This window comes from Phocoena phocoena, chromosome 11 (assembly GCF_963924675.1).
Source record: "Phocoena phocoena chromosome 11, mPhoPho1.1, whole genome shotgun sequence".
In the NCBI taxonomy this organism is placed as follows: Eukaryota; Metazoa; Chordata; class Mammalia; order Artiodactyla; family Phocoenidae; genus Phocoena; species Phocoena phocoena.
The window spans coordinates 65,924,187-65,996,275 of NC_089229.1; the positions used below are offsets into that span (position 1 = coordinate 65,924,187).

Genomic DNA, 72,089 nt, shown 5'->3' on the forward strand with positions numbered 1-72,089 from the left:
GTCACTGGCAACATAAGCACCATCTTACTTTAGAGTAAATAAAACTATTTCAAGCAAATTGGAAACTAAGTGACAGAAAGTGCCACAGATGGAAGACACTAGGAACAGGAGGGGAAGGCTGCATTGCTCATCGTCCCTGTGGTCCAGGATGGAGTCGACTCTGAAATGCTGGCAGTGGACCCCAGCTGCCTATAGCCAGGTGTACACAGAACAAGCCAACTAAATCGTATTCATCTTTGGGAATAAGAAGAAGCTCCTGTACTCTCCGTTACATCTAGAATCAAATCTATCCATTGTAATTGGTGTTTCACTTTTTAAAATATGTTTCTTCTTAACTTCACTCATCGCCCATTATTTTTCCTTCTCTCTTTTCCTGTACCTTCCTTTCTCTTCAGAGAAGTCTCTAGAAAGAAAACACATGGCCTTCAGCCATGGACCTGGGAGATCAGAGAGTCAGATTTACCATCTCCAGCTCCCTGCTAATACCAGAATCCTTGATCTGGCTAAAGGAAGAAAAATAGTGACAAATGTGTCACCGGCTAAGTCATTTCAGCCCCCACCTCTTTCTGATTTGAAATACATTATCTTGATTAAGCTTTAAAAATAAACAAATAAATGAAGACATTGGTAGTTGGAGTAATGGCAGAGCACATTGGCCCAGGACAGGCACTGGGAAGTGGGAGAAATAATTGATGATGTAAAACATGTTCCATATCCTAGCCTCTTTTTCATCTTCAGGTCTTTCTGCATCTTTCTGCCCTCTCCCTTCTTTTCCCTCTACCTTTGACCCCCTCCACATCCTGTACCAGTGTCAGTTAATGACTGCCAAAGGCACCCGACTTGCTAAAATTATTTCTGTCTTGTGGAACCAAGACTACGAGTTCCCTTCTCCTTTTCACTCATTTGTGAGCAAGAAGGTTATGCTCAAATTAGTCCACAGCAATCCACTATCTATGTGCTCTAATGTTTACCAAGCAGTGCTCTGTCCCAGGTACAAACAAACAGCAGGAAGCTTCATCCTTGTCTGCAAGAAGCCTCTGCTCCAACAGAAGAAAGCAAACATGCCAACAGCTAAGTCTAAGGCAAGGGAGGATCGCAGAGGGAAAAGCAATTAAATACCAATGAATGGCGAGTTCGCCAATCCCTACCAGGAGATTATACTACAGAAAATTTATTTTCTAAGAAGATTTAAGTAGACAAGAGTGCAAAATAAAGATTTATTGGATGCCACACAAAGAAATCTTCAACCTTAAAAAGCATCTCTCCTCCCAAATTTTTGCACACTATAAATGCTTATTCTTTAGAAGAAAAGGAACGACATAGATAGAAGACTGGAGTAACTGCTTATAATGTTATGTTTCTACCTGTGGTGGTGACTCTTAGTCAAGAAGAGCACTTACTGTGCCTTACCCACAAGATGCTACAAATAAAGCTGAGTAAATTGTCTAGGGTTGCACAGACAATCGAAGCACCCAGGTCACTTAGGGGAGAAATATCTCACTGGTAGGTTTTCCCCTTTCCCTTCTTTTAGTTATCCAGGGAATTAAGCGAGTTCAGAGAAAGTGGACCTCGTGAGTGACCTAACGAAACATTTTTCTAGAGTCAGGCAGCCATGACACATGGAAAGGGCAATACTGCTGGGAGAAGGCAGGAACACAGCAGAGAAAAGAGTGCCAGTTAGGGGCAGTAATCTGATATCCCTGAGGCCCGACTATAAATAACTGCTTTTCCCCAGCTCTCTATCCCCGCTTCCCAAAGTGACAGCTAGACTCCTGGCCAAAGGCTAAACATCAGTGCCACTCACTCCTTTCCCACAAAGCAACATTTCCTAATGCAACATGGTGGTGGGCCATCGACCAGCAGAGGGTCGGGAGTCAGGCGCCTCCCTGTTGGATTCCTGCCCTCCATTTCCCAGCTTTTTGAATCTCTGAGCCACACTTCTTCATCTGAAAAATGGTACAATGGTGATGATGATAATAACTAGCAACCATAAAATAGGCACTGTGCTAAGTGCTTTAATGCATTATTCATTTAATCTTCAGAAAAAATGTCAGGGCAGTGTTAATTATTATTAAAAGTAATAATAATACTTCCTCCTTTACAGATGAAGAATTGCAATTCTGAGAGGAGTTAGTTAACTTACCCAAGGTCTAACCGCCCCGCCTGTGCTTATAAGACCTGTCTAAACAGGGTACTGGGGACTTACCTGGTGGCGTAGTGGTTAAGAATCTGCCTGCCAATGCAGGGAACATGGGTTCGAGCCTTGGTCCAGGAAGATCCCACATGCCGCAGAGCAGCTAAGCCCGCGAGCCACAAGTACTGAGTCTGCGTGCCACAACTACTGAAGCCCACATGCCTAGAGCCCGTGCTCCGCAACAAGAGAAGCCACCTCAATGAGAAGCCCGTGCACCGCAATGAAGAGTAGCCCCTGCTCACCGCAACTAGAGAAAGCCCGCACGCAGCAACAAAGACCCGATGCAGCCAAAAATTAATTAATGAATTAATAAACAGGGTATTGATTTGTATGCCCACCAGTGAATGCTACTGTCATTATTTTTGATGCTGTTACTTTTGATGATGATACTGTTTTTTGTTGCTTTTCTCTCTCCCTAGACGCTGGGAGTTCTGAGGTCTATCAAGCACAAATCATTAGCACAACTCACCGGCAAGTCTAAACCAAGGCCTTGGGGACATTTTTTGAGCACCAGATAACAAAACTAATATACCTTTTAGATGTTTCATTGTTAAAATATACCTGTTGAGTATGAATGAGAGATCAAGAAGCAAGGAATGGGATTCCGTACTAGTATTTCGACTTCTTACCACAAAGGGTCCCTTGGGCTTCCCTGGTGGCGCAGTGGTTGAGAGTCCGTCTGCCGATGCAGGAGACACGGGTTCGTGCCCCAGTCTGGGAGGATCCCACATGCCGCGGAGCGGCTGGGCCCGTGAGCCACGGCCGCTGAGCCTGCGCGTCCGGAGCCTGTGCTCCGCAACGGGAGAGGCCACAACAGTGAGACGCCCGCGTACCCGCAAAAAAAAAAAAAAAAAAGGATCCCTCAACACCTCTGGTTTTTAAGAGTTCAGAATGACAAAATGTAAGGTACATTGTCCTTACGTGTTTCACTTAGATTTACTAAGTTAAAATTATGTATCATATGCCAACTTTTGACTATCCAAACTGTACTTTTGCTCCATTCTTACCTTTTAATTCACCATGTATTGTCGTGAAATAACTATGATAAATGTTTAAACCTCTATCACGCCAAGATGCCCATCAGATAAAACACAGCAAGCATTTAGCACACACCTAGAGAATTCCCTAAGTAAAACAGAATTATTACTGCATGTCATCACTTCCTCCCTATAGCCAACGAATATCCCCACATCTGAAAGGGTCATCTTCAAGCTACACGTGTATTTATAATAGTGTGTTCACTGTCTTCCTTCCTCTGGTGCATTGTCTGTGACCTTGACCATCAACATATGTTTATGAAGCTCTAGACATCTTGTGAGAGATTTCATAGTTATTGAAAGCAATAAAGAGTGACAAGGACAGTTCTATACTACAATACTGTCTGTCAAGAGAAAAATGTCACCCTTCCCGTAAAGGACCCAGAGGCATAATTAGGAGGCAGAAAAGAGAGTGATTTTGTAGGCACAGTAGTGAGAAGCTGGGGTAAAACACAGCAGCAATGGAAAGTGCCTTCTCTCCAACTGCCAGACTGGCATCCATCAGTCCACATCCAAAGGGTCCAGGTAACAGTGATGATTCCGTGTCCAAAATGTGGAGCAGCAAAGAATGCCCAGGTTAGCAGCCCTCCTGAAGAGGGGTCAGCAGGACTTCCTGCGAAGAAATCTGACTTTTCCTAATAGCATCAATATGAAAACTAAAATAATGAATCCTCCAGTGCACCTACTAAGAACATTAAAAGAATTTAAGCTTCATAGTTCCTGAATACTCATACCCATAAACAAGAATCCACATATTCCACAGAGCTATAAATAAGTCTCGCCTGAAGGTCTCCTTCCCATTCACATGTTTCTTCTTAAAATCTGGTAGAATCTCCTCCCCTTTATCCTAAACTTTATCCTTGTCATTCCTGCCTGTCAGGAACAGGAGGTAAAGAAAGACACAAAAAACTGGGCTCCAGATGCCCCCTCAGTTAACTGGCCCCTGAAAGTTGGCTTTCCTAGGACCAAAGAAAAGGTGTGCCTGTAACTCAACATTAAGTCTGCTTGGCAACTCGGGGCCCTGTCTGTAAAATGAGGGAGTTTAGTGCAACCCCAGCCATCCTTCCAGCTTAAACATTTTATGATTCTGGGATGCATGGTGGTGCACGAGAAGAGTCTCAGCAGCAACGTCCCATGGCCTCTATCCTGGTCCTTCTCAAGGTGGTGTGGAGCCTGGGCCGCAAAGGCCGGGGGGCAGGGAGCTAGACACCACTCTCTCCTCTCAAAAGATGGAGCAGCTTTTTCCCAAGTGACTTTCTTCACCTCACAGAAAAATTATATCTTCTTCACTTTTATTATCAGTATCACTCACCTGCCAGTACCAACACCTGTCCCCACTCCCCCACTTCTCAGATTCGTGACCTCTCTGGGCCTCAGTTTCCTCATCTATAAAAGGAGGATTCCAACACTGTTATCTTTCTCTCACTTATATTGAGTTTAGGGTGAATAGTTCAGAACCCCACTTTAAGAGTGTGTAGACTTAAGACAAAGCCAGTGCCCTGGGGACTTTACCGGAAGGTTTCCATTTTCTGTTGACAGGAGGCACTGTGTATTGAAAGTGTCCTTGCCACCTCTACAGTGTTAATAACTACCAAATGGGACCAGGGAATCATAAGCATGTCAGTGATTTGATTCCATGGGTTTACATCAGGATTCAAAGAGTCAAGGTCACAAACAAATGGGATAAAGGAAGACGGCAGCTCCAGAATACCAAGCCCACATTTTTCTTCAAATTTTCTGTAATGTGTTAAAGCATTTTAGAGTCCTATATAGTGCCTGTGTTTGATGGAGTAATTCTTCCCTAAGAATATTTTGTATTTTGAGTAACATCCTGTTTTCTGGGTTGAATCAGGGCAATAACAGCAAATGGCAGAAAAATAATGGGCTAAAATTATTCCCAAGTGCAAACCTCTTCTCTCAGAATGAGGTCTAGAGGTATGGCAAGTAGGAACTGGACCGCTGCTGCCTCTTCTACCCCCAGGAGCTAGTAACACTCAAAGGCTGTTGTTTTTAAATTATATTTTAACTAAGGTTTGAAAAAATAAAAGATAGATCCAATCATTTAAATTCTTTTTTGCCAATCCAATATTTGAAACCTTTATAAGCTCTAAAATAATATGTTCCCATCACTGAAGGTTTTCTTCTACGGGGTCCTATAATTTCAACACATATCATGAACTAATTTATCCTCGTTCGTCTTAAACCTAGAGGGGCATCCTGGCACCAGCCAAAGTAGATGTGGTCAGAATCACTGACATGGACTGATTTAGTTAACTTAATTGTACACATTCTTCATGGGGTGGGGGAAGATGTGTTCAGAAATGAGTGACTAAAAAATATAATTTTCTCAAAAAGTGAATATAATTTGGTGTGGATGGAGTAGAGTGATCAGAAGACAAAGTCTTTCTGGTAGAATTGCCTCTGGAGATCCAACCCGTCATCCCCATTGGAAGGGTCCAGACAACTGACTGTGGGTGGTGAGGGAGGATCGGGTCCTACCACTGCCTCAAATCGGCACCCACAAAACCCAGAAGACTGTACGATCGGGTCTTCACTCAAATCCAGGTGATGTAATGCATCTCATACAGTGATGTTATCCACGCTGTACAACATTCAAAGTGTGGTGAGGAGTTGAGGTTGGTATCCCTAGACTAGGTAACTCCTTCCTGGGTACTGACTATAGGAGCGGGTCTCAATCCCTTTTTTGGGAGCCCCATATGGCCACCCCATCAGTGGTTGATGAGTAACTCCCTCTTGCCAATCTTCCATACATCCTCTCCCTCTCTCCTGTATTTCTCCTCTCTCTGGAGGTTCCAATCCTCTGGTCTCCCGGCTTCTGAGTGGGTTTTCAGTTATTCTCATTATCTACTCCACATGGTTCTACCGTGAGATGGGGAAGATTCAGATGTCTATGGGTGGAGGCAGTCCCTGACTTCCCCTCTTGCAGTCTCCTCTTCCCTTCTTGTGGGAAGAGTCCCTGATAGTGATCCGGTCTCTGGGTGAGACTCCATTTCATTGCAAAGGTTAATCTCCTGCTAGTATAATTTTCCTACCTTATTCAGTTAAAACTAGATTTCAGTTGTATTTCCTAAAGCTGTCTTCCACTACCATACTACCCTAGATAAACTAGGTGGCCCAACCATCTCTATCACATTAAGTCAATTTATTTTATTCTTGGCACTCAATATTAGGTAAAAACTTACTTGAACTCTCTTATATACGAATTGCCTCTCTCCCCATCTTCCCCCTGCCCCCAACCCCACTAGAATGTAAGCTCCATGGGAATAAGGGCATCACCCCTCTCAGGATATTTACTACTTTATACTCAATTCCTATCAAGGTGCGTGACACAAGGTAGTAAGTTTAGGATCTGCATTTCCAGTTGTTGGTTAGTTTTATCACATGGGCACTCCAATTACAACTTGGAAAAAACTGAATTCAGGAAAGATGTTCTCAGCAAACCTCCTCTTCCTCCTTTCTACCATTTGCCCCAGCTGGAGAATTCAGTCATCCTGAAATGAACCTTCTTCTCCTTTCTCCAACTCCCACATTCCTTTCTTCTTGCACCATTTTCCTCCTTCTTACCCTCCACCCATCTCACCTGCTCCACTCCCTTGCCACATCTACTTGGCTCCCAACTTGTGCCAATTCTTCATCCTCAATCATCCCTCCTTCCCATGTGTAAGTGTTACCACTGCTGTGAAGCTCTTTCCTTCCCACCACAGTTATTGGCTGCCGTCTTTGAGCATCACACCAGTGTGTCCCTTGATTCACTCAGTGCTTTTTAGGTCCTTTTAGGGTCTCACACTTCCTCAAGAATCTGATCAAAGTCATGGGTCCAAGAAAATCCATATACACTCAAAACTTGACATAAAATGTCAGGACCCTGTATTTTAAACGTTTTACTGCAATATGCGTCGTGATTATTTTGTTATAAGTATTCATTCACAGGGAACACACCTGTCTCCCTCATTAGAATGTAAGCAGTTCTAGGGCAAGTTTGTATGTTTTGTCTTTTTCCTTTAATCTCTTTGTGTGTAGCACTGTGCTTCGTATGTACTAGATACTGAATAATGAGCAGACTATCTAGGGTGATACTTAGGTTATTTTATTTAGATATCTAGGTTAATACAATGTCTTCTTAATATCAGTCACATGAGTGCTTGCCATATCAGCTACAACTTGTCCTATTGTTTACTTACTTACCACTTAGGGTAGATTGTTGGCAAAATTATTGCCAAAGATCCCTTCCACCTCTGAACACAAGTGTCCCCAAAAGATGCAACATCTATTTCTCTTCGCTTGAATCTAGACTTGTCCTGTCACTTGCTTTGACCAATAAAATGGGGCAGGAGGGATGCTTTGTGACTTCCAGGTCTAGGCCTTCAAAGACTCTTCAGCTTTTTTTTTTTTTTCACTGTCTTGGGATCATGCACAATATAAAAAAAAGCCCAGGGCAGACTACAGAATGATGAGAGACCACACAGAAAGAGAGGGGCTCAGCCAGCTGCAGCCATTCTGGTCACTCCAGCTGGGCTGCCAGAAACATGAGTGAAGCCATCTTGGACCTTCCAGTCCCAGTCGAGCCCTCAAGCCAGATCTCAAGCCAGATCAAGCTCTCAAGAATGATCCCAGCAGACATCATGCGGGAAAGAATTGTACAGAGGAGCCCAGCCAATCCATAGAATCCTAATAAGTCATTGTTTCTTTAAGCCACTATGTTTCGGGGTAGTTTGTTAACACAAAATAGATAACAGATATCTGCTTTTCTTTAAATCATCTCTTTTTGTTTTACCTCTTTTGTTAAAATAAAATTTTTGTTACTTCTATTGAGCCCAGCCAATCCATAGAATCCTAATAAGTCATTGTTTCTTTTTATGGTTTTTTTTTTTTTACATCTTTATTGGGGTATAAATGCTTTACAATGGTGTGTCAGTTTCTGCTTTATAACAAAGTGAATCGGTTATACGTATACATATGTTCCCATATCTCTTCCCTCTTGCGTCTCCCTCCCTCCCACCCTCCCTATCCCACCCCTCCAGGCGGTCACAAAGCACCAAGCTGATCTCCCTGTGCTATGCAGCTGCTTCCCACTAACTATCTACCTTTCGTTTGGTAGTATATATATGTCCATGCCACTTTCTCGCTTTGTCGCAGCTCACCCTTCCCCCTCCCCATATCCTCAAGTCCGTTCTCTAGTAGGTCTGTGTCTTTATTCCTGTCTTACCCTTAGGTTCTTCATGACATTTTTTTTTCTTAAATTCCATATATATGTGTTAGCATACGGTATTTGTCTTTCTCTTTCTGACTGACTTCACTCTGTATGACAGACTCTAGGTCTATCCACCTCATTACAAATAGCTCAATTTCGTTTCTTTTTATGGCTGACTAATATTCCATTGTATATATGTGCCACATCTTCTTTATCCATTCATCCGATGATGGACACTTAGGTTGTTTCCATCTCTGGGCTATTGTAAATAGAGCTGCAATGAACATTTTGGTACATGACTCTTTGAATTAAGTCATTGTTTCTTTAAGCCAATATGTTTTGGGATAGTTTGTTAACACAGCAATAGATAACAGATATCTGCTTTTCTTTAAATCATCTCTCTTTGTTTTACCTCTTTTGTTAAAATAAAATTTTTGTTACTTCTATAAATAGAAAATTAGTGTCACTTTTCATAAGACTAAACATGATGAAAGAAAAACAAAGCAATATTATTCACTTCTATCCAGATACTACTGCCTACAGAAGCCTCTATATTAGTTTCAAAATAAGACCTCCAAATGTCAGAGGGGTATTAAAGATACACCAGAAGTAAACTGGAACTCTCTCCTTGGTGTAAGCTAGACTGAAAGAAAATATAGTGTAAGTAACGTGGTCATTCAGAAATGTGATATCATGTAGTGCTCTATCACCAAAACTCATTGTCATGCCGCTATAGTTAATAAGTAATAATGCAGGGAGTAAACATCTACAGCAAACATTGTGAGGAAGTTACTCGAATGGTTGACATTTGGAAGAGGCAGTATTAACCTAACACCTCAACATTGCGATAAGCCACTCAGTCCACATTTTTAGGGCCTGCTATACAACAGTACAATGCTAAACAGAGAGGGAATTGAATAAAAGATAAAACTTAAAGCAATCGTGTCCTAGAAATGCTTGTATTCTAGTAGAGAAGACAGGTATGTAAATAAATATGTTATAACACATTAACCATGGTAAACGTAACTGGATTCGATTTAAACTCGAAAGCCCATGGACTCAAACTCCAAATCCCTGACATTTTCTGTAAGAGCTTGAGGGTAGATGGCTATTTCCAGGCCCATAACTTTCATCAGCTTCTCAAAGGAGTCCAGTGGGACACATTCTATCATTTAGGACACACTGGATTAGATAATGGTTCGATTGTTGCTACCTCAAGACTTTTCCAGATTGCCTGGACACTTATTTTTAGTCGGTAATTCTGAAATCCAAACTCTTACCTTCTCTCTCCTCCTCGTGGTTTTATACCTTTCTCACATAGATATACAAAAGCTCTCTTAAATTCTCTGATCACCAGACTTCCCTCAAGATCTCTACTACAAGGTAAGTTCTTTGAAGCTAGAGACATGTCATATAACTTCCTGCCTTCCATTATCCATAAACATCTGTTAAATGAAGAACACACCTCCTAGAAGTCCTGCAGGGAGTTTCTCCTGCTGTCTAGGACTGATTTTGAACGTGTTTTCTATTGCTCAGACGCTGAATACTGAATGGGTATTTAATCTGAAATGTGTGCCAGATAAAATATTGGGAGGAAGAAAAGCACCAAGTTCTTCCTGCCATGTGTTCTATGTGTATTTTCATCAATGTCTGCAGGGACGGGCATTTTCTGTCTGTGCCTGTTTAGGTCAATGTTGAATATTTTAAATGGTTTGGGGACCGAGTTTACCGACATTCTGCATAAAGCGGCATTGCGATGTGCTTCACACACGGGGCCTCGGGGCCTCTCCCGTCCTCCAACATAGCGATTTTGTTTCTCTCTGGAACTTAAATTCAGTGAAAAATAGAGACCTCTAAAATATTAGTACTTTCATCAGAATTTTTTTTAAAAGTTTTCTTTAGCCGTATTGTGAAGCGAGGGAGCTGAAGTCTCCTCTGTTCAAAGCTCTTAAAGGTTTGACCTTTAAATTTCTTCTAAAATAGTTTTTGCATGAAAACCCAAGAAAGGGAGGATTGTGGTTTGTACCTTGGCATGGAATTTTATACGAGCGGGACGGAAACAGAGAGGTGGTGTTGAAGCCGTCTGCAGGGTTTGCTGGCACTGATTGGGGCAGGAGTGGCCCAGTGTCCAAACAAGCACATAATTCATATGACTAATTCTAGCTTTTGCCTAATCCTCTGCCCCACCCCCATAAAACGATCAACATATATGGAAATCTTAGCAAAGCCATCATTTCATTCCCTCGAAATGATGGTTTCTCCTCATACCCGTACCTGAACTTTTCCACAAAAGAAGGGGACCTTCGGGGCAAGAGCTTGCAAAGGGCAACAAATCAAAGTGAGCACCCCTGCAAAACCTTCTGTGAAGGGAGAAAACTAGACATCTTTCCTTCCAAGACATTTTCTGGGGGTGTGCTTCTGAGCCATAGAAACACTGGTATATGGCTCTGAAAATATTTTATTTATGTATATAATTATATAGGCATATGCATATATACACAGATACACAAAAACTCGAAACTTTACCTTTTTTTCTAAATACTTTTTAACCTAAACTTTAATTTTTAAGGACTAAGTATTGTCTAAATACACTCCTTAGTTCCACGTGTCCTATTCCAGTACTCGAAACTCCCTTTTCATCCCTCTATAGCTCTGAACCTTTTTAATTACACCTCAGTATAATTAGGTGTTTGAACAGACTAGCCATGACATGACACGATCCCTTGCAGAGATTAACACATGTGTGTATTAATACGTGTAATAGAAAACACCTGCCGCTTGTAATGTACAGTCCACCTGATACAAAATAGCAGACTTTGAGGAGAATGCAGCATAAATAGAGTAAGTGCCAGAGGCAAGCTGAAGCCCCGCCTCCCGGGACCCACACAATGATTGCAACGACAGCCCTTGGAAGAGCAGGAGAGATGTTTTCTTTCTTTCTTTCTTTCTTTTTTTTAGGAGAGTTGTTTTCACGCTCAACCCTCACACCTTTTCTCTTAGAGCTTCCTCCAGAAGGGAAGAAAACAGACGTGTGTGCATGTGTGTGTTTTCCTGAGTTGAGGTAGAAAGTTCTAGAAGTAGACGTTAGGTGACTGAGATGCCAACGAAGCAGCTGAATAAAGCAGGGTCCATAAGGACAGGGTTAAACCGGAGGTCCTGGAATGTTTCTCTCCAAGTTCAAAAGTCTACTCTTCTCTGATTAGGGGCAATTGAACGAGCATAAAAACCTGCTTCTCCCCAGATCTAAAGAGCTAAAGGAAAAAGTGGAGTGTTTACTGAAAGGTGGTGGGAGGATGAACAGCCGGGGAGGCGCCGTCCAAGCCCAGTGCCTCAGAAGCTGTGGACGGAGGGGGAGGCTCCGGGGTGCTTTGAGCCTCCACTCAGTGGATGGGACAGCGAGGCCATCCGTCCCCTGAGCACACCTGGAGCTCACCTCCACCTGGTGAAGACACCCCGTGCGCCTGGATGGGTGTTTGCACTCACACAAACACCCCTGGGGTGGGCTGTGGTGCAGACAAAAGCAGGAGAAAGACATGGAATCTGAGTCTTTGGAAGTAAAATCTCCATTCCCTGTCTCCTCCATCCATGCTGATAATGGTGTGGAAGAACCCAGAAACAGTCAGAATGTCTGGGTCGGTTCTCTGCTCTACCGTTTACTTGCATATGACCTTATGTAAGTGACGAAACTGGTCCCAGCCCAAGTCTTTTTTTTTTAATTCTTTTCCATTATGGTTTATTACAGGATATTGAATATAGTTCCCTGTGCTGTACAGTAGGACCTTGTTGTTTATCCATTCTATATATAATAGTTTGCATCTGCTAATCCCAAACTCCCAATTCAACCCTCCCTCACCCTTACTTCCCCCTGGCAACCACGTCTCCTCTCTATGTCTGTAAGTCTGCTTCTGTTTCATAGATACGTTCATTTGTGTCATATTTTAGATTCCACATATAAGTGATATCATAGGGTATTTGTCCTTTCTCTTTCCTCAGAAAGAAGATGCGATACATATATACAATGGAATATGGCAACACTTCGTTTAGTATATAATCTCCAGGTCCATCCATGTTGCTGCAAGTGCCATTATTTTATTCTTTTTTACGGCCGAATAAAATTCCATTGTATATATGTACCACATATTCTCTATCCATTCATTTGTTGATGGGAACTTGGGTTGCTTCCATGTCTTGGCTATTGTAAATAGTGCTGCTATGAACATAGGGGTGCGTGAATCTTTTCAAATCAAATCCGGGTATATGCCCAGGAGTGGGATTGCTGGATCCTATGTGAGCCCAAGTCTTTTTAAACTGTAAAATGGACATAAGTGTAGTGTTTACTAAAACAAAGTGGGGAGGATGGGCCCAGGCCAGGGAACAGCTCCTGTACTTGTGTGCCTGTGAGGGAGGGGCAGAGGGGTGGCCTTTCACAGACTGCACTAGTGCACAGGGGACAGAGAACAGCAAATGGCACCTCAGTCTGTCAAATATCTCATCTGCCGGCCAGAGTCCAGCTGAGCCACACTGAGTGGACGTCTGGGCCTCCGCCCGCACAGGGCCCTCTGTCCCACAGCCCTGCCTCCCTCCTGCAGCTAGGACTGACCGCTTCCTGCCTCTGCCGCTTGTGCACTGGAGCCCAGCCCCTCTCACCTCCTCCAAGACAGTGCTCCGAACAGTCCACTGGCTGTTGCATCACTGAGCTGTTATTCTCTACTGGATCATTCCCAGCACACAACCGTGCTGCCATAATTTCTCCCACTTAAAAACATTTTAAAACTTTCCTGGTCCGACATTGTCCTCCAGCTACCACCCTATTTCTCTTCCTTTTGAGAGGAAACTCCTCTAAAGAGGACCCTAGAGCCTGCCTCCTGTCCACCTCCTCCCATTCCTTCTGGAATCCATTCCAAACAGCTCTCAGCCTCATTACTTCATCAAAATAGTTCCTGTCGAAGTCACCAACGACTTCCACGTTGCTGTCCCAGCCCTCCTCTAGCCCACTCTGTCAGCCATACCTGACACGCTGGATTCCTCCCTCTTTCTGAAAACTCTTGATTCACTCAGTTTCTGGGACTTCATTCTGCCCAGAACCCTAGAACGGTATTCCAACCCACTTGGAATAAAAGCCAGAAACCTTAGAATGGCTTTAAAGGCCGTTTTTGAGTCCTGGAAATGTTTTTCTTCTAGATAACCACAGAACTTCTTCCCTCAATTCCATCAGTTCAAACGTTAGCTTATCAGCCTGGGGGTCTCTCCCTGGCACCCTAGGTAAAATAACGGCCTCCCTTACGCCCACATTCCCTTACCAGAAGATTAATATTACAATTGCCCTTGTAAAATATATTGTATAAATTATACAATTACAGGTTTACTTATTTTATATAAACTAGTTTTGCCCACTGCCCTATCCCCAGCACCTACAACACTGTCTGCCCATAGTAGGGATCTGGGTATTTATAAAATGATTGAGTGAAGGAATTCTAAGCCCTGGAAACTAGACAGAGGCTGTGCACATAGGCAGCCTTCAGTATTTAGTGGAAGAGGGAAAGTTGTCAGAATAGAAGTGGACAGAACTAGGGATGTTCTGTACACCCTACTTATATTGGGCTGGATGGAGCTCTCCCTGTCCAAGGGTGAGACAGGACAAAAGCAACCTGACGCCTTTGAAAAGATTCTACCGTACCAGGGAAAATCTTGATGTCCTGTGTGGTGTCCTAAATAGAGGTGTATGAAAACACGATCTCCATGAAATCAGAGGACGGACGTTCAAGAATGAATAGGCTATGATGAAAGGAGAAAAGAGAATGAAGCCACTGGAATAAGAAGAAAACATGCAAGCAAATTCAAAAGGCCGTATCAGAATGAAAGTCTTCCTTTGAAGCAATAATGATTCTAATTGGTCCTGCAGAAAATCACCTGTAGTGTGGATGGATAGCTTGAGTAGCTCTTCTGAAATGCAGCACAAAGGTGGGGAAAAAATGCATAAACAAGAATAAAAGACATTTTCCAATATATTAACAATGTTAGGATCTTCAATGATTTTTTTCTCACTTCTATATACTTTTTCCTATTCCTAAATTTTCCATAACTTATGTGTAAAATTATAATAATATTGAAAAAAGGGAAAGGGAAAAAATAAATACATATATCTTAAATTATTTTTTCACAGTCTTTGGGTTTTTTGAGAGAGCAGGAAATTATTCCCTAGCTGACTGTGCCCATGCAGCCTAGTAATGCAATTCTTTCCCCCTGGCACTCAACTACCTAATTCAGAAGAGACCATGAAATTCATTCTAGTAGTAATTACTGTAGGATTTGACTTTTTAAATATGACTAATCTCAGGAAGGTTCTAATACTCTGGGTAAGATTAGGAGCACTGAGAAATCATGAAACTGGGAACACTTTATTTCATAACCCTCTGACTGTCACGGTGATGGGTACATAACCATTTTGTTCAAATGCCTGTTAGGATGGAGAGGGCCAATTCCACTTAAACGTACACATCCTGAGTAAGGGGTAAAAAAATGTTCTTGGGCCTAAGTGAATGTCAGAGCTTTGATGGAAACTCTGCCTTGCTGTCCTACAGCCCTAATGTGGTGGTCTTGGCTGCTTCGGGCATGCTTCCAAGACTGCAGTTAGGCCTTTAAAACGCCCATTGGTTCTGCCACTATGTAGTGCTATTTCTTTCCCTCCTCCCCCAAACTTGCAAGCTCATTTCTTCTTAAATGCACCATGAGGTGACGCATGAACACATTTTATTTCCTCAGTGGAAATGAGGATGCTGTACAGCTGTTAGACTTGAAATCACCAGGTGGTACTTGGAAGCAGGAAGTAAGATGCTGTTGCCAGGGTAACCACACATTCTTCCAGTGATGGGAAGAGCTGCCATGTTTTCTGTGCTCTTAGGAATATATGTTATAAAAGGATTGGCTTAGTGCATATGAATATTTACTATTTTAAAAGAATACGCATTTCTTCATAAACCAGCAGAATATCTTTTCATATGCCTGAAAAAGAGATTTTATCTTTGCAGGGCATTAGGTCTCATCTTTCTTTGCCAATAGAATTGTAAGGATCCAGTAATAACTCGTATTTTATGTTACCCATAACGTACTTGTGCATCTCATTTTATACATTAGATGGATTCATTTTAAGTACGAAATTAGAGCTTAGTATTCATACCACTGTGAATTCTATAAGAAAATATATTTACAGAATGTATTCAATTCATCAGTTATGAAAATCATTTATTTCCATTCACAGTAGAATCTCAGAGATATAGAGGCTAATCCTCTGAGCTCCTCAAACTTGCACTGGAGTTGACAGACCTGTAAGGCAGTTTGGGACCACCCTGGCAAGGAAGAAGCAGTCCCACAACACACAGAACAAACGAAAAAGAAGCCAATAACACAAATTTCCCTCCTTCCTTCCTTCCTCCCTCCCTCCCTCCCTTCCCTCCTTTGAGTTCTGTGTACTGAGCTCCTACTTCATACTAGGACTGTGGCAGGTGCTGTGAGACTTTCTCTAGGGATTAAACCCAGCAATGGAGGTACAGGTAGTATGTTAGGTTCATCTTCAACTGTACTAGATTTTGTCAAATTGTTTTCTAAAGTGGTAGTGCCAGTGAAATTCTCCCACGAGCAATGCATAAGATTTCTCTTTGTTCTACGTCCTCACAAACTCTTGGTCTCTGGTGGATGTAAAATCCTACCTTCTGACAGTTTCCATATTGCATTTTGCCCTGATCACTATGCTCTCATGATTACTGGCTGTGTGAGATGTCTTTTCTGTGCACGGCCTGGTCGTATCATTTCCCGATTTTTCTATTGGGTTGTCTTCTTATCGATCTATAGAGATTATTTATATATTCTGGGCATGAATTTTTTTTTTTTTTTTTTTGTGGTACGCGGGCCTCTCACTGTTGTGGCCTCTCCCCCGTTGCGGAGCACAGGCTCCGGATGCACAGGCTCAGCGGCCATGGCTCACGGGCCCAGCCGCTCCGCGGCATGTGGGATCTTCCCGGACTGGGGCACGAACCCGTGTCCCCTGCATCGGCAGGCGGACTCTCAACCACTGCACTACCAGGGAAGCCCATGAATTTTTTTTTATATGTTTCAATCTCTTTCGTACTTGCACACTTGTCTTTCACTTGTTTGTGTCTTTTCATCACAGAAGTATCTAATTTTAACATCGTCAAGTTTATTTATCCATATTTTTCTTTGTATATTGTTTAAGAAATCCCTACCTATCCCAAGTTCATAAAATATTTTCTTTTACATGTTTAAATATATGATTCTCATAGTTAAGCCTTTAATCTATAATTGATTTTCATGTATAGTATGGTATAGGAACCTAATGTTACTTTTTTTCCTGTTATAATAAAATCCATTACTAAGCCATCAAACTTTACCCCAGAATGACCTCTCATATATATCAAGTTTTCATATATGTGTAGATCAGGTTCTAAACTTTCCATTCTGTGTCATCAGCATATATATCTAAGCCTTTGCTATTACTGTTCCACCTTGATTACTACAGCTTCATGATAAGTTTTCATATCTATTAAAGTAAAATTTTGTACTTCTTTGAAAGTAAACTTCTCTTCTTCTTCAAAATTATCTGAACTATTTCTGGCTCTTTGCTCTCGTATGTAAAATTTAGAATAATTTGTTGAACTGCTGCTGTCATCATGAGTATTTTATGCTATGGATTGCACAGCTGATTTTTACATACAAAGGTTAAATAGATATATACAATCTGATGAGTGGGAGCTCCACTACTAAGTAAGTTATATATACAAATTTGGAAAGTGCCATATCCCCAAATCATATCAAAAAATGATTGCTGTGTAACTTTGGTTGATTATGGATATTGACAGACATTGGGTCTTTCGTCGGTGAGAGCCTTGGCCATCTCACTCCTCTTTGTATGATGCTACCATCAGCAATCAGTGGCCAATAATTCTTTCTCCTCCTGATTAGTGTCAGTAGCTGGTAGAAGTTTCTACAGTTCGTGATGACACAGGAGGAGGTCCCAGCACTGGCTCACTGGCCGGTGTGCGAGGTGAGACTGGAATATGTCCCACCTCATCCACGCTGCTCCCCAGCACCTCCAAGCTGCTTGCCCCTCAGAGTCCTCAACATTAATCACACTTCTGGGATAGGATTTAAATTAGTCTGTACATCTTTGGAAACTTCAGGCTTAGTCACTGGCTCCATAGCAAATGTAGGAATCTTGCAGAGCTAGGAGAATGTTATGTGTATCTTCACATTCCTATCACATGTTTAATGCCTAGTGGCACTCAGAAATACCTTTATTAAATTGCAATAACCTAGAGCCACAATAGCTACCTCTGTCTTCATCAAGTGCTGGCCATGAACTCTGAGCACATTTTATGCAACAAGCGTAGTGCTAGATACTTTGTACGTATTGTTTCAGATTATCCTTACAGCAATCTTGCAAAGTAGGTAATATAATCCCAAATTTGCAGGTAATGAGGCTGAAGATCAGAGAAGTTATTGCCTAAGGAAAGTGTAATAACTGGCGGTGAAGATTCAAACTCAGATCTTTTCAGATTCTAAAGTCCTTGCTCCTTCCTACACCACTTCAGACCACGTCAAAACCGTAAAGTTTAAAACAATAAACATAATGGGACGATTTACGTTTAAGGATACTTATTTACAAATTGCCATTTGCCCATATGATAAACAATTCAATCACTTACTTAAAATGCATTAAATGCCTATAATAAGCTAGGCACTGGCAGTCCTTAAGAGCAGCTGAGAATTAACCTGAGTGTCAACACACCCTGAAAATAGTTAGAAAAAGTGAAAATGTCAAATTAGCTGGGGCATATAATATGCAAAACAAAACAGAAATTCAAAGTTCTCTGACTGATTACTTGGAAAGGCTACAGATATACTAACTACTATAAATTTTGCCCCAGAGTTGTTTATTGTCCTTTTGACTAGTCTGAGTTGAAAACCCCAAGAATTTTAAATCATTCCAAAAGATTCTCGAAATAAATTGGGACAAATTCACAGGCCAGATACCAAGGTAGATATTTCCCACCACATGAACTATGCTACACATAATTAAGCAAGCAAAAGATGTTTTTAGATTGTAGTACTGGTTAGTGGAAAATATGGGGACAAATCTCTTTTTTTAATCAATAAAAGGTAAAGAGCCTGGTTCTCTCCCTATATCCTTTGGGTAGCATAGTACAGTTTGTAAAAATGGAGGAAATCATAATAGCCGTCTCGAAAGCTCAGGTTGATTAAAGGTGGTAATGCATTGAAAAGTACTTTTGAAACTCTACTGTGTTGAGTACATGTTACTTATTATTAGATAGAAGTTTGATAATAGAAACAATTGTCTCTAGAGTTATGTTTATACTACAAGTAAGAGAAAAAGCAGAGTTCTACCTCATTTCAGAATGGAAAAAAACATAGGGCAAGAGATGGGGATGGAAATAAAACGTTTCTAAATGAAAAAGGGATAAGAATAGAACCAATAGAAGTTATTTCAAGTTTTCCTAAGAATGAGAGTAAATATATTTGGAACAATAGAACTGTGAAGTGCCTTTTTATAGGTGGCACTCTCTTTGACAGGATAGTAAAGATATTACCTGATTCCAAAGTTCAGAACCACTGAAACTCTCAATAGAAGAATCTGTGGAGGTAACGTCAAAGAGTCAAGACTTTCCGCTATGTTTGGTTGAAGCCCAAACTTTAATGTGATTTTAATCTCTTGCATGCCCAATGAGGAATTTAACTGAGGATAATACTGAAAAGAAATACCGGCTGAGAAACAAAAGAGGCCAAAACCCACAAATCTTGTGAGGCCACTCCTGACATGATTTTAAGTCAATAGACTGACTGGTTTTTAGCCAGGGCCTTTTCCAAGTACTCAGTCTTTCAGCTTGTAAATCATTGGAAATAGAATAAAATGCATCATCTTAAACTATAAGTGCATGTAGATAAAAAAAAAGACCAATGACATTGCAGAAATGATTTCTGGCTGAAAGGGTCTAATATTCTGGTGCCTTTCTCCTCATTTTTAGATGTGTATAAGGTTTGGCAGGACCTTAACCCTAAATTAAGTGCCTTAATAAAACCTCTGATAGAAAACAGTCTTGGACTGACTGTCAGCAAGATGCTTGTGGATTATCTTAAGTAGCAATTAGCAGCTGCCCAATGGATTCAATGACAAAAACCACTCAACCATCTCTTCCCCAACTCCGACTATTTAAGTAGACTAAGACTGAACAAAAGGAACAGCGCTTCTCCGGAGCTGAAGCATAGGAGGTAAGACCCAAACACCTGCTTTCAAGGCTACCACATTCAGTGTGCAGTTGGGTACCACACCAAATCCCGGGTGGAGGAAGGGCGGGGGCTGAAATCCAGCCTGTATTACACTTTTCAAGCCCTGCACCCTGGAATGGGACTGCATCAGCCAGGAAGAAGATGAGCCTTCTTCAAATCAAAAGCCCGTGAGTCTGAAGGGCTGCAAGGCTAGCTGTCACAAAACCGTCATAAAGACTAGTGGACCCTACCTGGCTGACTCAGTAGTGAGTCCCTAAACGACTTAGGGAAAACCATGACTTTTCCATTTCCTCCAGAGTAAGCCTTTCACATTACCAAACTACAACTGCTTGACAATCCACACACTGACTACAGCCCATCTCCCACTGAAGGGTACCACTGAGGGTCTTTATCTCCAATGGGAAAAATATAAACAAACCAGTATGTAGCAAAGCCCCCGCCTGGGGCTTTAAGCAATGACATTCATACTCTCCTATACTTTCCTCACCATCTTGTTCTCCAACTTTAGCCCCAGTTGGATAGAAGCACCTAGAAGATGTTTCACAAGAGGGGATAAATCCCAAGGATCATTTTTCTTTTAACTTGAACTAGTGATATACTGCTTAAACTGCCATTTGATATTAGCATCTCTGACATGGCAAAGACAAAATTCGAGATTTTTTATTTGTTTAAACTAACACTAGCATAATGCTTAATAGGCACTAGGCATGGTTCTAAGTGCTTTCTTTGTGAGTACAAACTCATTAAATCCTCACCAGTTATTATTCACACTTTACATTTGTGAAAACTGAAGTTCACAGCTAGTAAAAAGCAGAACCAGAAATCAAGGTAGGCCATCTGGGCCCAGAGTCCATGCTCCCTAGATTGCCTTACTGTAGTTGCCACTGTATTTGCAACAAAACAGTCACCTCTGAAGAATATATTTTCCAATCCTTCCACGCTGTGAATAATGCCCTAGGTTAAAGTCTTTGGCAAATAAATGCTGTGGTCCTTGAAGCCAGATATAATACCTAAATTTTTAAAAAATAGTTAAAATATCTTATCAAAAGAGTATATTAGGATGCAACGTTCTCAACTTAAGTAAGCAAAGACCAGCTAAGAAGATTTGCTTCATATTCAACAGAAAACATAATTTCTGCAGAACATCCGAAATATTTTAAAGCAAGATGAAATGCTTGCCCTCAGATCCCCTCTTTCCGGGACCAAGGGATGCAAAAACCCCATATTCTTAATAATCATCTGACTTGTCACAGAAGGCATTCAGCACCTCTGCTCTTCAATTCTTTGTAAATTTAGGTTACAAAGTTTATGAAGAGAAAAATTTCAAATTGTGTTAAAAAACATAAGGGGCTGGGGAAGGGGCGTCTCTAACCAGGACTTCTCATGAAATTTCAGGATCATGAGCAGCTTGAAGAAGGAAACTAGAAGAAGGAAACTAGAAGAAGGAAACTACTTCTCAGATGCATGTTCTCTTAACTTTTCTAAATGAAATTTCCAGGACAAAGGAACTTAGTAATCATAAACCAGTACTCAAAATGAAATTTGGGCTTCCCTGGTGGTCCAGTGGTTAAGACTCTGTGCTTCCACTGCAGGGGATGTGGGTTCCATCCCTGGTCAGGGAACTAAGATCCTGAATGCCGCATGGCATAGCCAAAAAAAAAAAAATGAACTTCTAATTGTGATCAAAGATATACGTATGCATGAAGACATACATGTATATGTAAGTAGATATGTTTTATCCCGTTATAATCAGCTAACTTGAAGCATAATGCAGATTAAATCCAGTTTAGGATCAACTTTACAAAGTAACTAGAAATTACTAATTAATTAACTAACTTCTGGTTTTCCAAAATTGAGAAAGTGGATTTTAGCCTGATGGGTTAAAAACATAAGTGCTAGGTACTTGCTGAGAGCACATCTGGAATCACTTTATCTGGAACTGTTGTATAATGAGGTGCTAACATAGCCAACTATGGCCCGCCCCCCACCGAAACAAGTGTGTGTGTCCTGGACTTAACCCCTTTTCAGTAGCAAGTTCAAATTCCGGAACAGCTTGTCCAGGGATCATGTTGGCAGGAATGTGCTTGTCTTGGAAACCTGTGGACCAAAATATGCTCACCCTCAAGAAAAGCAGGTCCTGCAGATAACAGGGGCTGGTCAGTCAGTGTTCTCAGATGTCTCAGAACTTCTGGTTCTCACAGATTCTTATCCTCTTCCCAATACCAAGCCCATGTTCTCTTCAGCACTACTTGTAAAACAAAAGGCAATAAGCAAGAAGTGATAAAGAGTCCTAACAAAATATCAATCAGACCAAGATATTTGGGGAGAGGCAATTTTGGGAGGAGAAGGGCAATTTTTCACAATGGCAATGATGAAGCCTGTGAATGTACCATAGATCTAGATCTACGTACCATAGAATGTACCATAGGTTGTCAATTCACAAGTTTTCTGGTAGAAAGAGATTTATCTAACGGCTGAATAATACGATTTATTAATTCCCATGACATGACACTCTGAAGTGCATGAGGTCACGGGAGACCTGGGTTCTGCCACCAGTCTTGCTGCTAACCAGCAGTTCAACCAGCAGTAAGTCATCTTCCTGCCTGGCCTCAGCTGTTTCCCTCCATAAAATAAGACTAGGCAGATAATCTCTAAAATCCCTCCCAATTCAGAAGCTCTCCTAGATTCAAAGTTTTTTAATGAACCTCAAATACATTTGTGCATGTCTCTGTGTGTAAATATATGTGTATATAAATGTGTGTGTGCATGTATGTATACGTGTGTACACACACACACACACACACACACACACACACACACAGGGAGAGAGAGAGAGAAAGAACCCAAACAACCTACTGAGAATTCAAGTAGGCATGAAAATCCAGAGGATCCTCTATACAGTCCAGGAACAATTATTTGATTGTCATCTCCTCCTCGTGCAGGCCATATGGGTGTTCACCCAGACAGGCCTTGAGTTCTCACCATTTATACCTTTCAGCCTCTCTCATTTCCTTCTCTCTTCTTAACCACCCTGACTCCAGAAGATGTATAGTATAGGGCAGAAAGTTGCAAAACTGTGAAACGATGGCATGCTTCTCCCTACATTTTTTTATTCTAAGAAATATAGCTATTTTCACTTTAAAAAATGTTATTTATGTTAGCATTTCATGGGTTCATTCTTTTAATGAATTAAATGTTTTAATTTCTAATATGGTAAATATCAATAGAATAACCCACCTGAAGAAAACTCTTCGTGGTCCTCAATAATGTTTGAAAGTGTGTGCATTTGGGCTGGGGGGAGCAGTTCTAAGACCAGAAAGTTTGAGAACTCCTAGTGTAGTGGTTAAGATCACAAACTCCAGAGCCAGACTGTCTGAGGTCAAGTCCCACTTCTGATTTGTGTGACATTGAGAACAGTTGCTCAACATCTCTGTGCCTCAATTTCCTCGTCTATCAAATGGGGGTAATAATAACAGTGCTTACCTCATTACCTCGTCATGAGGCTTAAATGAGTTGATACATGCTGTATGTTATCCATCATTCTCTTTGGTGTCTTTCCCTTCCTCTTCTCCACTCCCCAGTTCATTCTCTTTAATTCTCATTCTCTCTCTCTCTCTCTCTCTCTCTAGCTCTCTCTCTCGCTCTCGCTCTCACTCTCGCTCTCTCTCTCTCTCGCTCTCTCTCTCGCTCTCCGGCCCTCGCTCTCCCTCCACCACCATTTTTACTTGTTTGGTTTTGCTTGGTTTGGTTTGATTTGCTCTGCTCTAACTACTGCTGCTCCTGCCCTAGGGCAGCAAGTAGCTGTGACTGGCACTGCTTCTCCAAGAGTTAAAGGCTTAGCTGCCGAGGCCTTCCCCAAGGACCACAACTACCACTTTCCTACCCCTGTGTGGGGCAGCCAGTTATCCTTTGAATTTGCCGTTCACAGAGGCTCCATCATCAAAAGACAACTGGAAAATCAAAGTAAGCAACGCTAAGTTTTTAAAAACACGCTACGTCAGATGAAGTAGAATGTAAAGTAGAAACTTTAGCCTCAGGAATAATCAATGAAACGGAAGGAAGTAGAGAGAAAATGCAGGCAATTACATTCATTCCTTAAAGGAAAAGGTGATATTTATGCAGACTCTTGCCAAATTTGAACTATTTTCTTTCACAGCCTTCCATCTCCTTTCTTAAATCTTTCTTCCACTTCCCAGAACGCCACCCCGCAACTCCCAGAACCTTCAAGCCATCAACTGGCCTCAACATTCTGATGAACTGATCAGATTCCGATCAGAGGCCGATCATGAGCACGTTCTGAGGCCCCTTAACCTTGGGGTGGGCGTCAGGGTTGAGTTTTATTAAGTATACAATCACAGTCCCTTGTTTATTAATTTTCTAATCTATAAAGTATTTTCACATAAATATTCCTTTAATTCTTGACAATCGGCATGTGATTATTCCTATTTTATAGTTCTGGAAACTGAGGTTCAGAGAAGTGAGGCCACAAAACTTTGAACTCACAGAACCGAAACTGGATTACAAATGAAATTGGAGAACTGTGAAAGACTCGGGGAGGGGGAGAGAGACTCGGCCAGGAGGGGCGGGGCCTGATGGAGAAAGGTGGAGCTAGGCTATTTTTGTTAGGGGGTTACCACTTAAGCAAATCTGCTTTACTGTGGAATTAACCTCTATTAATTCCCCAGGGTTTTTCACAGCGTCTTTATTGCCTCCACAACTCAAGCTATCCATTCTCTAAAAATTCCAAGATTTATTTATTTGTTTGTTTATTTATTTGACAAATTTTTTGTACAATGGCTACCTTGGCGATACTGTTCTAAGGAGGAGTTTAAGGAAGGTACACCCGTATGTTTTATTTTCGTGCTGCTTCAGAATAGTGTTTGTAAATTGAGAACTGTCCGTATGGCATGTGTGATGTCATTAAATATATATTCGGTCAGTCCAAAAGTATCTGGCATTTGTCCTTTACCAACATTACTGAGTATTTTAGTTTCTCAGTCATGCGAGCTTAAAATGCACAGCCGAATCTAATGAATGTCAAACTTGTGCAGTGACTCAAGTCGATTAAAGTATTTTTAAGCAGAAAAAAATTAAGAGTCACAAAGGATCAATTGGGGTGAATAGTCATGTTAGGGGAATACAAAGAGGAATCCTTTTGAACCATCCGTTCTTCTGAATATGTTTAAATGTGCATTAAATACAACTGTTAAGAAAAAAATGTTCATGTGAAATAACACACATCTGAAACAGGAATGTGTTGTTCTTTGTATGTAAAAGAACTGCTATGCAATCTGAAATATTTTTTAGTAATAGAAATATATTTAAGTTAATAGAACTATGCCCTTTTACCTATTTTTGGTAACCATCAGCTCTGTCCAATAGTACTTTCTGCAATAATGAAAATCTCCGCCCAATAGAGGAGCCACTCGTCACATGTGGCTGTTGAGCCCCTGAAATGTACCTAATGCTACCGAGTAACTAAATTTTTAATTTAATTTTAATCAATTTAAATTTAAATAGCCTCTTGTGTCTACTGGCTGTCTTAGAGAGTTATCAAGTTCCCCTCAGCTGTAATAAAAAAAATCCTATGATTCTATCATTCTAAAGACCCCAAATTGTGAGATCAGGATTAAGACCGTAGTTATTTATTAATTGGGTGCAGAAATAAAGTAAGCTAACCTGCCAAAATTTTTCAGAGGTTGTTTTTGCTCTTATTTAATAAACATCAAAAAACTATTATGTGCAAAATAACAAGTTGGACAATGGGATATATACCCATACTCAAAATATATATCCCTGACCGGGTAGTTTATATCTAGTGGTAAAGAAAGAAAGAAAGATAGATAGATAGATAGATAGATAGATAGATAGATAGATAGATAGGAAGAAAGAGAAAGAAAACAAGGAAATATAAGAAAGGAGGAAAGTGGGAGGAGTTTGGACAGAGACTATGTCCCAGTGGGTACACTGGTCTCACAGTTTCTGTTAAATCCCAACTCAGTACATCCTAACAAGACAAGGCTGACCAGTAAACTCATCCTTTTAACTAGTATTGCTTGCTAAGCTCCTATTTTAGGACAAACAACTGTGCTGAGCTCTGGTGACACACTGCTGAGAAAGACAGAATGCCCTTCCGGAAACTTAAGAATCTTCTAGGAAGTAGAGTCAGGTGAGCAAGCAATGAGAATACAATGCACCACTGCAGGCATAGATTCTAGGTGCCACAGGGGCACACAGAAGAGGCTTCTAACCCAGTCTTGGAGGCTCAGGGAAGGCTTCAAGAGCAGAAAAGAAGGTTCCAGGAAGAAAAAAAAAGAAAAAATCTGGAGTATCTTCCCTATTGAATCCACCTAATATTTATTTCTTTGTGGAAATTTCCTTTTCATTGGGCATTATGTCATCGACCATTTCAAGGGTGTTCACTTCTTGAGTACATTTCAATCAATATATATTATTCAAACTGATGATTGAACAGCTTCATCATTTTCCTGGAGGGCTTACCATGTCCTAGGCACTCAAGGTATATGTGGAGACGTTTCTCCTAAGGAAAATAAGTTCCCAGGTCAAATATTTCAATAATCTTCCATGCAAGAAAAATGTAATACTGCCCTGGAATGCATGGTTTCTTCTTAAGAGTTTCTTTTTTAAATTATGTGTGATTTTCTATCCAAACTAAATTTAGACATTTCTCCGAAATAAACTTCAGGAAGGCTAAATAAGTAAAAGGAAAAAAACCCCCAACAAAATGTAAATTTAATATTTCAATGCAATTATGCTTGTTAGTAGGGAATTTCTATAGCATTGTGACCACAACGTGGGATTCACCTCGGACAGTTTGGGTTCAAATTACAGTTCTTTCACTTACAAGCTGGAGGGGACTTGTTATCTAACTCGACTGTGCCTCAATTTCTGTATCTCTAAGGAATGAAGTTAAGCTGGATAACGGGACAATAACAGCTCCTACTTCACACAGTGGATGAATTAAATAATCGCACATTTATAAACAACTGAAAATAGTGCCCGCCCCAAGTACTACAAGGACATCAGCTATTCTTATTAATTACAATAATTCTAATTGCAGAAACCTACGAGAAAACAATACACACAGTTCTGGTGGGAAAGTTAAAACTGGTGTGGAAAAAAAGGGACATCCGGCAAGTCCCCAGTCTGTACTTTTGCCTCAAGGTGGGAGTGAGACAAAAAAGCCCCCAGAACAGACTGTGAGGAAACCTGAAAAGAGCAAATCCATAACGCTGTCTTCCCAGGCAAAGCAGTCGGTAAACAGATCTTAACTTCCTAATTCGGGCTAGTATTTTTTTTTTTTTAATTTGCTTCCAAGACTTTGATGGAGCGACTTGAGGAAAAGGAAACGGTCACAATTACTAGAAAGAACTTAAAAAAACACTGGAGATGAAGCAGTTGGAATACTTCTGGAACAAATGTTTCCTTATAAGAGCAGAGATAGGGGCGGGGTGTCTGTGTAATGTCTACTCAACGCGATAGAAGAATCAGAGGAAATCTTCGCCGATTTCGATTTCCAAAAGTCTTAACGGGGAACCATCTGGAACCTGCTGCACAACAAATCCCACGTTCACCGAATCCTCGAGGATTTCCTCGTAGGTCCGGGAGTTTCATCTGACAAATACCAGTGTCTCTGGGACTCCCCGGGCACAAGGGATGGGTCAAGGCCTCTCACCCTTTCGTCCCTCCCTCCGGTGCACGCTTTCACAGCCACAGTGCCCCACGGCAAGAGCCACGTACACAGGCACCGACAGCTGCCAACAGGGCGTGATCGCTTCCCAGACTGCAATCTCCCCAGCAGGGCATTCCCACGCGGCCAGGCGAGTCTGTGAAAACTCCGCAGGGCCTCGAGGCCCCCTGCGGCTTTCCTCAAAGGACCCCGAGAAGAGCCCTGATGTTTACAGCAGTGTAGGTTTTCCAGGTCGCCGGCGTGGGCTGGGCGCGCCCGGTGCGAGCCTGGCTGGCGTGCACTTGGCAGCCTCCCGGCTGACGGAGCTGGACCAAGGGGGCATTGGGGGGGCCGAGATAAAGGCTCGCGTATCCGCACCACTAGGCTCCTCTCTCCTGGACTCCCCGGCCTCCCCCATCACTTCACTCTTCTCCTCCCCCCGCCTTCCCCTCCCCGGTTCCCCTCCTCTCCCCTCCGCTACCCGGCCCGGGGTCCGGGAGGCGGCGCCTGCTGAGTCACCGTCACGTGGCCCCGGGCGCGCAGGGGCGGGCTGCGCCTCGGCGGCACTGGCGCTCGGAGCTCTAGTGGAAAATTTTCGGAAACCTACTGGGGCTGCGCGCCCGAGGCCCCGCCTCTCTCCCCCCTGCCCCACCTCCACCCCCACCCCCTTCCCGGTCCACGGCCTTCCGGCCGCAGCCCAGCCCGCCGCTGTGGAGGTTCCTCTCTCCCTGGGAGCGGCGCTCTGCGCGCGCTGCGCACGCCCCGCCCGCCGCCGCCCCCTAGGCTGGCGCCGCCCGCGCCGCTGGCCCTCCGGCCGGCAGCCCTCACTTCCTTAGCGACCCTCCTTGGAGCTCCGAGCCGCCGTGCGGTCTTGCCCCCGACCTTGTGTGTACCCGGCTGGCATTCTGAGAGGCGAGGAGCGGCGTCCTGGCGCCTTCGCCTCTGGGGCGCCGCAGCCCCCTCGGCCCCGCCACCTCCGATCCGCGTGACACGGGTCCCCCCCATACCTCTTGGGGGTGGGGGTGGAAGACAAAGGAAGGAGATGGTTCCAGTGGACGTCTTGCCTTCTACTCATTTAACGCCCTGCATTGCCTCGTCGTTCGAACACATCGTGTACTCGGCCCTATTGTAAATAGTTTACTTACCCCCGCTTACCACCAGGAAAATAAACAAGTTGTTTTCCCTACCCCATAACATTCCCCACTTCGTTTTTCCAGCCACGAATAAAATGTATTCCTGAGACAGCAACTTTGGGGAGTTTGTTGCCCTCACCCACCCAGGGGTGACAAATGGTTACACAATGACGATATTTCACTCAAAAGGGGTGTGTTAATGTGCGTGGATCGCTTCAAGAAAGCAAACATTTCACAGTTTCCTCGACTGGTGGGCTCTTGGACTGTCCTTTCGGATGGGTGTCGCTGAATGGGGAGGGAGGTTGAGAAGTGGCGTCGGCACCAGGTGTCTCACGATGAGGTTAGTTGGAGGTGGACGTAGGCGTCTTAATCGGACACCAGGTACCAAAGATTTCGTCCAAAACAGTGGGAGTTTTACCTGAATAAAGATCCCGGAACCAAGCCCAGATATTAAAATGCTTTCCAGCTAAGAACCAGAATTGCAGGTATGTTAATTTTAATAAATCCTTATTTCAGTATCTTAGCTCTGGGCAAAGAAAGATACGGAAACTGACTGAAGGCCAGGAATATAAATCCATGGTGGCTTAAGAATGTTTTGAGTAGAACACATCATTCAGTCGCTGTCATTTTTCTCTGGACAAGAAAACAGACTGTTAACAATTAAGCGTAAAAATAAAAGTATTTTTAAATCGCTCTATTTTGGAAAATTATGAGTCTGAAATTTTAAAGTCGCTTACTGCTAATTAGCAGGTGTCAGTTTACCCAGTGAAAGAACCATGGTCAATTTTTAAAAATCCATCATCTTTCTGACACTGTTTTCATTCATATTCATTAGTATATACCACACCTACCAAAATGGACCATTCCAGGGTTACAGGAAAATGCCATTGGGTAAAAACCACAAAAAGGTCTTTAATCAAGTCATTTATTCTCCCTTTATTTGGCGAGGAGATGAGATAAACAGAGTACTGATACTCTAGGAAGTTCTACAGTCCTGACATAAATATGTTTATCCTAAAATGTCTGTAAAGCTATCTAAATATTGCTAAATTTTTTTAAGGTTGAGTTTCTGTGCATACCATAATTTTCTTTTTCAATGAGTGGCGAGGTATGCACTCACAAAACGTTAATGCTTGTGAACGTATGGATTCATAATAAAAAGTGGTTTTTTTGCGTGACTATGTTACCATGCCAGTAGGAACAGAGACATCCACAGCAGTACTTCCCAGAAATATCATCTCTCTTAATAAAATTGACTCACAGAATTGATACTTCTTTCTTTTTCAGTGGATGTGGCCCTGTCTGCACATGAGCCCTGAAACCACTGCAGCCAACGCGTGACCATGACAGGCAATAGCTCCAGCATGCTGAAGATGACAGAATGAAAAGACGGTGAGCTCTTAATCTTTGAGGAGATTAAAAGGCCTAGGACTAGAGGCCTAAAAGAATTAACCCTAGGACTGCCCTATCTGTAGACTTCCTATTATACAAGATAGTAAGTGTCATTATTTAAGCCACTTATAATTGCATATTGTGTTTCTTGCAATAAAAACTCTTCAGCTACTGACAACCTCTCTGTGGTAGCTAGCCTCCAGAAGGCCCCAACGATCCTCACCTTCTGGTAGTCACATCTTTGTATAATCCCCTTATACGTTGGATCGGGGCTTGCTTTTGTGACTAGTAGAATATGGCGGAGATATAAAATATGATTTCCAAGTCTAGTTTATAAAGGCATTGCCTTGATCTCTCTTGGATCGCTTGCTTTGGAATCAGCCACCTACCATATCATGAGGACGCTCAGTCAGGCTTGTGAAGAAACCTTCTTGGAGAAAAATCAACTGGCCAGTACCAACTTGCCAGCATGTGAGTAAGTGACCTTAGAAACAGATCTTCCAACCTTAGGCCATCAGATAACTACAGAAATAGTTATCATATGGCTACAGCCTCATAAAAGACTCCAAGCTAAAACACACAATTGAATTGCTCTCGAATTTCTGATTCATACAAACTTTGAGAGTTTCAGCCACTGAGTTTAGGAATAATTTTTACACAGCAACTGCTACCTAGTAGAGTATCCTTCAATACCAGAAAAACATGCCAAAGTCACCTGGGTGCTCAGAGTTACTACTATTGCTTGGGGCTTAGGAGCTGTCTTAACAAAGATAAAATATAGCCCTTCATTTGTTGAGCCCCTACTAAGCATAATCTCAAGAATAAAATATAAAATATGATAAGAAAAAAAAGAAAGGAATTTATTGAGGAACCTGGGAGAGATTAATGCTAAGAAAATATGGAAGTCATTGGAATAAAGGGAGGCATCTGAGCTGAAGGGAAATGGGGGGCGGGGGTGGGAGTTCACTATTCCTCCATAATGCCAGTGTCCATACTTGAATTTTCAATAACACTGTCTGGACAAGAATGTCAAAATGTGTACATTGCAAAAAGTCATATTAATTAGGTAAAATGAAGCCATTAGAAAGCAATTCTTGAAATCAGTTCTCATGCTTGTGGCTTACAGAAGACTGGCCTCAAGGAAAACTCTGTCCCTTTCCACCATCAAGTCATTGCAACAGACATTTATTATGTGCTAGGCACTGACGGATAAAGTTAAATGTGCTAATTCAATCAACACTATTGAACTCCTTCAGTGTATGAGGCACTGTTCTAGGCACTGATGATTCAAAGATGAGCAAACCAAAAGACTTATCCTTACTTATCCTTGTCTCCAGAAAGGAGTTTGAGAGGGAAAATGCAGGAAGGGGGAAGAAATCATAGGCAAATAAACAAATAATGAAATAATCTGTTCTTATACCATGAAAAAATACAAAAACTAAAATACGACAATGAGGAAATGGAGATTGCATGCAAGGGGCAACTTTTGCTAGGATGGTCAAGGAAGACTTTTTTTATAAGTTAGAATAATCTCTTTTTTTTTAATTTTTAAATAAATTTATTTATTTATTTTTGGCTGCGTTGGGTCTTGGTTGCTGCGTGTGGGCTTTCTCTAGCTGCGGTGAGCGGGGGCTACTCTACATTGCGGTGCGCGGGCTTCTCATTGCGGTGGCTTCTCTTGTTGTGGAGCATGGGCTCTAGGCACACGGGCTTCAGTAGTTGTGGCTCGCAGGCTTCAGTAGTTGTGGCTTGAGGGCGCTAGAGCGCAGGCTCAGTAGTTGTGGCACATGGGCTTAGTTGCTCCACAGCATGTGGGATCTTCCCAAACCAGGGCTCGAACCCGTGTCTCCGGCGTTGGCAGGCTGATTCTTAACCACTGCACCACCAGGGAAATCCGGAAGACTTTTTTTTTTTTCAGGAGTGATATTTAAACAGACCTAAGTGATGCTACCCAAACATAGAGGCAAGGACATTTCCAGGTGGAAGAAACAGCCAGTACAGTGCCCTAAAAAGAGAATAACTTAAGAGTATTTCAGGGACAGAAAGAAAATCATTGTGGCTAATACATAGTGAAAAGGAACAGTATAAATCAACTGTACTCCAATAAAAATTAATTTTAAAAGAAGATAGAATGATGCAACAAAAAAAAAAAAAAAAGAAAGAAAGAAAAGAAAAGGAAAAGAGTGGCAGGAGACAAGGCTGAGGAGGTAGGCAAGGGCACAACCAGGAAAGGCCATGGTGAGTGAGGAATATGGACTTCATTCTGGTTGCAATTAGAAGCCACTGAGGGCTTTAACAATTTATCCTTTTAAGCAAGGGATTTCATTTACGTTCTGAGAAGATCTTACTTTCTGCCAGGTGGAGAGCAGACAATGAACACCAAGAACGGAAGCCCAGAGATGAGTTAGGCTGTGGCGTTTGCAGTGATCCAGGAGAGAGGTGATGGCCGCTTGGACTAGGACCCGAGTAGTGGAGATGGCAAGATTCTGAATATATTTGGAGGCAGAACCCTCAAGACTTGCTGATGGATTGGGTATTTGAGGAAAAGGAGGGCTCCCTCATGAATGGTAGTGTTATACTTCTAAATTGTAAAGAATTAGGAGAGGAACAGTTTTGCTAGGGAAGTCAAGAGTTCTGCTTTGGGCTTCCCTGGTGGCGCAGTGGTTGAGAGCCTGCCTGCCGATGCAGAGGACACGGGTTCATGCCCCGGTCCGGGAAGATCCCACATGCCGTGGAGCGGCTGGGCCCGTGAGCCATGGCCACTGAGCCTGCACGTCCGGAGCCTGTGCTCTGCAACGGGAGAGGCCACAACAGTGAGAGGCCCGCGTACCGCAAAAAAAAAAAAGAGTTCTGCTTTGACCGGTAGGGAATGAGATAGATGCCGTTTAGACATATTAGATAATATGCTTTCTACTGTTTACTCCTACATTTATTCATTCAAGAAAAATGTATTACCAGGTACTGTTCTAGGTCCTGGAGCTAACAGTGATCAAAGCAGATTAAACCTCTGCCTTCGTGGAACTTATATTCTAGTGAGGGAGACAAACAGTAAACAGAGAAATAAATATAATTCAGGTAGTGGTAGGTACTTAAATAGGTACTTCAATGTATTTCATTCATCCAAATACTCAAAAAGTACCTTCTTTTTACAAGTGACTAGGTCAGTTGTGATTAGCCAGATTCTACCCTAAAAGATATTAACAGAAAATCTAGTACATAGACAACACGAAAAGAAGTGCCACACAGAGATACTTATAAAGCACTACGTTCAAAGTATTGAATAGAATGAGATCAGTTGCAAATGGGAGCATCAAATAAAGAGAAATTAATGAAAGGTCTGGCATTTAATGTGGGCCTCAAAGGAAAGATAAGAGTTTAGATACATGGTGATAGCAGGGAAGAGGAGGTATGAAGAATATTCCAAGCAGTGGGTAAAGTTTGAATGGGATATGGGAAATGGTTCGAGAACAGTGGCAAACGCACAGGGTATAAGAAGGGGAATGTATTAGTTATCAATGGCCGAGTAATAAACTACTGCAAAACTTAGTGGCATAAAACAACAAACATTTATTATCACTTATTTCTGTGGGTCAGGAATCCAGGCTGGGCTTAGCTGGGTCCTCTCACTAACGTATTAGCTGGGACTGCAGTCATCTCAAGGTTCAGTTGGGCATGACCAGCTTCAATGCTTACTCTTGTGACTCTTGGCAGGCCTCCCTGGGCTGTTGCCAGACACGTTAGTTCCTTGCCCTGTGGGCATCTCTGTAGGACAGTTCACAAGATGGCAGCTGGTTTCCCTCAAAGCAAATGAGGGAGCGAGCAAGAGAGAACAAGACGGAAGCCAGAGACTTTTTGTAACCTAATCTTAGAAGTAACATACCGTCACTTTTGCTGAATAGAAGCACATCAGTAGGTCCAACCCATATTCAAGGAAAGGGGATTACAAATGAGTATGAATATCAGGTGAGGTTCATTGAGCTTCATCTCAGAAGCTGCCTACCACAAGGAGTAGTGGGGGATTAGGATGGGAATATAGGCTAGTGCCACATCAAGGGAAGCCACGAAAGCCAACCTGAGAATGAAACTACTCGGCTGGACACGAAGGGTAGAGACAAGCAAATATAATGTGGGAGCCCACTTCGGGCAAACTGAAATGCTGGATAAATAGAATTTTGAGGACCATCCTGAAGATGATCTTGTTCAACAACAGGTTGGGAAACAGCTCACTAGAGCCCCCAGAAACAGACCCACTCTATTTTATTAGGTGATAATGGTCAAATAATTCTACAGAAGAGAGCTATCTACCCTCCCTAAAAACTTCTACCGACCTATCTTGACAATGCAGTGCATTCCTGAAAATCCAGAGTTGACAACTAGTATTTGTGATTATTTTCCTGTCTTAGGATAGGTTTACTCTTAGTAGCTTTCAAAATTCTTTGATCCCAGCCCACAGTAAGAAATAGATTTTACTTCATAACTCAGAATATATACATATTTGTACATAATCCAAATTAGTTTTATAGAATAGTACTAGCATTACTATATATGGCATACTGATATTTTAAATTCTATTTTGTTCTATTGAATTCAAGAAAAGAAAAAGCGTGTAGTAACCCACTGAATTCATCACTGTCCTTTCCTGGGTCCCATTCTGCAGCTCTGAAAGACACTGTTCTGCTAAAACATTTGCTTAGGAATAGAGCAAAGTCATAGCACTTCTGACCAACAAGAATTTGGCGGTATAATTTCCTAGAAATTGGGTCAGGGTACTGTGTCCCATGCATTCTAGCCCAGGGCATAAGGGCAAAAACTCAAGCACATCAGGCCTCACTTGGAAGCCACTTGAGTAACCAGATATGCCTCAAGTGGCCTTTGAAAACATGAATCAAATTTGCAAACGAAAAATCAATGTTTCAATACCTCCCCCTCTTTTTTGTCATTTACTGTTCAGGTTCTTGTCATAGAGAAGCCAGAACAAGATTACAGCCCTCCCCCCAACACACACGCACACACCCCCTCAATTTTACAGGTTTCCTTAAGCCTGCACTGCAATACAAACCACCAAAACATCCAATGGACAAGAGAACTAGTCTGAGAGTAGGATTTGCCAACCATAACCACCTCTATGCAGGGGACTAACCTGGATGAAGAACTGATTTAAGATCTTTTGATTTTCATCAGTTGAAACCTGATAGAAAGGAACTTCCAGCGAGCCCTCTCTAGCCCACTACTAAGATTGCTTTCCAGACAAGAGTTGATCGGTGTTATTAGGGAATGTGCGTGGAAGAAAGGTAAGTTTTTTCAGCCCCAAATGTGTATCAAGTGCCAAACTTGCCCTGGGGAGCTCACAGTCTCCCTGGTAAGACTACAAACTTGAACAATTTTGAGTACAAGACAGCATAGGTTTTAAAAAGTCCTCGCCACATGGGTTAGAAAACAGTCCCTGCAATAAGAGGGGTGAGGAGGGAGGCTTTCCCGAGACTCAGTGACTAAGCCTTGAGTGATGGTGAGAAGCTGGGCACTAAAGCAAGCAAGAGTATTGTTTAGGTGAGACTGGTCTGACCAGTCGAAGGGGTGGGGGAAGAAAGCAGTATAAAGGGGAAATCGGGTCCCCCCACGTCAATCATGAACACTGGTGCAGGCCGAGGGCACCCGCAGCCTCACGTGCCACGGAAATAGACAGTTGTACAGATTTCCTCAGGAAAACGTTGAAAGCAAAAATTGTGATCACCCTGCCCAATCTCTCCCACGTCCGCAAAAGGAAGAGAGCCGTAAGTCAGATCGTTTGTTTATTCATTCATTCAACCAACAATTCTCTCTCCTAAGAGGCCTTTGTTTCCAACCTTTCCGGCAGCACTGAGTATTCCACAGCGAAGGGGCCCCCTAGTTGCCTGGCTCAGCAAGACCACATCAACACTGGAAGGGGAGGACCAGCATTCCAACCGAGGCAGCGCCTCTGTAAATACAAGGAGAGAGAGGCGAGGAGAGCTCTCCAATTGGGGTGGGGTGGTGGGATGACTGCAATGTGTTTGCGAAGGGAAAGTGGGACTCCTACACTTCATCGGAAGAGCGAAGCCCCCAACCAAGGGCCCCTTTCAAGGAGTCTGGCTTACTGGGCAGGACGTAGCTTTACCCTTAATAGGGTTTTCCGTGTCCGTATAGAAAGGATCTCCCGAAATGGAGCTGCCAACCGACCTAATCAGGCTAGTTTTGAAGAGTGAAAGCAGGTCTAGGAGGAGAAGAAAGAACGAGAACAGAAACCTACCATGGAGACAATGTTGCTGCGTTGGCCCAACTTTGCTAGAGAAAACCCCCATGTAAATCACAAAAAAAACCAGCAGGAAAGGATTGGGTGGGAGAGATGTGTCCCCAAAAAGCCTCAAGGAGAAAGCAAAGCCTGCTGGAAACTCGGACAAAAGGGTATTTGAAGGAGAAGGTTCCTGAAAGACAACCGCATGTCTTGGGCACCAGTCCGGGCTGAAAGGGACAGAGCGGGGGAAGCACGGGGTGCGTCTTTCCGAGGCTGACCAGGAGACAGCAGAGCGGGGTTGGCCCGAGAGGTGGGGGGGGCGCCAGCGGGCGGGGTTAGGCGGCCCGAGTCAGCCGCCGGGGACGGACGCGGGTGGGGCGGGGTGGGGCCTTGTGGGCCCGGGCGGGCGGGGGGCGGAGCCCAGGTGGTGTTGATACACAAAGAGCAGGCACCCGGCGGCTGGGGCCCCGCCCACTGACGCGTCCTCCAAGGCGGCTGCTATAACCCGCTGCTCGCGCCGCTGGCTCCAGAGCCGCGCGAGGCTGCCGTGCTGGAGGGCTTCTCTTGCAGAACCGACAGCAGCTCGACCACGCGTTCCCGTACACTCGCTCCTTTCCCTTCAGACGGCAGACGCCGGACGACTGGGGCGGCAACTTGCCATTTCCTTGTTTAGTTAAAATTGCTTTCCTGCCTCTAGTTGGATTTTCCGTTTTGTTTTTCTTTTTTTTACGATTTTTGTTTGACTGAGAAAAACTCACCGAAGACGTTTGCGTGTTGTTTCCGGGATACAGGAGTCGAGCCTACCGAGGTAATGCGCGCGGGGGCGTCTGCAAAGGGCTCGGGGCCCGGGCGGGAGTGGGGGAGGGGCGTCCGGGAGGGGCCGCGGCGGGAAGGCAGCTGCCGCGGTCGTTTACTCCTGGGGAGGGCTTTTTCGGTGTGCTAGCCAGCCTTCGCTCCCGGTCCGCACCGGGGTCGCGGCCCTCCTCCGGGAGAGGGAGGGGCGCGGGGGCCGCGTGCCCGCCCGGAGCGGAGCCGCATCCTCCTGTTAGGGGGAGGGGAGCCAGCCGGGCCCCGAGGCTCCGTTGCGACAAGTCTTGTGACTGAATTGAATTAATAAAAATAATTACATAAACGGGTCTTGGAATTTGGGGGCGACGGGAGTGGGTTCGGGCTTTTAGTGTAGCGGAGGCCAGGATTGGGGAAGACAAGCGGGAACGTTTGACAATCGGCGATCGATATTGCATCAGTTTCCTTTTCGGGCAGAGGAGGGGCCGGCCGGGCGAAGCGCTCGCGAGCCAAATGCCTGTGGACTGGTGTGCTCGAGGGCACGGGCGTGCGCGTGTAAACAAACCCTCGACGCCTCTGCGCGCCCTCTGCTCCCTTTCTCGGGAGAGGACTCATGTTCGCCCTTTCCGCCCCCTTCGAGTCTGTCTGCTGCTGAGGCATTTCGCCATCTGGGGGCTCCAGGTGTGAAAGGACGAATTACGCGGCATTGCTATTATAAATGCTAGAAAGGGGGAGCTGTGCTCCTGGGCTACATGCAGTGCACACCTAGCCAATGCCTGGGTGGGATGTTTGCCCTGCGTGCCTGTGCATGACCTAGGAGGCTGCGGGAAAAGCAAAACAGAGCCCCCGCACCCCTCCCGTGAAACTTGAGAGAATGGAGAGGGAGAAACACTAAATTCCGTTGGAGAGGGTCATCGGGGTCCGGGGGGGGCGTGGGCCTCCGCAGGCGCAGCGCTGCAGGGGGACCATCTTTGTTCTCCGCGGCTCCGCGGTCTGTACTTTTCCGCCCCTCGGCGCGCGCCCCCGCCCTTCGCGCTCGGCTGGTACTTTTCCACTCGCCTGGCGGGGGATGAATCAGCCTAGCAGCGCCGCCCGGCGGCGTCACGTGACCAGGGCGGGCTCTGCAGTCCTGACGCGCCGCCTCTACCTTCACAGGCAGCCGCGCGGGCCAGTGCATCTCCAAGGACAAAAGGAGCCCAGCGTTACTCGCTGCGCCTGATTCCTCCTGCCGACCAGCATGAAGAAAGCCGAAATGGGAAGGTTCAGTATTTCCCCAGATGAGGACAGCAGCAGCTACAGTTCCAACAGTGACTTCAACTACTCCTACCCCACCAAACAAGCTGCTCTGAAAAGGTGGGAGACGTTGTGTGCTTTTTAAAAAACGGCTTGTGTGCATCGGAGGTTCTTTACCTGAAACTCTTCTGTTGCTTTAAATTACTGTAGCGTTTGGAGAGAGCGTGTAATCTCTGGAAGATTATCCGGTTGTTGCAATGACATGGTGTCGTGTGAAAGTCGACTACTACTTAATACGCATTTAAGTAAAGATGTGTGACAGCTAAACGCGGGGACCGTTTTGTGTTGAAGCATTCCTTTGTATATTTCAATCCAATTTAGGATTTTTTTTTTTCTTTTTTTGTAGCCATTATGCAGATGTAGATCCTGAAAACCAGAACTTTTTACTTGAGTCGAATTTGGGGAAGAAGAAGTATGAAACAGACTTTGTAAGTTAAAAGTAATTTATGTTTCTGTGGCTTTATGGAGTAAAAGAATAGTTTTACTTTTAGATTTCAAATCTAACTTGCCCAAAGCTGGTTTTCTCCATTTAATTATTGTTATATGTTTGGTTATCGTTTTCCCTCTATGTAGCATCCAGGTACTACTTCCTTTGGAATGTCAGTATTTAATCTGAGCAATGCGATTGTGGGCAGTGGAATCCTTGGGCTTTCTTATGCCATGGCTAATACTGGAATTGCTCTTTTTATGTAAGTATGTGTAAGTAGTGAGTCTGCCATGCAGGGCAGTAAATATGATGATACAACATATATTTTGGCTCCAGAGACTGAATTTACAGTTGAAGTAGTTGGCTTAAAAATCATTTGCTTAAAAGTTAAAATATGAGAAATCTGAAAATCTCTTTATTCTGCTACGTAACTGCGTGATATCAAAAAAGCCAATTAGGTAGGAAAAATTAGGACAACTCTTAAAACCGATAATTAAACCAAAAAGTCTTTAAAGTCAAAGGGGATAGTTACAGTTGAATAGGGATTGAATATTTTAAAAGAACTATTGATAAATCCAGGGTAGAATTTTTATTCTGGCAAACTCTGAAGCAAGAAATATTAAAAAGCATGGTATCCTTCAAGTCAGTTTGGTAAATTGACAGTCTCCCCAAGGACCTATGGCTCCTTTTGTACATAAAGAAAACAACTTTTTTTTTTTTTTTTTTAAATATATAGGGTGTGGTGGTATTTGTCTAACCTGGAACATGTTTTTAAGAAAAGTGAGTCATAATTTTCTGGACCCTGAAAAGCAACCCATATGTGATTTTTTAAATTTATTTTTTGTTTTCTTTTTAATATTTATCTCTTCCAGGTCTATGTGATTGCCACAGCAAAAGATGAATATTTTAATAAGTACCTGCTTTGAATTCCCTTTTTTTCCCCCTAGTTGTCCAGTTAGAATTAGTTACTCCTGTGCTTTCCAGCGTAAATACCTAGAATAGAATTTTGGAGCTGTAGAAGACTTTTAGAACAGCAGTTTTTAACCATTTGCGGCGGCGGGGGGGGGGGGATGTCACTGACCTTTGGAGAATGTAAAAGTATCGACCTTATTCCCAGGAGAAAACAAGCATAAAAGAAAAATACATGTGAAGTTTAGTATGCGTTTTCAGTGATGTTTGTATCATAGCAACTAAGATTGGGCTTCTGTGGGCTCCTGGCTAAGGAACTTTCAGTGGAAGATAGTGTGATTTACTATCAGGCAAAGAAACCACATATGCACGTAGCATGGAATTGTCTCTTTGCTACAGATATGTTTTAGTTAACTGACTGGTGCCTTCTATTCAAGTTATTTTTTTCTAGCAGAATAGAATGTTCATGAAAAGAAAAGCAGACCTTCGCAAAGCTCTGCTTCGTGGTGAAATTCCACACTGAAGTTAAGCATGGCTTTGAGCTTTGGAAGCTAGGATTCACTCAGCTTGCTTCATTAGCATGAGGTTTTTTGAGATCTAAGACCAAGAGCCAGGAATTTTTGTAGAAAGGACCCTAGAGTTTCAGAGTTTTTAGTGGGGTACTTGAATGGCATCATTGCTAAATATTTGAAACCCTTCCTAACTCTTAATATAAAAACTGGAGGCAGTTTTTAAATGCTCCCAGTGTGGTTATGGTACAGAATTTACATAAGATAATATGGCACCTTTGTTTCGTAAGAGAAAGCAAAATTCTGATATGTTACCCTTGCACTTTTGAAATTATTTATACTCTAATAGGGTCTATATGTTTGATGATTAGCCATTTAATAAATGGTTAAATAATATTAAGAGTGCTAAAGTGAGTTTTTAAATCCATCAGTATTTTACAACGTATATTTGGAGGTATAGACGTAAATGGTTCAAAAGCCCCATGGCTGCTATCATCTGGTTAAACAACTCTTGTAGCTTACCCTATAAAGTAGACTCAACTTGAGGTTGAAAGTGACCTCAAGGGTTATGAAGTCTATTCATTCCTCATTGTCCTTTCTGTGTAAAAGAAAGGACTGAATTTGTCAACACACTTTGAACATTGTCTTTGATTAAGCCATGCTTTGTCCAGTTAGAGATGAGGCTGATTGTGTCATTTCCACTGCAGATTAGACCCCATGAAACTTTGGGCATTAGAATGGCAGCTTAATGCTACCACCTATGTTTAACTAAGAGACATCAGTTTCTTTGCCAGTACCATATAAGGTACTGTATTCAGTTTGCCAGTAAAGAATTTGGAAAATGTGACTGTCTTCTTGTTTGCAGAGTTTTCTATGAGTTTCCCTGATTTTGATTTGTTGTTGTTCCTTTTAATAAAAAGAAATTTATATTCTTCTTGGCTTGCCTGGGGGGAAGAAAGTATAGCTGGAATGAGAGAGGATGTGTGCCCTAAAGGAAAACGTAGTGACTTAGTAGAGAACCTTTAGTTCCTCTCTGTTCTATTTTTTTTTTTTCTCCTGTTCCATCCAAGCGAAAGTACTGAGGGAGGAGACAGCCCAGTCGGACTGATAGCCTGCTTGTCCTAGCACAGGCATTGTTTAACTGACAATGCTGGGCCTGTCTTCCATACCATGGTATGCAGTGTAGTATATGGTTCCAGTAGTTACTTCTCTGATTTGTGCCCATTTGTTTGTAAAGCTGTGCCTGACACTTAACATGTCAGTATCTTTCCCTCCACTTCCTTTATAGTCCCATTCCTTTGCTTATCTATGTGGTCCAAGTAGTCTCAAGACCTTTCCTGAATCTGTCTCATTTGTATTTCACAAGTAACTGGCAGGTGTTAAAACCATTTTATAGATAAAAGGAACCATACAATGCAGAGAAGTGGCAAGTACACAGCTAATTATCATGGTGCCAGAATCAAAATATAAGTCTTGTAACTCTACCACTGAAAAGTTAGGTTTTCCAGTGTCTCCCAGCACCTTTGGTTCAGTGGGTGGACCCTGTTCTTAACCAGTACTGTAGCGTTATTACCTGAGACATGATGCAGTCACGTTTAGTGCCAGGTAAGAGAACTTGTTGACACTATAGTCAGGAGAGTGAACACCTGTCCTTGGGGGCATTCTGTCTAGTACACAAAATATTAGGACAAGTTCCATATGTAATGTTTAAATAAAGCCAAAAAGAATTGTTTTTAAATATAGACGTGCTTATTTATAACCCCGTGCCTTTTCCTTCTCTCATCAGAATCCTGTTGACATTTGTGTCAATATTTTCCCTGTATTCTGTTCATCTCCTTTTGAAGACTGCCAATGAAGGAGGTATGGTAGCATTTTTGATATTTCTAAAACAGTTATGCCTGTCATGATTTTCTTCCTCTTATAAAATACTTTCTTCCTGCTTCTGTGTTCCTTAAATTACAGGGTCTTTATTATATGAACAACTGGGACATAAGGCATTTGGAATGGTTGGAAAGCTTGCAGCCTCTGGATCCATTACAATGCAGAACATTGGAGGTAAGAATTTTTAAAGGGCGGTTTGGGTAGACTTTTTTGCTCTTTATGTAGCGGAGAGTGGTGACACGTTACTTTTGGTGTCACTTGCCACATTTTGCACTTGTAATGGTATAATTTTGTTTTCCTCCAGCTATGTCAAGCTACCTCTTCATAGTGAAATATGAGTTACCTTTGGTGATCAAGGCATTAATGAACATTGAAGATACAACTGGGTAGGTGCTAAGTAAGGTTACTCCTAAGAAACAATTATAGTCTAAAACGGTTAGATACATTTTTATCAAAGTTGGAATCAAAATGATTATCAGTAAATTATTTTTTATAAATGCTCCTGTTGAAACTGACCAAGAAGTCCTGCCAGAAACTGATTGGAAACTTTGAGAATGAAAGGCCAAAGATAGTACTTATAGGACCAGTTATACTAGTTCTATAACTCTGAATAACAGATTTCTAACCTGCGTGTGAAAACAGGTTTTCTGGAACTACTTACCTTTTCTCTTTATATTTACTGTCCCAAGAAATTATAGTTGAATAACTCATACCCCAACCTAAGTTAGGACTAACATTTTGAATTACATTAAAAATCAATTCCTGTCTGATTTTTGTGAATTTGAAATTTCATATATTTAAAGTGCAGAATACCAGAAAATGTATGGCTATGCTGTACAGACCTTGTCCTTCTAGCGAAGTTATTCATCCGAGTGGACTAACGGGTTTTTATCTAAAGTACACATGAGGAGGGATAATGTACTTCACAGCTTACATGCAGCTCATTATCTCAAAATAGAGAGGTTTGGTTATCTCTGTGGCATTTGAAATTTAGTTTAGTAAGCTGATCTTTAAATATTAGTTTTCTGTGGGGGGGGGGGTCTTTATTGCTGAAGTGAGCAGAGTACAATTGACAGGGCAATTAGAATTTGAAAATAAGTGATTTAAAATGGTGTAGTTGATTACCTAAAAAGGAAAAGGCATTGCTAGAATTCTTAGGAGAGATGCATAACATTTTCTCTTGAGTTCAGAAGGGATCTTTTTACTGTTGGAGTCAAGGTGGGTCAAGGTGTCACAACATACTCTTGGCAACCTGGAATAAGTTCTTGTTTTAGGGGACTGGGTTTTGTTGTTTTGTTTTTGCCTATGTATTTTATCGAAGCGTGAGAAATTCCTTGTTGAAATGTTTAGTAAGTACATTTGCTAACAAATGTCTGAAAGAAACTTGTTATAAAATTTCCTTGTTTCCAGCATCAAAAAAAGTGAGCTAAAGCTATGACGAAGTTGGCACACAGTTTTCTAAAAATGCTTAAAGATAAGATTACTGGCTTAACAATGCCGCTTTGTTCCCTACATTAGTATCAAGCCTTTAAGAAGCATTTTATGTTATGAATCAGCTGGCAGCCTTCCCAGAGCAAACAGTGGGACAAAAGTTACACTGTTTGAGATCCCATCTCTAACCTGAGTGAATATTCATTGAGCGCTCAAAGTTAGAAATTTATTCTGTCTATGTGGGCTTTTTGAATAAGCGATACTCTTTCCAAACCTGTCTTTTTTTAAAGTATAAAACGAGTCTTGTGAAAAGAAATGTATGTTATTCTGAGTATATTTGTGGCTGGTTGTGACCTTGTTTTTCTTTTCTTTAATTCAGATTGTGGTATCTGAACGGTGACTATTTGGTTCTGTTGGTCTCACTGGTGCTTATTCTTCCCTTGTCACTGCTGAGGAATTTAGGTGAGCAAACCCATCTCTAAAGAGAATTGAAATGAGCCTCACCAGCTGGTTGGCTTCCTCTTAATAGAAATTAATAAGAGCTAAAGAGCCCCGAAAACATACCTTTGTGAATTTCAGCATTCAGAACTTGGAGGTCTTTGAAAAATTCTAGCAGGATGGTTACCAAAGGGCCCAAATATTCTGTTGACATTTACAACATCTTGTGCTTTATAAAAATAAAAAAGGATAGTTGTTACTGATTTAGTTACTAACAAGTATTTTTAAGTTATTCTACATCTTACTATTATAAGAATTAGAAATTTGATGTGTCCACACTGAAGTCTTGCAAGCAGAATTGAGTTATATTTGCCCTAAACCTGTTTTAGTAAACAAATACCAATTTTTTTTTCTCCTTACAGGATATTTGGGGTACACCAGTGGCCTTTCCTTGTTGTGTATGATGTTCTTTCTGATTGTGGTAGGTATAATTTTTCTTTAAAGCTAGAGATTCTTTTTCTAAGCCCTGTCACATTATTCAGTCTAACAAATGCAAAATAATGTATTTTCAGGTGATTTGCAAGAAGTTTCAGATTTCTTGTCCTGCAGAAGTTGCTTTTCTAATTAATGAAACAGTAAACAGCACCTTAGCACAGCCAACAGCTTTTGTACCTGATGTGGCTTTTAATATGACTGAAGGTGATTCTTGCCAACCACATTATTTTATCTTCAACTCACAGGTAACTATAATCTTTGTGTCCTCAGAGGAAGATTTTAGGGAAGAAAACAGGGAAAAGACCCACTAGAAATTTTAAAACACTCCCAAGGTAAAGGAAGATCAGGTAATAGCTGCCCTTTAGGAAACATGATTAGCTCATTATTGAGGACTGAGAAGAAGGTGTTGGTTTGTAGCTTAAAATAGATTGAGAGATGAAATGATCATTTGATGTTCATAACTGATACATTTGGAAATGGAGGATATCGATCACACTTAGTGAAAAAATTAGAAGAGTGGGAGCTAATTATGCCAGAAAACATCATTTTGGGCTTTGATTCTAAGATTCATAAATAGAAATACAAGCTGCAGAACTGTGATAACATGAGTTTGTTATATCAGGATATTAAGAAAGGTTTTACGTTTTTTGCAGACTGTCTATGCTGTGCCAATTCTGACCTTTTCATTTGTCTGTCATCCTGCTGTTCTTCCCATTTATGAAGAGCTTAAAGGGTGAGTGCTTTTTACCTACTTGTATATAAATTTATTGGAAAAACTAGAAAAATTTTCAATTACTGCTATAACTGCTGCTAAAGTATGCATCTGTATTTTCCTTTGAATTTGCATAGCCGCAGCCGTAGAAGAATGATGAACGTGTCCAAGATTTCATTTTTTGCTATGTTTCTCATGTACCTGCTTGCTGCCCTCTTTGGATACCTGACGTTTTATGGTAAATAATGTCTAGTTTACAAAATGGAATTGATACTTTTATATGTATACTTCTGTCACTTTAAAAACTTGGCCCGTTTTGGTATATTTCATATTTGTGATGAACGATTGAATTTAGAGCTTAGAATTTCCTGTAGCGTATATTGAGTCAGTGACTTCTAGAATCCACGTTCCCAATTCTACCATTAGCCATTCGATGGCATTTTTTACGTGATGTGCTTGCATTTAGGTTCAGCCTGACTCTCCTCTCCCACCCCCTTCAGATTAATACAGCACACACACACACACTGTAAGCCAAACCATGGGATTTAGCTATTTAGCTCCTGTTGTTTTTAATGGGGGTCATGTGGCTAAATCTCTCCTTGGTATTTAGAAACTTTTTTTCAATGTTATTTTAACCACATTAACCCTAATTCCAAATTAATCTTATTAACCTCTTAGTTTGTGGTCGTTTTGTGAGGAGCTAATAACTTCGGTGCAAACTTTCCCGTTAAGTTAGATTTTCTAACTAATCTTCAAAGAGGACAGCACACTTGAAGCTTTTTTTTTTCTTGGTCTTTCTCTGTAGAACACGTTGAGTCAGAATTGCTTCATACCTACTCTTCCGTCATGAGAGCTGATATTCTGCTTCTCGTCGTCCGTTTGGCTGTGTTGGTGGCTGTCACCCTGACAGTACCTGTAGTTATTTTCCCAGTAAGTAACCTTTCAGTAGGAATGAATTGTGAAACATGAAGATTTGTGTGATTTCTATGTTTTGGGAGAAGGGAAACACTGCTACAGCAGTATCGAGTTGATGCAGGTTTTTGCAGGTTTTTTGTTTTTTTTTAATGTTTCATACATCTTTAAAACATATCCTGGGACATTTTTTTCCATAATTGAAGACACAGGGATCTTTCTAGTGTTCAGATATTTAGAAAACAGCAATTGAGGAGGGGTACAATTTTAGTATTTAAATAGCTGCTAGTTGATATATATATCCTGTTGTTTGGGGTTTGTTTTTTTCATTAATTAAATCTCCAGTTTTTATTTATCCACTTATTTTTGCAGATCCGGAGTTCCATAACTCACTTGCTGTGTGCAACCAAAGATTTCAGTTGGTGGCGTCATAGTATCATTACAGTGTCTATCTTGGCATTTACCAATTTACTTGTCATCTTTGTACCAACTATTAGGGATATCTTTGGTTTCATTGGTAAGTTTTAGGAAGTATCAAAGTTGCTTGAAATATCAGGGATTTTAATGTTTATAAAATGAATAACAAGTGATTCTTAAGAACTGGTAAATGTTCTTTTACAGGTGCATCTGCAGCTGCTATGTTAATTTTTATTCTTCCATCTGCCTTTTATATCAAGTTAGTGAAGAAAGAACCTATGAAGTCTGTACAGAAGATTGGGGTGAGTGAGAGATTATGACTGGAGAAATAATAATAATCTCATGCCAGAAGTTCCTCAACTGATTTTAATTTTAGTCTCCTAAATGTCGTTTATTGTAGTTTCATTTTAAGTTTCTAGTAAACAAATATATCTGTAACTGTGTACTTCACAGATGGAAGATTGGGAGAGGAGGTGAGAGATGGTTTGCCATCTAATATGTATGCTTAAGTTAACTGCAAGAAAGTTATTAGATATTTTAGAAATAGGAATAGAGATAGAGTGTAAAGTAAAGATAATACAGACTCAACTTTCAACGTTATTTAACCAGTATTTGTTGGACTGCCTACTGTGTGACCAGCACTTAAACGGGCCTGGAGTATATAAAAGAGAAATAATGGGGTATTTAGTCAAATGAGACTAACCATTTTCAAAGCAAAGCTTGGGGGTTAGGGAGGGGGCTACTATTACACTTTAGAGTATAATAACGACTGATTTTACAAAGAATATGGTATGTTAACCACAAATGATCCTGGTGGGGATATTTAGGAGAAAGACTGCATTTCAGTCCTTATTCGCCACTACTGTTGTAGTCTGAGTAAAATACTAGAGTTGATTGTGAACCAACAACTATCATCTTATTTCACGTAAAATATGTAGTGCAGTAACTGAAGGGGGTAAGATTAGGAGTAGACCTACTCATGTCTCTCAGAAAAACCTCCAGCTTCAACTCAGGCTGCATTTTTAAGATGACTTGGATTTGATTTTGTAAGTTAAATTTTTTTCCTTCTAAAAAATGTAAAAATCCCAGTCCAGTTCTATTATATGAAATAATTTATTTAGCAAAGAAAATTGTTTACCCTTTCATTTCATACAAAGGAATGAAAAGGGAAAGTTTGAGAAGGTTTCAAAGATACAGTTACTTAGTACTCTATAGATAACCCCTTGATCACTCACTTAAGACAGTTTAACTATCTTTAGCAAGGTAAAACTGTAGTTCTGTGAAGTATTATGGACATGCTTTTAGTAATTATAAGCCCATTTTTAAAAGTAGAAGGAGGGGGCTTCCCTGGTGGCGCAATGGTTGAGAGTCCGCCTGCCGATGCAGGGGACGTGGGTTCGTGCCCCGGTCCGGGAGGATCCCACATGCCACGGAGCAGCTGGGCCCGTGAGCCATGGCCGCTGAGCCTGCGCGCCCGGAGTCTGCTCCGCAACGGCAGAGGCCACAACAGTGAGAGGCCCGTGTACAGCAAAAAAAAAAAAAAGAGGAATATTTAGCATATGTTTTGTTGCTTGCTGATCAGTTTTCTCTGTGTGCTCATTGCAGGCTCTGTTCTTCCTGTTAAGTGGCGTAGTGGTGATGACCGGAAGCATGACCTTGATTGTGTTGGATTGGGTCCACAATGCCTCCGGAGGTGGCCATTAACCAGCAGCACCACTAAAACTCGATAGTGCATTTGATGCCAGTGTTGAGTCAACTCTCAGCTACTATGAAATTTCACCTAATTTTTCAGTTTCACTTCCTTTTGAAGTGCAGATTCCTCGCTGGTTCTTCTGAGTGCAGAATAAGTGAACTCTTCGTTTGTTTTGTTTTGTTTTTAAAGAAACTATTCTGTATGATAGAAATGGATATTAACAACAAAACCACGAGTCTCGGGTTAAGGGAAGTGACAATTTTATTCCATTCCAGAGAATGGACGAACTCTTAACTTTAATCAAGCCACATGTTTGGCTGTGTCATTGTTTAACTTGGATATTTTATGATTTTACTTGAATGTGCCTAATGGAACCATTCGATGTGAGAAAACAATTCATCTTAATTTACAGCAAAGTATTGAAATAACCATTGGGAAAAATACTATTATTTTTTTGTACCAAAAATATTTAAAGACCTCAGAAGCGCTGTTCTTTAAAAATTGCTTTTTTTGAACTTTATCCAAAAGCAGTTGTCAGTGAATTCTGTTAAAAAATAATTCATTGTTATTTAAAAACAAATACTAGTATTATGAAATGATTTGCCTTTTTGTAGGCATACTAAGCCAAATACTTTTTTTACCCAAAATAATTTTTAGAGAAAATGATGTAATGAAACATTGTACCATGAATAGGAGCGTAGTTTTTATTTCCATTCAGACTTCACCATGAAAGGATAATTGGTTGATTGTGGCTATACCAAATCAGATGAGCTCTCATCATCACCTTTCTTCTCTGTCCCCAAATAATTTGGTTCATTTACACTCTGAAATATTTATGGCTTCAATCTGTTAGAATGGAGGATAATGCAGATATTTTCTATGGGAAATAAAATAACTAATTTTGAGGTACCAAATAGTGCAATTGGGTAAAACAGGGTTTATTCAGTTGCATCTGCCTCCAGAGTTGTGTTAACAGCTCTGGGTTTTTTTTTTGGGCCAGCCCTTTTTTGGCATTGCTTCCAGCAGTGGAAAATGGGCATTTGATGGCTGTAGGCCAAAACTATTCTACCCAGAGAGTACAACTTTTCAAAATGCTCCTGGAAGTGTGAATTACTTGACAGTGTATGGTTTAGTTGTGTTCATGTTTTGTCTACAGTAGAGGTCTAATCCATAGGTTACACCAATATTTGGTATAATATAAGTTCTCTTCGTATAGGCCACTGGGTTTCTCATGCAGTAAGCTTTTTAAAAAACTCATGTGCACTGGATTGTCATCTCATTCTTGTACAACATAGAATTTACTTGTTTACATCCAACAAATGGTTAGCTAGGGAAAACAGTGCAACCTGAGTGTAACTATTGGTCCGACTGCATGATCACCCTTCCTATTTTAATCCCAGTTAGAAGTGAAAAAATTATTTGGCTTTAAGAGCACATTTATTGTACGTCATGGTGTATGGTGAATATATTATTAAATAATGTGGTACTTTGCTCATCAGGCATAATGTCTAAAATCTAATATACATAATTCCATTTAGTGGTTGGGGGAAGCAAATAATGGAATCATTAATTGGTCACCTGGCTATAAGGTTGTTCTCCTGAACTAAACATTTCTAGTTTTAGGCAAGGGCCAGAAATGTGGCAGACATGATTTTTGTTATGCATTCTTGTATTATATGTGACTAAATTACAGACAAGATGTGTCTGTAATCAAAGACCCTTGTGGAACTGGAAGACGTCTTGTAGTGCTACATTGGGTGAAACCAATGGTCCGTTTTTGTTTGTTTCTACGAAAATTAAAGTGGGGACCATCTCGAAAGGCAGTGAGAAGACAGATTCTACAGCACTGCTTTCATTCAGTTGGGCTTTTGGCACTCCATTCGACTCCAGAACCTCACCTCTAGCTCAGACCAAGAATTGGCACTTCTGGTTGGATTCCTGGAAAGAATTGCTCGTTGTGTATCTTAAGACTTGGCCAGGGAATACCAAGTAAAGAGTTGTTCTCTACAGTTTACATCCTTTCTTATGGGAGAAAATACCATGGCAACCAGGAAGAAATGAAAAAAAAAAAAATTCTCACGGCAAATCGATGTGGGAGGCTCCTCCAATCTCCTGGCTGTTTGAGGTTCAAAATCAACTGCCGAGGGTAAATTACATTGCATGATTTTCTTGGAGCCATCTCGTCTACCTGGAGGTTCCTAAACAGTGAATTCCCAGTAATGAGCAGTCTTCAGTATTAAAACCACTGTCGTGTCACCTCATTTTGCATTACTGTCTTCCGTGGATGTTTCAGTTATAACTGTAATGTTATTTATAGAACAGCATTAATCCATTAAAGCTAACCTATTTTTCAATATTTATGATAATCTTATGTACATACATTGTCTGTCCATATGTATTTGTAAATAGGTTGTATATAATGTCAGGTTTGGGTCTTGGGTTCAAATGTATATATTCCTATAAGTTTCTTAACTGCATTTTGATGAATTCACATTATGTATCTATAAGAATTGTCCCAAAAGTACCTGTACAGAGATTTCAATAAACAAATTGTGTAAACACTAAAAATTTAAAATACTGTTTAAATTGTATTTGCAATAAACAGACTGGCTGAACATCACATTTTTTTCATGAAAACTTGGTGCAAGTTCAGATCTCTTATTTAAATTTTAAACAAGGTCTAAATTTTCAAAATGCAGTAGTTATCAAAATGATCTAGTGTAATAAAATCAAATATGATCTAGTGTGATTTAAGACCTTTGAGAACTTGGGTATGTTAAGCTTTCTGTATATAATGTAAATATCCCCGCTGTACTGTTAGAGGCCAACAATTCCAGTATGACTTGTTGGCAAAGAGTGCTACACCGTTTCAATGAAACATCCTATGTTTGTTTTAACTGAACTAAAATAAATACATGCTTAATCCTGAGTAGCGGTGTTTTATTTAAAGTAATGATAAGTCGTGTCTGGTGTGTTTTGTAAGCACAGCAACCTAGCACTTAGTAGGGTTCCATATGTTAGTGATTATAATGAAGAGGATGGTCAGAAAGTTTAAGTTGCTTTTAAGTTCCTAGTGATGATAACCAAGTGTGAGGAGGAATGAAAAAAAGGCTTGGCATCTGGAAGACCCAGGCTTGGGCCTGCTCTAAGCAGTGCATCAGAATCACGTCTGGGGAGCTTTTTTAAAATGCGGCTTTCTGGGGACTTCCCTGGCGGTCCAGTGGTTAAGACTCTATGCTTCCACTGCAGGGAACACGAGTTTGATCCCCGGTTGTGGAAATATCCCGCGTGCTGCTGGGCTCAGCCAAAGAAAAAGAGGGCAGTGTTCTGGAGCACTTGTGTATGTAGTCTGATTCCATAGGTTTGGAGAGCACCTTTTCTCCCAGAAAGCTACTCGAGTGATTTCTGATGCACAAATACAGTAAGAAACAGGCCTGGGAAGAAGTCGGGTGAGTTCAGCCTTTGTGGAGTAGTCCCAGCAAAGGAGAGGAAGTGCTAATGGCTGGAGAGGAATCAGACCAGCTGAGGGTTACCTGAGAGATGGACACTTGGGAGGAACGTTACTAAGATACACAGGGGAGCTCAGGTATGGCCTGCTGGTAGTCTTAAAAACTTAGGGCTTAAAAAGTGAAACAGCCAAAGCTGAAACAGAGAGGAAGGTACCTCAGAACAGGTGTGCTGGGGAGTGGTTCCAAAGGCAAGGGAACCTTAATGCAAGAAATTTATATCCATTTACTATCAATGTTCAAAAGGGAAAGAATTATTTGTGACTAGAAAGTACAGCAGTTTGCAACAAGTCTCAAGAACAAAAGACTGGTAGAGTTTTTATGCATTCATCTGAGAAGCTTTCATTGAACACCTGTGTGCAACTAACATGCCCATGGGAAAGAGGCTAGGGTAATGTGTCAGACTCAGGTTTTAACAGAATCCATACGGTTCTCAGTTAAGCCGTTTTTTAAAACATACTGAAGTGAACCCAGGATGCCAAGTTATTGATCTGAAATTTAAAATACATATTTGGCAGATGGGTCCCTTGGGATAAAAATTCAGTCCTACAACCAGAGAGCCAGATACTTCCAGTAAGCCTGAGGAATAGCCAAGGAACATCTCGGAAGAACCAGGGCTGATTCTCAACTTGGAAGTGCTCTTACCTAGAGAATTGGCTTAGTTAGGTTTCTGGTAACAAAGTAAAGAAGATCCATTTAAATTAGCTTAAGCAAAAACGGTGGCTGAGGGAGAGATCTTTTTAGGAGGAGATTGGGGTACCTCAGAAAATTACAAGTTAAACAGGCTAGATTTATTCTAGAGACCTCAGTGACAGGTGTGGAGACTTCACTATGGGGCTCTACAGTTAGATTCCGAGCACTTTCTTCAGCCAGCCTCTCGAGATAAACATTGGCTAATGATGGATCCTGCTCTCTAGTCAGGTGGGCAGGTGATACAGCACACCACGGCTGTGAGACCCACCCCTAAGTTTGGGAAAATAGTTCTCACGGGAAGAGTCCTGTATCCTGGGAAACACCTCAGTTCCAGGCAAACTGGGATGGTTGGTCTAATAAAACAGCCCAGAGATACTGATAAACTGTTTCTTTGGATTTCCTTTTCCAATATAATTGTCGAATGAATAAATATGCCCTTCACAGCATAGTTTTGGTGAGGCTCAAAATTTCAGCAAAAATGTACTAAATGCTTGCAAAATAAATACAGCTAGTACCATGAAATTAAACACTCAGACTTCAAAGGTAAAGTTCAGTCGTCTTTAACAAGAGGGCTCCAACCGGAAGGCTTTCTTGCCTAGCCTGTGATCTACCTCCAGGTACCAGAAGCCATCTTTAACCTCTACCACATATAAGTGGGTCTGTGGCTGTGACATCCTTTTCCAAATCCCAGCCAAATTTGGTAGTCCCCCCTCGCAGTGTGAGGGAAACATTAACACAGCAAGCCTGATTGCTCACTACTTATGTCTTCGAGGGAATCATGAGTGACCGCTGGCCAGCTCCTGGGAATGCTGCCCTCAGAATGTTCGTTATGTAAGTGACTGACGATTTTGTTATATACACTTGAAGCAACATATCATCCTCTACTGGCTTTTCAGGTTGTTTTACCAACACAATGTGTTGGTAAAGATTGCTGATGTGTACCTGATTTCATCGTTGTGGTTCTGAGTCTTGGTTGCCAAGTCTGGTTGCAGAGCAGAATAGGCCTATGGGACCAGGAGTACCGCCCCCCTCCGCCTCCTGCCCCCTGGCCTATAAAAGCCATGGACCTTGAGGCACATTGGGGCTTCCCCGGGCAAAGACATTCCGCACACGTCCCTATAGTTCAGTGCTGGGAAAAGAGCATTCTTGTGTGGCCTCGGACAAGGAAGGTCTTGGAAGCCCGTGACAAACCTCTCTGGACCCCCCCTGTTGCATATCTTTTTCCTGTTGCTTTCGTTCTGTATCCTTTGCTGTAATAAACCTTAGCATTGACTATTACCTGCTATCGAGCCCTTCTCGTGAATCACCAAATGAAACACTTACGGTGTCTTTTCTCTCTACATCATCCGTTGTCAAACCTCATCAGCATCTCTTGCCTTCTCCAGGAAGAACCTATTCACAATGAAAGCCCCAAAGCAAGTTTTACTAAATATTACCTGGGGTGTGGGGTGTTGGAGGGTTAGATAGTAAAGGGACTTTTTACACTGTACATGCCACCGTGTGCAACTTCAGAAAATCCCATTTGACATATTTTTCCCCCAAGTCGGCCTGGCTGTGCTGTGAACTAGAGATTTTCTCTGTCTGCCCTTCCTCCCACACCAATACTCAGCCTGTCCTCTATTCTCATGAGTAGTTCAGCTCTGTCCTCAAATCTGCCAGTTCATCTCAGATGAACAAACGTTTGGAGTCATCAGGACCCACCCTCCTGAGATAGCAGTTTACTGGTCATATCTTTTTATTTCCAGTCTGCTTTTGAAGATCTCACTTCTGCTCCCTCCCTTCCTAAATGACTTACCTTAGTATTCTTTCTAACCACGTACATTATTTTCCCTGAATGGAGTTCTGGTAAGTTTAACTCTTTCATCTGATTATTTTTTAAAACTACGTGACATAGAGCCCAACCTGTAAAGTAGACAAGAGCAAAGCTGGGCTGGTTGAAGCAGTCAGAGGTGAGGTCTAGAGCCTAAGTGCTCTGCCTCCCAACCTCTTTGCACCTGCTTCAATCCTCCATAATGATCCACAAGACGAAGCCTTAACCTAGGGCTTTATGCAACGGGGTTCGAAAAACGTGACTCTAAATTCTTTCAGGAGTATGAGACCCCAAGATAATAGGAATCCTGCCAGCCTGAAGCTCCGCTGCTGAGTCCCCTCTTTCTCTCCTTATTGCCAGGATGGTGGCCTTAGCTCCCTGTCTACAACTCAATCGTCTTTGTCTCAGTACAATCCAAGAGCCTCAAGATGGACACGAAGTTCACATAGAGTTCCAGTCTCCTTGACTGTGAATGTGTTGCTGAGGAGATCCTCAAGTCCTTCCAGGTATATCTAAGGTGGAGCAGGTGAAGAAATCAAAGTGGAAAAGAGACACAATGTCAAATAATCCATTTCCTGTCCCCTACTCAAGAATGATGCCATTGCCAAGAATTGCTTTCAGGTTGCCGAAATTGTAGTCTTTCTAAATAGGTAGGGTAGGAAACCTTAAAAAAAAAACGTTGACCTTTGGTTACATCTAGTTCTGGAGGTCTTTAATTTTAAAAGGACAAGATATCATAAACCAATCTTCTGAACCATCTCTTTCTCAAAGATTTGGGGAATTATTCCCAGGTCCTAAGTGTATAACTTTAAGCTTCCAAAGTTATATACATGCTTACTGAAAATGTGGCAAAATCACACATCGACATAGTTTTTAAGAGTGAGGTATCTGGTCTAAATAAGCAATAAAAAAAACAAATATGTTGAAGATGCCACTTTAAGGATACAATTCTAGCAAGCAGCAGTTTCATTTTCTTGAGGGGAAAGGCACACCTTAAGTTTTGGTAAACGATGCGTTTTCTTCCAGTGTCTCCAATCTACTGTAACCTATCATGGAATCATGGTGTGTTCCAAGCCAAAACCAAGCTATATTTCTTTTAAATTTCCTTTCGTTTTCTTTGTATTTTGCCTTTCAAGTGACTCAAAGTCTCAAGAGATGTGGAACTCATGGTTCACAACACTTCTGCTCCAGATAGAGGGATTGTATTTTTAAACTGATCCCTAAATAGAAAGATCCAAAGAAGGAAATATGTGAAATATGAAAATCTCTTCTCAAAATGCATGAGAGCCTCATAAATTTGAAAATGTTCTTCCCTCATAAACTGTTCCAAAAAGAAATATTTAGTACTTACCACCTGCATTGGAGGCAATGAAGCAAGCAAGAGACCGCTCTTTCTTGCTTGTGGGGGAGAAGCTAGTGAAACAAGACTCTTTCTTCACACACACACACACACACACACACACTACACGCAAGCAATAATACTTACAAGGCCAGCACAGATCTCACTGCGGTACTTATTGAAGAAGAGTTAATAATCAACGATGCCAGGAGTTGCCCCACACTGGTTGTCACTATACCACAGTTCATGGAAAGCTCTCCTGGTCTAGGTGGAAAAGCATGACCTTGTAGCTGTGCAAAGTTGGGTTCAAGATCTGATTTGCCATTACTAGCTGTGTGATCTCCAACAAGTTCCTTAACCTGCCCATGCCTCGTTTGGCTTACCTTTGAATAGAATTTAGCATGACTCCCGTCAGGTAAGTTCTTAGCACACGCCAGGTACTGCACTGAGCATCATCACTAGAGGCGGTCCTGAGGGAGATGAGCCAAAAGCCTCATCCACAGCAGCAACCTTCAAGTCCAGGACTTCTGGGCAATGTACAGTGGTCTCTTCATTGGGGCTGATGCCCTGTTATGTCTACATTAGGTCTGTATGTGATTCTTCTTGCTCCAAATCTTATGAACCAAAAAGATAAGTTATCAGCCCTCAATATACTATGCACTGAGGGTCAGAGGCAGGATAAATGAGCTAAATACTCCTGGAAGTCCAGGTCTGTAGCAATTCTAAAATAATGCTGGGCCGGGCTTCCCTGGTGGCGCAGTGGTTGAGAGTCCGCCTGCCGATGCAGGGGACACGGGTTCGTGCCCCGGTCCGGGGGGGATCTCCCGTTCCACGGAGCGGCTGGGCCCGTGAGCCATGGCCGCTGAGCCTGCGCGTCCGGAGCCTGTGCTCCGCAATGGGAGAGGCCACAGCAGGGAGAGGCCTGCGTACCGCAAAAATAAAATAAAATACTGCTGGGCCAACCTGAGGAGGGCTTCCTACCCTGGGATAGGATAAGTTATTTAATTAGGTTCCAATTCTGCCCCGACGGTCCTTGAATGAACCCTCCTTAAGATTCTTCCTTTTATGATATCCTATTTAGCCTTATCAGAAGTGGGAATTAGTGAATAGCTCTTCCTTAGGTGTGAGGCAGTTTTTCCAGCCCATTTTCTACTCACGGAAGGTTAGGCCCAAGGGTTGTTTTAAATCCTGAGCAGTCAATTTCTCTTCTCTAGGCTAGTGGTCCCTTTAGCATTTGAGCTCACTCGAAAAATTTAGTCCTATTCTCGTCTGATTCCAGTCAATTTCACATGCCAATAGCCATACCCACAGTTCTTTGTGAGATATACTTCCTTTTTAAATTCGAGCTTATTTTGAGATAAAATTAATATATCATACAATTCACCCATTTAAAGTATAAGATTCAATGCTTTTTAGTATCTTCACAGAGTTATGCAAACTTTGCCTGTACTTACAAAACATTTTCATCATCTCAGAAAGAAACCCCACACCCATTAGCAGTCATTCCCGATTTCCCCAACCTTCTCCCACCCCAGCTCACTCTACTCCCAGCAAGAGGCAAAAATATACTTTCTGTCTCTATGGATTTGCGTATTCTGGACATTTCGTATAAATTGGATCATATAATATATGGTCCTTTGTGCCTGGCTTCTTTTACTCAGCATAAGATTTCCAAGGTTCATCCACATTGTAGCACGTGTCTGCACTTAATTTCCTTCTATTGATGAATAGTATTTCACTGTACGGATATACAGTATCTTATTTATCCATCAAGCAATAGACATTTGAATTGTTTCCACATTCTTTCTATTAGGTATAATGCTGCCATAAACATTTATGTACAAGTTTTTGAAAGGACATAAGTTTTCATTTCTCTTTACTCATACATCTTGAATTTTCTGCATGTCTTTGCTTTATTGCCTCTCTCTCTATCTCTGTCTCTTTCTCTCTCAATTGCAATTACCGTGGGCCTATCTTTGTTGGGAAAGACACACCTTACTTCATTCACCCTATCTTGTCCAACTGAAAAGATATAGCAGGTGTCACCTTAACCCATACAGATTTTAACAATATACCCTATGGTTGTATCTTGATTTGATCCTTGCTCCAGGGCTATTTTAATCAGACTTTGTTATCAGAGTATTGCTCAGTGCTACTTTTTACTGTTTGTGGATTAGAAATGGTTGCGTTTTGCAACCCTATAAATTCCCAAATTTGTAGACACTCTCTATTCCCTTTCCTGCTCGCAAACTGGCCAATTGTTTTCTGAGCTCATCTACTTCTTATAATACCTTGCCAAACACAGTCATTAACAACCAACACAGGCTATAAACATTCTATTTTCCAACCTCTTCTTCTAAGGCTACAAATTATTAAGGACTTGATGTGCCCACCAAATTACCTCAGATGACAATTTTATCAAATGTTTTGCCACTGCATCATATGGATATACATCCATTCATCCTCCAATAATAGTTTTCTGCCACCTGCTACCAGCCCCTAAGCCAGTACCTCATTTTATGGGAACTTAATTAAAACAGAACTCTCTATGACATCCAGGCTAGACTAGGTGACGCTCTGGTAAAAAAAAATTTAGTTTTTGTTTATGCTACATGCTCAGTGCATCTCACCAAGGCAATGAGAAAGTAAAAACAGCTTGGACAGTAAAATTCTGTCCTACCATTCATCAGATTGGAATAAAAGACACAGATAAAGCCAGCTGCGTAAGTTAACAGGAAACCATATTTCCCCCAAGGACACACAGCAGCTATAAAGTGTCATAACAATCCCCTTCGTTAAGTGACTACCACTTTCTTCCTCGCTGAGAAACTGTTCTCTAAAATCGGAGACTATCAGAAATGTAAGTAATTTGATTGAAATTGTTGTTTGAAAAGATATCAGTAAGAGAGGAACAACCTACTCTTGCTGGGCCGGGTGTGTGGGGGGGTGTCTAAGTTACTCTGATGTAGAGAAGCCATCTGGATTTACAGCCCAGATGCAGAGTTTCAGATAAGGGGTTTCTGCGCACAGTGTCCCACATCTATCTTAGCTTTCTTTTTTCCAAGGAAGCAAGACCCTGGGTCTACTTTGCAGTCTGAGTGTGATGTTGACCACTTTACACTGCCTTACTTTGCTTGGAGCCTATCAAAACACTGATTTATTTAAATTTAACTCAGACTCTACCCTGGCCCAGAATTTTCTCTATCCTAGTTCCATCTTTCACTTTGGCTGGTGAGATGCACCACAGTTTCTCCGATTTGTGATCTCCTTCATAGCAATGGGCCGATAAATTTGATTTTGCCTAACAAAGGGTTTGTTTTTGGTGGTTTGGGGTTGACTGGGCTAAGCCAAGGGATTCAACTCCTTGTAAACTTTTGACAATGGAAGATCTGTATTTTGTATAATGAAATAAATATAGGTTCTTGTCAGGCTCTGCCTTGGCCCTAAACTGTCTTAGTTTTCTGAAGATGAGTTACTCCTTTCCTGGAAAAATGAAGCCAGTTGGTCTATATAACACAAGCCCTCACTCACAAAAGCTATTAGGTTTAGAAATAACAATAGCTAAAGTCCTAAAACTTCAGGGCAACTTGAGTACCAGGCCATCTCTTAAAATTCCATTGGAGCACAGCCAGGCTGCCACTGAGCCCATTTCTATCTCTGTCTCTCTAAGACACTAATTCCCTAGATAGAGGGAAGCCCTGCACTGTGTTCTGGGTAGTTGACATCTCTCAGTAATACGTGTAGAATAAAAGAGAAGGGAAGAGTTGTAAATATGCAATCTTTTCTCCACTCCCTATCCATCAATGCTGTTCTCCCTAAAGAATAAGCAAGTCGGTATTGGGAATTGCACCAAGAAGCCTCAGAGTTAGAAATCAGGGACATACACAGAGAAAGAGGTAGGACACCAGCCATTGTCCCAACAAGAAACAGATGTGGACAAGATTAAAAGAATTAATAAGGGAAGATGAAGAATCTGGGACAAGCAATAGCAGGGAACCTTTATCACCACTTGTCTGAGAAGGCAACGGGAGGGAAATGTAGAGCCTATTAAGAGCCAACAAACTGCAAGTCCATCATCAGTCACTTCTCATTCCTTCCTCCCCTACAGCCCCAGCCCTGGGCAACTACTAACATAGCTTATGTCTCTACGAATTTGCCTATTCTAGACATTTCATATAAATGGAATCCTACAATACATGGTCTTTTGTGACTGGTTTCTTTCACTTGGCATAATGTTTTCAAAGTCCATCCATCTTGTAGTTTACCCTGGTACTTCATTCCTTTTGATGACTGAATAATATTCCATTGTATGGATTATACTACATTTTGTTCATCCATTCACCAGCTGATGGGCATTTGGGTTGTTCCCACTTTTTGGCTATTGTGAATAATGCTGCTGTAAACATTTGTATACAAGTTTCTCTGTGGCCCTATGTTTTCAGTCCTTTGTAGTATATACCTAGGAGTGAAATTGTCAGGTTATACATAATTCTATTTTTTTACCTTTTGAGGAACTGCTAAACTGTTTTCCAAAGTGGCTATACCATTTTGCATTTCCACTAGCACAGCTCTAATTTCTCCATATCCTCAAAAATGTTTTTTTGTCCGTGTTTTTGATTATTGCCATTCTTCTAATATCCATTTGATAATGTACTTGGGTTTCTTTTACCAGATTATTGAGTCAGCCTCTGGGATATGATAGGAATAGAGGTCTTGGTGGGGTAAATGCATCAGAGAGGGGTTAGAGTCAGGGTCTTCTTTTCTTTTGCACACATTATACATGTGTATATATATACACTCACACATACATACGAACATACATTTGAGTTTTCACAGAGAAAAAGCATAGTCATGAACAAAGCATCTTTTCATAGACATTTGTATTTGTAAAGTGTTTCAAGGTAGAAAAATAACTTTAAATTCTGCTCCTAATTGTACACAGTGGGCATAATAGTTTTAGCTGCCTGTCACATTCTAAACAAATTTCTTGATATTGTTAGAGTAAAAGTTTTAATATTCACATATGAAATTCTTCAGGTTCCCTGTGTGAAGGGCCTCTTTTAGAATGATTTCAGAAAAAAAAAGGGATTCTCAGTATACTGCAATAACAGCAAGGACTTATGATTAGGCCCACAGTTCTTACAGAAATACTTAACCCCTTGCACAGCCAACCCTTCCTCTCCAGTAAAACATGCAGCTTAAAAGAATTCTGAGCTTCAGACTTTACCTACCGTGTGCACCCTGGAAACTGTGGAATGTTAGCACTGAGTTCTATGTCAGAGATACTACAACACCAGCAGCCAGAAACCCAGGCCTTCTACCAGTTTACTGGATATTTAACCACAATGAACTCCTCAACAATCATAACTTGCTTTTTAATGACAAAAATGAAGTGACATCTCTTGGTCTTTACACACGTGATAGGAATAGAGGTCTTCATGGGGTAAATGCATCAGAGAGGGGTTAGAGTCAGGGTCTTTACACAGAGAATTGTGTAGATGGCTTAGGAAGGTGATGAAGTTGATGACTTCTATACTTTGGCCTTCCAGTTTGGGATATATGCAGGGGATATGTGTGTTGGCAGCAGAGCCTAATGGTGTCTCCCATTTTTTTTTTTTTTTTTTTTTTTTTGTGGTACGCGGGCTTCTCACTGTTGTGGCCTCTCCCGCTGTGGAGCACAGGCTCCGGACGCACAGACTCAGCGGCCACGGCTCACGGGCCCAGCCGCTCCACGGCATGTGGGATCTTCCCGGACTGGGGCATGAACCCGCGTCCCCTGCATCGGCAGGCGGACTCTCAACCACTGCGCCACCAGGGAAGCCTGGTGTCTCCCATTTTGATAGTCTCAGTCTGTTGTTTTTTTGCTTTGTGTTCTTTGGATCACTGGAAGTTCTTCTTCCAGACACTACCCAGGTGCTGGAGAAATTGTGATGCTGAGAAGTTCAGAGAAATCCTGGCGGACAAACAGATAATTGACGTGCAAGTGGATGTATTGTGGGAGAAGCGGTATCCTGTTTGCAAACACCAGGTTATTTGGTTCTTAGGCTAGCATGGCTGTCTATAGAATGTCTGGCAACAGATTGATCTACTCTGCTAGGCCCAGGTTAATATGATCCCTTAGTCTGTGGGTGGCAGGGGGTTATTGGAGAGATTTGAAATTTTTTTCCCCAAAATTGACATGCAAAAGGAGTCATGGAGAGATTGAGTCTATGGAGAGAAAAAGTAGGCCTTGACAAGCAAAGTAGAGCGAGTGAGAATAAAAGTAAATAGGGTTGCTATGTAGAAGAGTAGTGCATAGGTGAACCACAGGTGTTAGAATGGTTTGGGACAGGCACTGGTGAAAAATGAGGTCTAATGTAGTGAGTCCCAAGGTATCTGAAGTGGGTTCAATAGTCCCTACAGGGTCTACAATGACCAGATGTCGTGGGTACCTAGTCATTGGGTCACATCAAGAGTGGGGCCGTCAGAAGTGGCTTCCGAAGTTTCCAGATACGTCAGAAAGGCTTGTTGCGGGGCAGTTCTGGGTTCAGATATCTCTAAATAGGAAGGACAGGTAGCTGTCCCTGGAAATGAAGATCTTCTTTCCCTTCACTTCCACCATAGCCCTAAGGCTGTTTGGACCCAGGAAGGAATCATTTCATTTGACTTTAAAGAGATTGCAAAGGATAGACTCTGTCTCTATCTCTCTTTTAATTTATTTTTGTTTTATTCTGGAGCCTATGTTCTTAGAAGAGCTAGCAGGGAATTAGCTCACTGAATATTACAGGTAATTTCTGATAATAACTGATATTATAACTTAATAATCAGTTATTAAGCCTGGTTGGCAGGCTAAGGAGATTTGTGCTGTTATTTCTAATCTGTTTTACGGATTAGAATTTGTTTTTCTCAATAAGTATAATTAAATGTATGATCCAAATAAGCTCTGAATCTAATCCCATGATTTTTTCTGTGTAGAAATTTTTCTATAATTAAGAATGATCGGCGCTCTCTGGAGCGCCATGCTGGGCGCGGCAGGCGCGGGGCTCGTGCGGCGCCTACGGGCAGGGACTCAGGTGTGGCTGTGGGGCTCGCGCGGCGCTCCCTCACCTTACCGCACGCGGCCAGTGGGCTCCACGCGGGAGACTGGCGGCCCTCAGCCGGGCGGGGGCCGCTCGGGCGGCGGCCGAGCCTGCCTGCGGCGGCGATCGTGGACTCGGCGCCCCGCCCTCTGCAGCCCTACCTGCGCCTCATACGGTTGGACAAGCCCATAGGAACCTGGCTACTGTATCTGCCATGTACTTGGAGCATTGGTCTGGCAGCTGAACCAGGTTGTTTTCCAGATTGGTACATGTTATCCCTCTTGGGCACTGGAGCTGTTCTGATGCCTGGAGCAGGCTGTACTATTAATGACATGTGGGACCAGGACTACGATAAAAAAAAAGTAGATTCGTCCCAGAAAGGAACAGAGAGGCTCCTCTCAATTCTGCAGAGTAAGATGGTGGCATCACTTTTGAATGCCACATAAAGCAACAGGATCATTTAGTGTCCTCACTGAAATCCAGCGTAAGAAGTGCCAGTATCAGTTGAATAGCTGGTGTTGCAAAGTGCAGTGTGCTTCCTTTCTCCACAGAGGAGCGGCCATGGGGGCAGGGTTACAAGAACAGCAAATCGCCCAGTAGCTGCTGGAGACATTTCAACTTTTCAATCCTTTGTTTTTCTTGGGGGACAGCTGACCTTGGCACTGCGTGTTCTTCTATGCCTGAATTACTACAGTATAGCTCTTGGAGCAGCATCCCTACTTCTTGTCTTCACCTACCCGCTAATGAAGAGAATTACATACTGGCCTCAATTAGCCTTGGGGTTGACTTTTAATTGGGGAGCATTACTTGGATGGTCTGCTGTCAAGGGCTCCTGTGATCCATCTGTTTGCCTTCCTCTTTATTTTTCTGGAATTATGTGGACTGTAACATACGATACTATCTATGCTCATCAGGACAAGAGAGATGATGCTCGGATCGGGTTTAAGTCCACGGCACTGCTGTTCCGTGAAGATACCAAGCAGTGGCTCAGTGGCTTCACTGTGGCGATGCTGGGGGCACTGAGCCTGCTGGGAGTGAACATCAGTCAAACTGTGCCCTACTACACTGCTGTGGTTTTTGTAGGAGCCCATCTGGCTCACCAGAGTTACACTCTGAACATCCACAGACCTGCGGATTGTTGGGATAAATTCACCTCCAACCGAACAATAGGACTAATAATTTTTTAAGGAATTGTCCTTGGGAATTTGTGGAAAGAAAAGGAGACAGATTAAACAAAGAAAAATATAGATAATAGAATAGAAAATTAGCAAATTAAGTTTAACTGGGGATTTTTAAAACAAACTTTTACAAAATACTCTCAGGTCTTATTACCACATAACTAGATTTGAATAACAGTCTTACAATATGTTAATGAATTACAAACCAGTAGATGAAGTTGTAGAGCATTTTTGCCTGGATTTTAGTTCAGCTATGTACTAGTCAAATTCTTCCCTGTCACAGAAACCAGGAACTCTTCGGGATTTGCGATCACCTGGAGTATTTAAGTTATACTTCTCATCTGCAGTTACAGGAATTATATGAGTTTTGGCACTTTAGAAAAAAACTTGATGTGTGTCTCATCTAAATGACTGTCTCTGTAGGAAAATGGTCTCTCTTTTTAGGGCAAAGTAAAGGCTGCTACAGGAAGTTGAGGCTTATTGTTCTTTGCATTGACCTTTACTTACTGCCAAAAGCTGTAATTCAGGAAACCGTTCTGTTTTTTTATATTTTAGGAGAATTTAAATCAGTAAATAAAATTTTTTACCTGTTTAAAAAAAAAAAAGAATGATCCTTAGCCCCACATATCAGTTGCCACACTTATAAGATTTAAAACATTGCATAACTTAAAACCTGTAATATTATTTCAATCTAACTTCTTCCTGTAGCATTTCTTTTTTTTTTTTTTTGCGGTACGCGGGCCTCTCACTGTTGTGGCCTCTCCCGTTGCGGAGCACAGTCTCCGGACGCTTAGGCTCAGCGGCCATGGCTCACGGGCCCATCCGCTCTGCGGCATGTGAGATCTTCCCGGACCGGGGCACGAACCCATGTCCCCTGCATCAGCAGGCGGACTCTCAACCACTGCGCCACCAGGGAAACCCCTTCCTGTAGCATATGGATGAGACTGTTCATTTTAATCCTTAGAGAGGATCAAATGGAAATACAATCAAAAACTCAAATTTGTTTTTCGAGTGGACTTTGTCATTGCTTGCTAGTTTCTCAATTTCTGGAAGAATTCATTGTTTAAATGAATTGGGCATGGAAAATGACTCATATACCCTGGTAGAGAACAGAGGTAGAATTTGGAAGGAGCTTTGCTAGAACTTCATTAGTCATTCTCTTTAATTCTTCATGTCAAATGCATAATGCTGTTTTGGCATTACTCTTAAGAATCATTCAATCTCTCCAGGAAGCTTTAAATGTTCTGAAAACAAACATTGCCTCAGAATTTTCAACTGGTGAGTGTGAATAGAGAATGCAAACATTTCCATAATCCTCCAAGAGGGTTTGAGCCAATTTGCTGTTAATGCTCCCTGCTTCTCGCGGGAAACTCCGATTTCTAAGGTGAAGATGTTTTCAGAAAAAGTTGGCTTTATGTAAATAACCTTCAGGTTCTTTATGAAAATGCTATAACACTTCTATGGTGAAATTATTTATAGACGTGATAACAAAGAAAATTACAACAGTTCCGTTAGAACCTCGTCGGCTCTTCTTTTCCTTTTTTGAAAACAGCTTTATTGAAATATAATTCACGTACTATTAAATTCACACGATAAAATTTACCCTCTTAAAGGGTACAACTCAGTGGGTTTTAAGTATATTCACAGAGTTAAATATACTAACTACAAATTTGCATATTTTTATATATAAATACATTCTATTGTATGGATATAACACATTTTGTTTATCTTTTCATCAGGGGATGGACATTTAGGCTGGGGTCAATACGGGGCTATTATGAATAATGCTGCTATCAATATTCATGTACAAGTCTTTGGACATATGTTTTCAATCCCAATCATGTTTTAAATACGCATTTGTATCGGTTATTGACGTGCTTTTTTCTACTGTGTGCTTTCTTCTGAGACAAAGATACGATATACTCATTTACACTGTCTCTTTCTTTAAGCCTAAGTGAGGAAGAGAGAAGCTGAGGGAGGTAAAAGGGACGGTCACCCAGGGCCCCAAAACACTCTTTTCGTGATACAAAATGAAGGGGTAAATTCACCACGGCTATCTTCCAATTACATGTTTCTTTATTTTTACGTGAAAAAAATGTAAGTAGGCAAACTAAGAATATAAACACACACATATGCATAAACCTATGAATGTGTGTGTGTGTGTGCGTGTGTGTGTAAAGGCTTCATCAAAAAGATAAATAAAAAGTAATTAAGAAAGATTAGTTTGGGGCTTCCCTGGTGGCGCAGTGGTTGAGAGTCCGCCTGCCAATGCAGGGGACATGGGTTCGTGCCCTGGTCCGGGAAAATCCCACATGCGGCAGAGCTGCTGGGCCCGTGAGCCATGGCCACTGAGCCTGCGCGTCTGGAGCCTGTGCTCCGCAACGGAAGAGGCCACAACAGTGAGAGGCCCACGTAGCGCAAAAAAAAAAAAAAAAAAAAAAGAAAGAAAGATTAGTTTCAAATGTAAATATCAATGTTTTGGGGTTTTTTAAAATAAATTTACTTATTTATTTGTTTATTTTTGGCTGCACTGGGTCTCTGTTGCTGTGCGCAGGCTTTCTCTAGTTGCGGCGAGCAGGGGCTACTCTTCGTTGCGGTGTGCGGGCTTCTCATTGCGGTGTCTTCTCTTTTTGCGGAGCATGGGCTCTAGGCATGCGGGCTTCAGTAGTTGGGGCACACAGGCTCAGTAGTTGTGGCTCGCGGGCTCTAGAGCACAGGCTCAGTAGTTGTGGCGCACAGGCTTAGTTGCTCCGCTGCATGTGGGATCTTCCCGGACCAGGGCTCGAACCTGTGTCCCCTGCATTGGCAGGCGGATTCTTAACCACTGCGTCACCAGGGAAGCCCCTCAATGTTGTTTTTAAGAGTATCTCTTTTGAATATCTGATCTCCAGTTCTTTTTGGGAAATCCAATTTTGCACAACTAGGTCTTGAATGACTTTATTTTACCCTTGTTCTAAGAAGCAATATGCTTACTCAGGCCCAGTTTGTGATTATAGGGTAAACTCAAGGGAAATAAGGTTTTTTCCCCTGCTTGCCTCTTTTCTAAATTTAATTGAAAAGTCATTCTTTCTTTTATAAAATCCATTACAAATCCTCATTTTGTTGATATCATCTGATAATTAAGCAATGATCTGTGTGTAATTCCAATTGCAAAGTGAACTGGCTGTGTTATGCTGACATGGTCGTCTCAACAGCAAGCAGAATGAGAGAGAGTGAATGCTCTCGCCTCCTGCTGGGACTTCTCAGTATAATGATAACAAGCATCGGCTCTTATTGGTGCCAGGCACCATCATCATATCATTTCATATGCATTTTGTTTAGTTATCACAAAATACTCCAATGGTACCTTATTATCTCTATTTCACAGATGAGTAAACTGAGAGGTTGCAAAAGTCCCCAGAGTCACACAGGTAGTTAATTCTGGAGCTCAAATTCAAACCCAGGTCTTTCTGACTCCAGAGTCTACTTTTTTATCCACTCCTTTATGGTGCCTTTATATGTTATGAATCTGGATGAGGGCAAATAAACCTATAAAAACATTTACCAAATGACCTCATCTGTTTAGAACTCAGTTACTAGACAAACTCCTTTGAATAGAACAGAACTAAGGGTTGGGAAAGAAACTAAAAGGACGAATATGTGATCAAAATAGAGTTTATAAACCCCATACACTAAAATATATACACATTGCTTATAGGATAACCCCTCAGGCTCTCTCTCAGAGCCTTTTTTTATTGTTCTAAAATATACATAATGAAATACATGAAATTTACCATCTTAACCATCTAAGTGTACAGTTTAGTGTTACTAAGTACCTTCATATTTCTGTGCAACCATTACCACCCTCCATCTCCAGAACTATTTTCATCTTAAAGACTGAAACTCTCTACCTATTATACAATAACTCCCCACTCCCTCCACTCCCCAGCCTCTGGCAACCACCACTCTACTTTCTGTTTCTACGATTTGACACCTCTATGTGCCTCATATAAGTGGAGTCATACTTATGGAGTCATACAAAGTGGAGTATTTGTCTTTTTGTGACTGAATTATTTAACTTAGCATAATGTCTTTAATGTTTATCTATGTTGTGACATATTGGAGAATTTCCTTCCTTTTTAAGACTGGATAATATTCCATTGTATGTATTATCACATTCTGTTTTTCCATTCATCTGTCAATGGACAGACACCTGTCTTGCTTCCATGTTGTAGCTATTGTGAATAATGCTGTTATGAACATGCGTGTAGAAATATCTCTCCAAGATCTTGCTTTCAGTTTTGTGTATATACTCAGAAATGGTGTTTGCTGGATCATACTGAAATTCTATTTTTAATTTTTTGAGGAGCTGCCATACTATTTTCCACAGCAGCTGTACCATTTTGCGTTCTCACCCACAGTGCACAAAATTTCCAATTTTTCATATCCTTGCCAACACTTGTTATTTTCTGTTTTATTTTAATAGTAGCTATCCTAATGAGTGTGAGGTCTTATCTCATTGTGATTTTGATTTGCAGTTTCCTAGTGATGTTGTGCATCTTTTCATATGCTTGTTGGTCATTTGTGTATCTTCTCTGGAGAAATGTCTATTCAAGTCCTTTGACCATTTTTGAATTGGGTTGTTCTTTCTTTTGTGGTTACCATGGGGATTACTTTCAACATCCTGAAGTTATAACACTCTAATTTGGATATATACCAGTTTAATAACATACAAAAACTCTGCCCCTCTTTTTCAGTTGTTATCATAAAATTACATCCTAATATATTGTATGTTCAAAACCATAAACTAGTCTCTTAAATTATATAGAAAACAAAATGTGGAGTTATAAACCAAAGCTGCAAATAATATCAATACTATTTTTTAAAAAATACAATTTAAAAATACAATTTAAAAAAAAAATGTATGTCTCTTAAATCATGTACAAATCAAAAAGTGGAGTTACAAACCACTTTTACAGTAACACTAGATTTTATAATTGCCCATGTATTTATCTTTATTGAGCTCTTTATTTATTCATATGGCTTTCAGTTACTGTTTATTGTCCTTTCATTTCAACTTGTGAACTAACTTATTCATTTCTTGCAGGACAGGTCTAATAATAACAAACTCCCTCTGATTTTGCTTATCTGGGAATGATTTAATTTCCCCCTCACTTTTGACAAAGTTTTGCTGGATATAAGATTCTTGGTTAACAGTTTTGTTTTGTTTTTTCCTTTTAGCACTTTGAATACATCAGCCCTCTGCCTTCTGGCCTCCAAAGTTTCTGATGAGAAACTTGGTGATTATTTTATTGAATCCCTTGTATGTGAAAAGTCACTTCTCTCTAGCTGCTTTCAGGATTCCCTTTGTCTTTTGATAGTTTGATTATAATGGGCCTTGGTGTGAGTCTCTTTGAGTTTATTCTACTTGGAGCCATTGAGCTTCTTCTATGTTTATACTCATGTCTTCATTAAATATAGGAAGTTTTTGGCTATTATTTCTTCACATATTCTCTCTGCCTCTCTCCTCCTCCTCCCTCTGGGACTCCCACAATATGTATGTTGGTCTGCTTGACAGTGTCTTACAAGTTCTTTAGGCCCTCTCTGTTGACTTTTCTTCAATCTTTTTTCTTTCTGTTCCTCAGAGTTGAAAATTTCCATTTTTCTATCTTCAAGTTCAGTGATTCTTTCTTCTGTCTGCTCAAATCTACCTTTGAATCCTTCTGGTGAATTTTAAATTTCTGTTATTGTACTTTCCAGCTTCAGAATTTTTTTTAGGATTTCTATCTCTTTATTAATATTTTCATTTTTTCATATCTGTTTGCTTGACTTTCTCCACATTTCTGGACTTTAGTTCTTTCAGCATCTTGAAGACAGTTGTTTTTTCTTTTTTTTATTTATTTTTTTATACAGCAGGTTCTTCTTAGTTATCCATTTTATACATATTAGTGTATATATGTCAATCTCAATCTCCCAATTAACCACTGCACCACCACCACCACCACCACCACCATTTTCCCCCCTTGGTGTCCATACGTTTGTTCTCCACATCTGTGTCTTAATTTCTGCCCTGCAAACTGGTTCATCTGTACCACTTTTCTAGGTTCCACATATATGTGTTAATATATGATATTTGTTTTTCTCTTTCTGACTTACTTCACTCTGTATGACAGTCTCTATGTCCATCCACGTCTCTACAAATGACCCAATTTCTTTCCTTTTTATGGCCAAGTAATATTCCATTGTATATATGTACCACATCTTCTTTACCCATTCGTCTGTCAATGGGCATTTAGGTGGCTTCCATGCCCTGACTATTGTAAATAGTGCTGCAATGAACACTGGGGTGCATGTCTCTTTTGGAATTACGGTTTTCTCTGGGTATATGCCAAGTAGTGGGATTGCTGGGTCATATGGTAATTCTATTTTTAGATTTTTAAGGAACCTCCTTACTGTTCTCCATAGTGGCTGTATCAATTTACATTCCCATCAACAGTGCAAGAGGGTTCCCTTTTCTCCCCACCCTCTCCAGCATTTGTTGTTTGTAGATTTTCTGATGATGCCCATTCTAACTGTTGTGAGGTGATACCTCATTGTAGTTTTGATTTGCATTTCTCTAATAATTAGTGATGTTGAGCATCTTTCCATGTGTTTGTTGGCCATCTGTATGTCTCTGGAGAAATGTCTATTTAGGTCTTCTGCCCATTTTTTGATTGGGTTGTTTGCTTTTTTAATATTGAGCTGTATGGGCTATTTGTATATTTTGTAGATTAATCCTTTGTCAGTTGCTTCATTGGCAAATATTTTCTCCCATTCTGAGGGTTGTCTTTTCATCTTGTTTGTAGTTTCCTTTGCTTTGAAAAAGATTTTAAGTTTCAGTAGGTCCCATTTTTTAATTTTTGTTTTTATTTCCATTACTCTAGGAGATGGATCAAAAAAGATCTTGCCGTGATTTATGTCAAAGAGTGTTCTTCCTATGTTTTCCTCTAAGAGTTTTATAGTTTCCCGTCTTACATTTAGGTCTCTAATCCATTTTAAGTTTATTTTTGTGTATGGTGTTAAGGAGTGTTCTAATTTCATTCTTTTACATGTAGCTGTCCAGTGTTCCCAGCACCACTTATTGAAGAGACTGTCTTTTCTCCATTGTATATCTTTGCTTCCTTTGTCATAGATTAGTTGACCATAGGTGCGTGGGTTTATTTCTGGACTTCCTATCCTGTTGCATTGATCTGTATCTCTGTTTTTGTGCCAGTACCATATTGTCTTGACTACTGTAGCTTTGTAGTATAGCCAGAAGTCAGGGAGTCTGATTCCTCCAGCTCTGTTTTTTTCCCTCAAGACTGCTTTGGCTATTTGGGGTCTTTTGTGTCTCCATGCAAATTTTAAGATTTTTTTGTTCTAGTTCTGTGAAAAATGCCACTGGTAATTTGATAGGGATTGCATTGAATCTGTAGATTGCTTTGGGTAGTATAGTTATTTTCACAATATTGATTCTTTCAATCCAAGAACATGGTATATCTCTCCATCTGTTTGTATCATCTGTAATTTCTTTCATCCGTATCTTATAGTAGGTCTTTTGTCTCCCTAGGTAGGTTTATTCCTAGGGAATATTTGATTCTTTTTGTTGAAGTGGTAAATGGGAGTGTTTCCTTAATTTGTCTTTCAGATTTTTCATCATTAGTGTATAGGAATGCCAGAGATTTCTGTGCATTAATTTTGTATCCTGCAACCTTACCAAATTCATTGATTAGCTCTCATAGTTTTCTGGTGGCATCTTTAGGATTCTTTATGTATAGTATCATGTCATTGGCAAACAGTGACAGTTTTACTTCTTCTTTTCCAATTTGTATTCCTTTTTCTTCTCTGATTGCTTTGGCTAGGACTTCCATAACTATGTTGAATAATAGTAGTGAGAGTGAACGCCCTTGTCTCGTTCCTGATCTTAGAGGAAATGCTTTCAGTTTTTCACCATTGAGAATGATGTTTGCTGTGGGTTTGTTGTATATGGCCTTTATCATGTTGAGGTAGGTTCCCTCTATGCCCACTTTCTGGAGAATTTTTATCATAAATGGGTGTTGAATTTTGTCAAAAGCTTTTTCTGCATCTATTGAGATGATCATATGGTTTTTCCTCTTCAATTTGTTAATATGGTGTATCATGTTGATAGATTTGTGTATATTGAAGAATCCTTGCATCCCTGGGATAAATCCCACTTGATCATGGTGTATGATCCTTTAAATGTGTTGCTGGATTCTGTTTGCTAGTATTTTGTTGAGGATTTTTGCATCTATATTCATCAGTGATATTGGTCTGTAATTTACTTTTTTTGTAGTATGTTTGTCTGCTTTTGGTATTAGGGTGATGGTGGCCTCATAGAATGAGTTTGGGAGTGTTCC

General features: G+C 41.3%; 1 protein-coding gene and 1 pseudogene across 2 annotated transcripts; both read left to right on the forward strand.

Annotated features, from left to right (window-relative positions):
• Nucleotides 1–36,768: 36,768 nt before the first annotated feature.
• SLC38A2 (solute carrier family 38 member 2) lies at nt 36,769–51,059 on the forward strand. 2 transcript variants are annotated; one of them, XM_065886966.1, is made up of 16 exons: nt 36,769–37,035; nt 38,169–38,366; nt 38,653–38,734; nt 38,880–38,995; nt 41,938–42,011; nt 42,114–42,206; nt 42,337–42,418; nt 43,843–43,925; nt 44,324–44,382; nt 44,474–44,641; nt 45,050–45,129; nt 45,246–45,346; nt 45,914–46,038; nt 46,393–46,537; nt 46,642–46,739; nt 48,043–51,059. In XM_065886966.1, exons 2-16 carry the CDS (start codon nt 38,251–38,253, stop codon nt 48,139–48,141), a joined length of 1,521 nt encoding a protein of 506 aa, XP_065743038.1. In that variant the 5' UTR covers nt 36,769–37,035; nt 38,169–38,250; the 3' UTR covers nt 48,142–51,059. The 2 variants fall into 2 exon arrangements, with proteins under 2 accessions (XP_065743038.1, XP_065743039.1); XM_065886967.1 differs by lacking the exons at nt 36,769–37,035; nt 38,169–38,366; nt 38,880–38,995 and having other exon boundaries at nt 38,721–38,734; nt 48,043–48,141.
• An 11,417-nt stretch (nt 51,060–62,476) lies between these two features.
• Nucleotides 62,477–63,804, forward strand: LOC136131255 (4-hydroxybenzoate polyprenyltransferase, mitochondrial-like; annotated as a pseudogene).
• The last annotated feature ends 8,285 nt before the right edge of the window (nt 63,805–72,089 follow it).

Coding starts and splice junctions, on each gene's coding strand:
- SLC38A2 (XM_065886966.1), top strand. CDS start 38,251: ATGAAGAAAGCCGAAATGGGAAGGTTCAGTATTTCCCCAGATGAGGAC. Junction 43,926..44,323: donor GTCACTGCTGAGGAATTTAG/GTGAGCAAACCC, acceptor TTCTCCTTACAG/GATATTTGGGGTACACCAGT. Junction 44,642..45,049: donor ATTTTATCTTCAACTCACAG/GTAACTATAATC, acceptor CGTTTTTTGCAG/ACTGTCTATGCTGTGCCAAT.